This window comes from Meriones unguiculatus, chromosome 18, assembly GCF_030254825.1.
Source record: "Meriones unguiculatus strain TT.TT164.6M chromosome 18, Bangor_MerUng_6.1, whole genome shotgun sequence".
Classification (NCBI taxonomy): Eukaryota; Metazoa; Chordata; class Mammalia; order Rodentia; family Muridae; genus Meriones; species Meriones unguiculatus.
The window spans coordinates 15369469-15429933 of record NC_083365.1 but is presented as its reverse complement, the minus strand read 5'-3'; the positions used below and the strand labels follow the sequence as shown (position 1 = coordinate 15429933).

At 41.7% G+C, this 60465-nt stretch overlaps 1 protein-coding gene and 1 non-coding gene across 7 annotated transcripts; one reads left to right on the top strand and one right to left on the bottom strand.

The window, feature by feature from the left end:
- Nucleotides 1-9546: 9546 nt before the first annotated feature.
- Gabpb1 (GA binding protein transcription factor subunit beta 1) lies at nucleotides 9547-60200 on the bottom strand. 6 transcript variants are annotated; one of them, XM_021642835.2, is made up of 9 exons: nucleotides 60026-60200; nucleotides 36261-36368; nucleotides 32550-32717; nucleotides 31287-31481; nucleotides 29792-29903; nucleotides 29337-29450; nucleotides 24158-24343; nucleotides 19432-19547; nucleotides 9547-10998 (listed from the first exon to the last, which is right to left on the bottom strand). In XM_021642835.2, the coding sequence occupies exons 2-9, from the start codon at nucleotides 36366-36368 to the stop codon at nucleotides 10846-10848; spliced, it is 1152 nt and encodes a 383-aa protein (XP_021498510.1). In that variant the 5' UTR covers nucleotides 60026-60200; the 3' UTR covers nucleotides 9547-10845. The 6 variants fall into 6 exon arrangements, with proteins under 6 accessions (XP_021498510.1, XP_060227639.1, XP_021498511.1 ...); XM_060371656.1 differs by lacking the exon at nucleotides 60026-60200 and adding an exon at nucleotides 59296-59532 and having other exon boundaries at nucleotides 24158-24340; XM_021642836.2 differs by lacking the exon at nucleotides 60026-60200 and adding an exon at nucleotides 59357-59529 and having other exon boundaries at nucleotides 24158-24340.
- On the top strand, nucleotides 12453-12556 carry LOC132649129 (U6 spliceosomal RNA). The gene has a single exon (XR_009587559.1). It is a non-coding gene; the product is annotated as a U6 spliceosomal RNA (small nuclear RNA).
- Nucleotides 60201-60465: the final 265 nt, after the last annotated feature.

Here is a 60465-nt window from a genome sequence, read left to right as displayed (position 1 = left end):
GCAGTTGTCCTAACAGAGGTTTCTTCCTGAATGTCTCTTACGAAAGGACAGCTTTAGAGAGCTACTCCTATGCCCACGGCTTGTCGGGATAACACGAAGGAAGCATATTAAGGGCGTGGGAAATTCTCTTTGAAGAGTTTAAGTTAGCCTGGGTGACTCCATTTTGAAATGAGAAGCCGTCTTGACTGGGAGCTGAATTCAGGTACCAGGAAATATCACAGAATGTGCACTTAGCAGAAAACAAAATTAACCCTCCTAGAAACAGCCTCCAGGAAATATCACAGAATAAATACTTCATAGAAAATAGAGACAATCTCCCTGGCAACAATCAATGAGAATCGGTTGGGAAAATTCTCCCCAACGTTCCAGATATAGTTTAGAATAATGGCAATTGTGATTATGTAGAAGGTCACCTCGCCCCTATGGCTTTTAACCAATGCTGTAATGTCAAGGCATGAACCTCCCTGCTTGCTGTTGTGGAAACTCCTGCTTGCGGTTTTTCCCTTTAAAAATCCTGCTCACCCAGGGCTCGGGGTCCCACTCCTCTACTGCTTTGTCAGTGAGACTTGGGTCCTGAGTTCGATCGCTCTTATAATAAAGCTCTCTTGCATCGAGTTGTCTCCTGGTGGTCTCTGAGGGTCTCGTGACCCTGGCATAACATCTTCTCCTGAAATCATATTCTGAACTCCAACACCGCCACAAAACATCAAGGAGTTTTTGTTGTTGTTGTTGTTGTTGTTGTTTTTATTGAGGCTCCTTTATTCCTCAGAGGTTCTGGTCCAAGGATGCTTGAGCCCAAGAGTTTAAGCCCAGTCTGAGTCTCTGCCTAAAACATCACCTGTGTTTATGACAATGGAATTCGTAGGGATGGTCAGAGGGCAGAAGGGTAGGAAGAGCTAGGGCGAGACTCAATGGCAGATCACTTACTTAGTGTGCACAGGACTTTGAGTTTGATCCCCAGTTCCTCCCTTTCCCCTCCTCCCCCCCTTTTAAAGTACTTCTGGAACAAAAGATTTGAAGAATTTGGAGTTACTGAACATCCAGGGAAACTGAAGGATAAGCACCCAGAGAAGGCAGCTTTGCGCTTCTCCTGTGTCACTCTCTATGATTGAGTGTACTCTCCATCATATCCTTCTTGATCAACAGGAATCATGTTTGTTATAATTCTGGAAGCCATCCCCCCAAATCAATTAAACTCGAGAATAATGTGGGGTCTGTAGCATGTAATCAAAACCACAAGGAACACACTCCTCACTGGGAAACACACGGTGTCCAAAGCTGGAGCAGACTAGCCAGGCTGAGTCCTCACACCCTGGGTTCCGACCCCATTCAGCGTCATAATCAGGTTGAATTAGAGGTCAGTTGGTGACTGGTAGGGATGGCTTGGTATACAGGGGAAAATGCCACACGGGAGAAAGGGAAAGGGAACCAGGGGGTGGTAGCACTTTAATCCTGGTGCTCGGGAGGCAGAAGCAGGTGGATCTCTGAATTTGAGGCCTGCCTCAAATTGGTCTACAAAGCGAGTTCCAGGACAGCGTGGGCTACACAGAAAAACCCGGGCTACTTAAAAAAGAAAGAAATGGGGGGGGGGGGGAGAAGGGAAGAAAGGGGAAGGGAGGGGAGGAAGGGAGCAGTTGCTTTGCCAACAAGTAGTTAAAAAGGGGGGTTGGAGAAACAGCTCAGCAGGGAAGCTGTTTTCCATGGGACCGGCTGCTCTTCCATGGGACCTAGGTTTGATCTCCATCACAACCATGAGTAACTCCATTTCCAGCAGATCTGACTACCTCTTCTGGCACCAGGTATGAACACAGACATACATGCAGGCTCCCTTTTGTGCCCAGGGACCCTGATTGGCTGCACTCATAAAAACTAGGCATCAAGCTGAGGCATTCATTCTTGACTGGCTGGTTTGAATATCTGTGGGAAGTTTTGGTTGGATCACAGATATGAGAGCACAGTCTCAGGGAAACCCCACCTACCAGAAAAAGGCCTTCCCAGGCAAAGAGTTCCAGGTAGGCAGGAGAACCAGGAAGTGAAAAGGAAAAGGGCCAGTGATTGGCTGTCCTGAGGAATCCAAACTCCTGAAATTCACAGCTTCTAAGTCCAGTTGCTTTGCTCACTATCTGTGTAGAGTTTGCCAGAACACAGATATATCACTCTGTAGTGCCTTGTCACTCTGAGTAGCTGTCTATAAAAAACAAAACAAAACAAAAAAAACTACTTAGTTCCTAACTTCTACCAATGCCAGTTGCAATGTGGGTGGAATAAAAATCCTCACCACTTTTACTCTTCATAGATACAGAAAGCAGCTCGGTAAAGTCAAGTAAAACCTAACTACCCTAGACTAACAAGTCAATTGCTGTTACAGTGTAAAAAGCCAACACATGAACTTAAGAACCTAACATGAAACCAGGCTCATGCTGGGACCGGAGTCTAGCAGAATCGTCATCAAAGAGAGACCAGAGACTTCATCCAATAACTGATGAGATGCAGAGTCCCACAGCCAGACAGTAGGCAGAGCCCGGGGAGTCCTTTGGAGGAGGCAGATGAACAGTTTGAGGATCGGAGGTGTCAGGGACATACCATGAGAACAGAGCCCACAGAATCAGCAGAGTGGGGCTCATGGGAACTTGAGAGATCAGGAAACCGGTAGGGGTCTGACCTAGGGCTCCTACATATATGTTATATAAGGCTTAGTAGCTTGGTGTTCTTGTGGGGTTCCTAACAGTGGGAGCAGGTGATGGCCCCCGACTCTTTGCCTACTTGTGGGACCTTTGTCCTCCTACTGGGATGCTTTGTCCATCCTTGATGTGATGGTATGTGCCTGGTCTTATTGTAGCTTGTTACACTGTGCTTGGTTGAGGTCCCTGGGAGGCCTGTTCTTTTTTGAGGGGAGGTGAGCAAGGGTAGACGGCACTGTGGTCAGGAACATACGACAGAATTAAAAAAAATCTAACATGGTGATGTTCACTACAATATAATAGCAAAACAAACTGGAAGTGACATTTCTAGGCATAGGAAAATGGCATTCATACACAGGTAAAAATAAAAATACTTTTGTGAGGAAATCATCACACTGATAAGAAACATTCACTCTGTTTATTGCAGTATTAATCACAATAGCCAAAATATGGGGCTGTTGTCACAGAAGCACAACTCCCACTTCAAGGGGGACAGGAGAGTTTATCCCAGAACCACATGAGTGATCATGGCCCCGGGACATAGGGCTAGGTTCCCCCAAATAATGAGGTAGCAGTTTCATGAAGTTTTCATAGAAGCAGAACAAGGAAAGCCACTGAGGTTCTAAGCAATCAGCTAGCCAGCCTTTTAGAAAACAGTGTCCTTCCATTCTTGTTTGTCAGCCAAGCCAGAAGCCCTTCAACAGATGAATGGCTAAATTAATTAATTAATTGGTTTTTTTTTTAAGCGATGTATTCACACAACAGAATATCACAGAGCCATAAAGAATGCAATCTGGTCATTTGCAGCATTGTTTACCTAATGCAGGAAATGTTGATGTCACCAGCCCAGACACAGAAAAACAAATACCACATGTTCTATGTTCTCTCACTCGTGTAAAAACCAGTAAGTCTGATTTTTACAAGTATGGGCTGGAATAGTAGACAACAGAGACGAAGGGGACAAAAACAGAGGGTACAAGAAGAAACTAAGGAAAACTTTTAGGGGCAAGGAAAGGTGCTGAGCAGAAGTGAGACAGGACAGGAATCCTGATAGCTGGACATGATCATCGTACAAGGCCCACATTATAGAAACAGAACCCACCACACACCCCATTGATTTGCCTCATTTGTGTCTGTTAGAGAAGAGGTAAATAAGAGCTGGTGATGGGGCTCGCTTGGCAGAGAACTTTCCTAGCACACACAAAGCCATGGGTTCAAACTTCAACATCCCCGAAGCCAAGCTGGTGGTGGACACTTGTGATCAGAGCACTTGGAAAGAGGAAGCATGAGGACCAGAGGGCCCAGGACAGCTTGTTACACAGCAGAGTCCCAGGCTAGCCTGGAAAACATGAGAAAAACAAACAAGATAACACACATTTTTAAATCAAATATGAGCCAGAGAGATGGTTCTGTGGGTTAAGGCACTTGTGCCAAACCTGGTGACCTGTGTTTGATTCCCTCTGGACTTGCACGGTAGAGGGAAGAGACTGACTTCTGAAATCTACACATGTGCTGTGGCACTCACGCATACACGCTACATGTACTACACGCGTGTGCACGCACATACATAGAGTAAGTAAATGTTAAAAAACATTTAACCAAAATTATCAATACACCAAACAATAGCGTTAACAAAGTTAACAACCATACAAAACTCTGTTTATTTCCGAAGAGCAAATATATAACAAAACCGTAATGCACAGCTGTAAAGAGGACAGGGGTTATAGCTCTTGGCAGGTTATTTGCCTGGCAACACACCACATCATGGTAAAATCAGAGCATAGAGAGACTGAAGCACCTCAGCCTTAGGGTGGTGGCTGACAGTGGTTGTCTCTTAGGAGGCCGTGAGGACTTGGGACCAGGGAGAGGACAAAAGACATGGCAACCACATCAGTAGCACCTGCTTCTTAAAGGAATGGAAACAGACAAGGCAAACCCAAGATTCGTTAGGTCTGCGTAAGAGCTTTGTGTTACTTTCTCCTGTGAGCTTTGAAGTTCGCATCAAAGCCAAACAAGAAATTGATGTTCAGTGTAGTCCTGGAAAGATAATAAACAAAACGAATAACGTTTCAGTGTGTGATGCTTGGAAGGTTTCTGTGTCCTCGTGGCCACCTGACCCAGCTAAGCTTGTGTAACCGTTCTAGGGTGTTGGCAGCTGTGCAGCCATCTTAGGGGCCTGCTTTGTAACCTGATGGGGGGGAGCTTTAGAGAAAAGAGTGAGGAAGCCCAAAGTACCAAAGCAAGCATACCTGGCCTCTGGCCACCATGAGTAAGAGACAGAAGAAAAAGTAAAAGCTGCAGTTTTCTGAGGTGGATTCCTGGTATGGGCTTGTTTCTACCTAGAGGCAGAGTCCACTCTGCCTAGGAGCCAACAGCTTCCCCTCACTCTTTTTTTTTTTTTTTTCTAAAATTACTTTTATTACAGTTGATCTTTTAAAGATCTCCTTTGCTATGGTACAAAGGATAATTACAAACAAAATATTACATATGACCTGTTTTCGTTCGTAAGGTTCTGAAAACTTGGTAACAGCTTTAAATGTACAATCTACACAATGAATACAGGTTATATACGAACTGTAAGGTATGCTGAACGAGAAGAATACTGACAATATACCGTACAATAAGCCATGCCAGTTAGCGCTGTGGGCCGTTTCTACCCAAAGGGAAATGCACATCTGCACAGCCGCCTTCCCCGGCTGGTGCCGACAGTGAGGGAGGCTTCTTCCTCCTGGCAACCCTTGGTAAGCCTCCGCTGTGGGCATCTGTTTACACTGAAACACTTGGTAGAAATGTTTGGAAATAAAGGCAGTTCCAAGGAAGACTAAGGATTTCTTTTTAAGAGATTATAGTTTCACTCAGGTGTGGCTTTCTTGAAACACGGCATTTTCCTATAGAGATTTGTGGTTTCCATCTAATTCTTCAGAGTTATAAATGAAGTGGAAAGGCTAGAACAATCATGAAAAATAGCTAAATATGCTAAAATACATGAGAAAATCATTCAAGGTATTTAAAGAATCCATGAAATTCAAAAATGATAATCTTCCTAATCAGTGGTGAGAATAGAGTTACATTATGTAGTAGGACATATTTAAGATGAATAAACTATGTATCAACTATGCATACAAGATCAAAACTATTCATATAAAAAAATCAACCAAGCAAATAATAAAGTACGATGGACAGAACCCTAAAACCAGGTTATTGTGTAGCTCTACCCTCCTGATGCATACATTCCCCGCTGGACTCAAGAAACCCAGGAGACTCAGGCCTAGGAAGCTCAGAAAGTTACAAGAATCTCAAACCACCCCCCCACCCCAGAGTTATAAAACAGTAGTGGACAATCACAGGGCCTTAGGCAGAGCGACCCTCAGCTGCAGCTGCCTTTGAGTGGGCCTGCAGCTCCAGGGGTGCAGCTTTGCGAGCCAGCACCAGGCTGGGATGGGCTTTTGGGAAATGCAGTAGCCTTTGAGTCACCTATACCCCTGTTAGTAACGCCAGCACATCACTGGTTCACTCCACAAGACCTCGTGGGCTCATCTCTTCTTCAGGAAAACAAAAAGGTTTTTTTTTTTAAGGTGATATATTTATGTAAAAAGTGAAAGGCCCTAGGAATTATATCCAGATTGCAATCCATATTTCGTTACCATTTATTTTCATTTAAGTAAAACGTCATCAAAGAAATTTAAGGTATCAAATGATCAGAAGGCACAAGACCATTTCTACTATGTATGCATATAAGAAATTTTAGAAGTTACAAAAATATTGATATTAATATTTTAATTTGGGCCTAGCACATTTCTAGTGATAATACCACAGTGCTCACAGTAGTTTAGAGAGCAATCTGAGAATGAACCAGGAGTGCCTGCGTCAAAATAAATCTAGGCACGTCAGGTGCTCTGGTTTGACATGGAAAAAAACACATAGCAAGCCTGGCTGAAAACTACAGCAGATTAGTTATCTATAATGAGATCCAAGAACTGCAAATATTATTTAGCAAAATAACAGGTCTGTTAGTGAATCTATCTCTAAATTGATTTGACAAGATGAAAGGGTTATTTATTCAGTAGGAAGCAGGTAAACAGAAAAAAAATTTTTTTCCTGTTTGCTATATAAGCCCAAGTTCTAATGTTTTGGGATCCTCTCCATATGACACAGAGGCTCCTAGCACTGCTTTGTGCTTTTATCTGAAAATGTTTTCCTTCTTGTTGTATTTTTACTTTGAGTCAAGTTTCAAGGTCTTCTGGGTATGACAAAGCGCAAGGTAATACACAGTGTCATATGGAAAGAAAAGGCTCGTCAGAAGAAAGCACCCATAATTATTTATTTCTGCACTGCATCAGTGTGTGTTATGTATGGTCAAGTATTCCTCGCAAACTGTCAACAAGTGTCACCATAAATGATAGTATTGAAACATCTCCTGCCGTAGACTTTCCACTAAGTGTATGCTTTTTTTTTTTTTTTTTTGACAAATACTTGTATACAGATCTTTCTATTACAGACTGGAATTTGTTCACCGAGTTCCTCTTGATTCTCTTCTCTCTGGAATTCTGTACTACTGACCGACGGTAAAGAATGCGCTCCCATCTCCCCCGGTCCCACCACCATCAAGAAACAGAGCAACCTGAGGCAGGGAAGAAGGCTCAGTGATGTACTTAACTTCCACACACAAGGACCTGAAATTGCTGCAGAAACCACATTTTAAAAGCCAAGTGTGGTGGCTGGAGAGATGGTTCACTGGTTAAGAGCATTTGCTAATTTTCCAGAGGACCTGGGTGCGGTTCCCCAGCACCCACACGGCAGCTCACAACAGGTGATCCAGGGCCCCCTTCTGGCCTCTGTGGGCACTGCACACACATGTGGAAGTGCAAAATATCCATACACATAAAATAAAAATGAACTTAAAAATCTTTGAAAGAGAAAAAGCCTGAGTGTGGGTCTGTAAGACGGCTCAGAGAGTAAGGGTACTTGCCACCAAGCCTGATGAGCTGAGTTAGGCTCCGTATGGTGGAAGCAAACCGACCCCAGCAAGTTGTCCTCTGACTTCTACACACATACAGTGGTGTGGGACGGGAAGGGAGGGAGGAGGGTTAAAAAAAAGGGAAGGCAGACAGCTGTGTCGCTGGGGCCCACTGGCCAGGCAGTCTAGCCTACCCTTCCAGCTCCATATCAGTGACCGTCTAAGGAGGTACACTCTGCCTGGAGTTGCCCTCTGGTCTCCACACACATGCAAACATGTCTGTATCGTGTGACGCACACACGTGCACACGTACACACACACACAAATCAGTGAAGGTTAAGGGCTTGCCTAATCTGCCATTTACACCATGAAAATTGGTGTAAGTAAGAAAGCCCTGAGAGCCAAAGACAACCAACACCATAGGTCCTTACAAAATGTAAGATATTAATAAAGAGCAATGGCTGAAAAGCAGTTGAGAAGTGATTGCTCCATTCAGGAAGTGGAGGCAGGAAGATGAGTTCAACAGCATTTATTCTCCCTGCCAAGGCTTTCAATGTACCCCAGCGTCCTGCTTAACACAGATCCCTACACAAACCCAAAGCACATCTCCTCCAGTGGCTTGTGACTGAAGGGCAAGCAGCTTCATAATGCTGAAAACGTGGCTCACAGTTTCCAAACTTAGCAGTGGGTGTCTTGCTTTTGCCATGCTGGAAGCCGAGCCCAGGGCCTCATGTATATTAGGTAAGTGTTCATCCACGGAGCTATAGCCCTAGCCCTAATAGCTACTGCTAGATCATTTAACACTTACGTAAAGGCAGTGGAGGGGTACACTTCTGTTGTCTTAGGTACCCGGATGAGGATCAGTTGAATTCAAAAGCTCTTTGATCACCTCCCCCTGAGGGGGGAGCAGCCTTACCAGGCCACAGAGGAAGACAATGCAGCCACTCCTGAGGAGACCTGATAGACTAGGATCAGAAGGAAGGGAAGGAAGACTTCCCTTATCAGTGGACTGGGGGAGGAGCTTGGATGGAGAAGAGGAAGGAAGGGTGGGCTTGGGAGGGGAGGAGAGAGGGAGCTACAGGTGGGATACGAAGTGAATAAATTGTAATTAATATATAAAGAAAAAAATTTAAAAAAATCATTCATAGTATGTACCAAATTGGTATACTTTAGAGATTTTCTGAAAATAAGTAAACTAAAAAAAAAAAAAAGTTCATGACTAGCTGGGTCAACATAGTGAGATTTCTTTCCATGTTTGTCAAAGCAGAGTTTACTGGCATGTGGTCAAGGCCCCAGAACTACGGAAGCCGAGATGGGAAGGTCACCAGAGTTCATGAGGTAGAGGCCAGATCAGTAAGTAATGGTGGGGCTGCATTTCAAAATCAGCTTCACTAAGTTAATTATTAAGGAGTTCTCTTTCTTATGATTTTTGTTTACCTATGCTGTAAAGCAGAGGTTCTCAATCTCTGGGTTGTGACCCCTTGGGGTCAAATGACTCCTTCACAGGGGACCCATATCAGGGTGTCCTCCATATCAGACACTTACAACTCACAGTAGTAGCAAAATTACAACTATGAAGTAGCAATGAATATAATTTAACACAGTTCCTCACCACAACCTGAGGAACTGTATTAAAGGGTCGCAGCATTAGGAAGGTTGAGAATCACTGTTATAGAGACTTCCTGTAGCCTCCAAAAAGCAGCTACAACCAGGCTGAGGCTCCACAGACCATTTTACTATAAGACTCTTGTACGGATGATCCAGGTGAGAGAACCATCACATTCTCAAGGAATCATGCCACGGGGTGGGGGTGTTAAGGAACGAATAGTCTGCTCCACCCCTGAGCTCTATCGCCCATGTTTTACTGTGTGAAGAATGTGCAGTCAAAACACGACTCTGCGCCGAGCATATGTGGAAAGTTATTTAATTGTAAAATAGAAAAGGAGGCCAGAGTACAGTCTTGAGGGTAATTGGCTCTTTATACAGATAATCTAGAGAGGTTTGGGAGTTAAACATTTTCATAAAGCAATAAAACAAAACAAAACAAAACAAAACAATAAAGAGCTTGAAGTTACATTTTACAAAAAAGAATGGAATAGTCTGTCAAGTGTCCATATATTTCAGACAATATTGGGATGAGAGTGAGTCGCACAGGTCCGGACCTTTCACAGGAAACAGCGAAAGTTACATTAGACGTATCTATAGCATCACTGAGTACAAAAAGTTCCTGTTCTGCATACAAAAGCAATTTTCCATAAGAATAATTTCTTAGGGGGAGGGGAGTAAGTCCATGAAATATTTCAGAAACCCAAATGCCAAAAACATTATCTTAAAATCCAGCGCCTCAAAGTGCTCGTGTGGAAATCATGATGGAAGGCACAGAATACAGTCTCACGTCCCCACAATGGAATTCTCAAAAAAGCACAGATTTTGCAGATTCGAGTTCTCTTGCCAGCTGCTCCTCCCAAGAACATTGTCACGGTGGCCAGCAGAACCAGTTGCTAGCTTACTTACTTTCAATGACCAGCAGAGCGACAGTGTTGCCTTTGTTTTTTCTTGTTAATCTTCATCGTCTTTGTGGGAAACATACCTAAGCAAGTGATGCATTTTAAAATCATAACACATGCAGAATATGTACAAACAAAATTTTAAAAATATTTGCTTCATATACATGTAAATCTACTTGCATGTAGCTGAAATTGAACAAATATAAAATTTCTGCTTCCTAAAAAATGTTTTCAGAGAACCTGAGACAACTTAAAAGCTGTACAAAAGTTCCTGGGAGAAATCTCTTCACAGAGTTATTTCCAGCATCAGTCCACCATAATTATTACACATTTGGTCTAACCGACAACAACCACCCTTAAACTTCTTGTTTCTGAGAAATTAAGTCTGTACCCAAATCAAAAAGAATTCCCTGTAACAGTGGCTTACTGTGGGTTTTGGATCTCCTCAACAATCATAACTCATTTGTAACTGTAAAAAAAGAAACAACCAAAAAACTATTTACACAATTCAGTTTTAAATACATTTCACAAGTTCTAAAGTTTTATATTACAAGAATTCGGAGCTCATGGCTTAAGTCCCATTATCAATCTGTAGTACTTTCTATTATCCGGTATCCCCATGGCTGTGTCCTTACTGTGTACAGTTCAAGACTGAATTCTTTCTAGACAAAAGGTAAAAGCAAACACATGTCCACAGCGGCTAAACGGCTTCTTTGTTGGTCTGGAGACGCGTCATAGCCTCCAGCTTCTGCCTGTAGGCCTCTGCCTCCTGCTCCTTCTTCAGCAGCTGCTGTCGGTATTTCTGGGCCTCTCGGTTGGCTTCATCCAGCTGTTTCTGAAGTGCTTCTCTCTCCTAATTTAAAAAAGAAAGTCGTGTTTTCAATCTTTCAAATAATATTAACATAATCATGTATTCTTCAAAAAAAAAAAAAAAAGGAATCATTGTGGTGGCCACAGAAGCTGCCTACCGGTACCTCCTAGACTTCTTACCTTTCCAAACAATTCACAAACCCCCAGTTTTGTTCTCTGTATGAGGGGGAGATTATCCTTTAATTTCAAGAAAATTATTGATAATTTAGAAATAAGAATAGGGTAAACACAAAATGTGCAACTGTTCTTCTCTATGTCCTGAAGGACGTTCTAGAAGACTTAAAAGGAAACGACAAACACACGCCTACAGATAACACCTGCACAGCAGGGCACCTACCACATGAGCAAAGGCAATTCCACAGCCTGCTTCTCACGCACCAGGCTATGAACGAGAAAAGTGATGCTCAGAGGTGATGTTCCTTCCCAAGAACACCGTGGGGATTGGTTTATGGGATTCAAATGTCACTAATTCTAAAACAGGCCACACTCCTCTACACTACCAAACATACTACCTGAACTGCATCACAAAGGACACTGGTCCAGACACGCAAAGCCATAAGGTGGGCCATCCAGAAAAGGCTACTCTCACAACCTTCCACTGCTAAACAGGCATAAAATGTTTAACTTAAATCCTCAGTTATTGAGAGCCAATGTATACAAACCCAGTCCAATGAAAGTAGCTTATTTCTTTTCTTCATTCCGCCTCTGTTCAGTTATCAAGGAAAAGGAACCAACACTTCAAAGAACCCTTCTGTATGAACCTCTAGTACGCACATGGAGAAAAGCTAATCCACACAGGCCCAGGCTCTGGAACGTGTCCTGTCTTAGGAATGAAGTAACATCACAAAACCTATGATCTGCTAGTGAGGTAGGGGCCAGAATAGAACTACGGATTATAGATAAGGCCACTGAGCAGCACACATGACCAGAGGAAGCAGGTGAGACAGGTCCTAGAGGACAGTCGGAGGGTCTCTTCCTACATACCCACTGCCTCCTGATATGGCCTCTGCTTTCCTGCTCAGGGGCTCCTACCAAGAGGAGTGACCGTCCCCTCCCTATGATCCCACTCATATACTGAGAATGAATTAGCTATTTTTCTGATTGCTATGGGTCCTCCAGGGAGTGTCTGAGAAGTCCAATGTCCTGTATTTCCAGTTTAAGCAATACCGAGGTCCTTCTCTTAAAACCATATTACCCTGCTGGGTAGTACGGTCTCTTAGACCCTTCCCTAGTGCTAGAAAAGATGGCAACCAGAAAGTTGGAAGGCCCGAAGAGTCAGGCCTCAGAGAAGCAATCAACAAGAGAACTTTGACCTTGCCAATGATCAGGGGTAGAGGAGAAGGGGAGGGGCTTAGCTGTGTTTCCCTAGAAGAACGAGCGACTTCTGGGAAGAGCAGGCATAGCTATGTACAAGTGGCTCTAAAGTTTACCTATGTCATACTCACTTTGGCAGCACATACACTAAAATTGGAATGATGCAGAGATTAGCATGGGCCCTGCACAAGCACAATATGCCAACTCATGGAGCATCCCGTAACTGTACTCCAGCTCCAGGGGGATCTGATACCTCTGACTTCGTCAGGCACCGGCACTATGGATACACACATACACATAACTAAAAACCAATAAAAATAAATCTCTTTGAAGTTTACATGTGCTAAGAAATAAGATCGTTTGGTAGTGTTTTGAATATACATAGAAATTTCCCCAGTTGCATAGGAAATATTTTAACAAACTGACTGTAAGGGATCATCTTATTTTAGCTATATATTAACACCTGGCATTTGCAAGGGCTTTGCTATTATTAAAGAAGACCAAAGCAAATGGAGTGAGACAAACAGTGTCAAAGTGAAATGGCTTACTCCTATTTACATCATCTCACTTCAAACACATACGAGCGAGTGCACGCACATACACACCCAGCTGGGGAATCAATCACAGGGCCTCAGACATGCTAGGCAAGTATTCAACCACTGAGCAGTAAGGAAAATAGAGTTCCCTTTCACCTACTAGGCCAAACGAAGCCTCATTTCAGCAGCATTTTTTTTTTTGTCTAAACCTGTAAACTACGAAGATCTTCAGTATGTGCCAAATATGTTGAATATCTGACTAACACATCAAGACTTTTCATGTTGTACTTCTGACTTCTCAGAAATACAGAAATATAGAAAGAGAACCTTTTTGCCACCTCACTGTTCAAAGCAAAGAAAACTCTGAAAAATGAAGAATGTTACTAATTTTACTCAGAGACCTGTTTCTGATGTTTTAGTTACTGGATACACTTCATGGAAGAAAAGTTTCTTTAAACATGAGCATTTAACACATTAACAGAGTGACAGGCTGACAGCTGACATTTTTAATTACAATTGTTAATCCTATGGATTTAATATTTTGTAATAGAGCCACACCAATTAAAAAAAAACATTTATCATTGGAGTGTGTGTGTGCTAATGTGATAAGGCACATATGTGGTCAGGACAACTTTCTGGGGTCAGTTTTTTCTTTCCATTCCTACATGGGCTCAGGGGGTCAAAAAACCCAAGATGTCAGGCTGCCTCTACCTGCTGAGCCATCTTGTTGATATATTATGATTATTGTATGTATATGGGTGTTTTATCTGCATGTATGTCTGTGCAGAGTTAGTGTACAGTATGCAAGAAGGCCAGAAAAGGGCGCCAGATCCCCTCAAACTGTAGTTATAGACTGTTGTGAGCTTCCTTGTGGGTGCTGCAAATTGAACTCAATCAAGTCCTCTGGAAAAGGAACCAGTGCTCTCGACTGCTGAACCATCTCCGCAGCCTCCAATTCTGATCGTTACACAGCGAGAATCAGTTATTACGCGGTGCTAGGGTACTGCTCTGTGGATGGGTTGGAGCTGCTCAGTATGAAGGAAGCTTGGGGTTCCAGTCCCAGCACTGGAGGGAAACAAAAAGAATTTAACACTAAAGACTTCTAAGAAAACTAAATCCTAGTAATAATCAAGACTGACGGCAACAAGATACACCGATTATTATACTGAATATAGCTGAATTATCAGATAACAGAGCCACAGGACAAGGGGTGATTTCAGTTCCCTTTATTTTCAAAGGTGACTCTCTAGTCCTATCTTGAAAGCAATGGTGTGGGACAATCGGACAATTTTAATATATGACTTTCTAAACTCAAATTTATATCACTGTTCTAGCTATTACAAATACAATTACAATAGTTTACCTTCTGCCTCGACATATATTCTTTCTAATACCGTTTACTGAAGCTTTACTGTATGTTCACCATTGTACTACTCATCGCATTTGTTCCCATTTCATCTTTCTTTTCTTTGAGCCACAGTCTCAGTATGTAGCCCCGGCTGGCTGTGAATTCACTGTGTAGACCAGGCTAACCTCAGACTCAACAGGGTGGACCACCACGCCAGGCTCTTCGTTCACTCAGTCTTCACAGCACTCAACGGCTGATGCTTTTTCTTTTCTGTTGTAATGACGGAGAAGCTACTTCTCGAACATCAAACAAGCGAGCCACAGTCACACACTCAAACACCAGACAACTCCAACCTACAGCTGGGCTCGGACCCGTAAGCCTAATGTTAGGTGTATTTTTAAATTTTCACTTATTACTCTTACTGCTTCATTACTACTACTATTATTATTATTATTATTATTGTGTGTGTGTAAAACGTGTGTATGGGCATGTGTGCCACATATGGAGGTCAGCACTACTTTGTGGAGTTGATTCTTTGCTTTTACCTTTATATGTGTTCCAAGGATCAAACTTAGATCATCCGGCTTATATAGCAATCATTACTTGCTGAGCCACCTTACCAGCCCAACATATAACACACACACACACACACACACACACACACACATACATACACACACACTTTAATGTTTTATCTTTAATTATATGGTGCATATGTATCTGTGTAGGGATGTGTGCATGTGAGTGCAGGTACCTGGAGAAGCCAGACCTTGTCAAATTCCCTGAAGCTGGAGTGACAGGCAATTGCCAGCTGCTTCACATGAGTGCTGTGAATGGAATCTGGCTCCCAGCATATAGTACATGCTCTTAATCACTAAGCCATCTCTCCCAGCCCCTGCCTGTATTCTTTTTTTCTTAAATACAGGGAAGAGTGTAAATACAGTCCCCCACTACCACAAATGATGCCAACTTTCCCACATTTAGAGAAACCACAGTGTAATGGATGAGCCTGGCCCTGGGAAAACTGGCTTCATGATCATGGTATCTCCCTGGCCGATATTAAAGGTTTGTTTCTGTATACGTGGCTATGGGTGTGAGTGTGTGCACTTGAGCGCAGGTGCCTGTGAAGACTACAAGAGTGCCAGATCCCCTTGAACTGGAGTGACAGACAGTTGTAAGCTGCTTGTAGGTGCTGGAAAGTGGGCTCAGAGCCTCTAGAGGAGCAGCCAGTGCTCGTAACTGCTGAGCTGTCTCTTCAGCCTCAAGTATCAAGATAAAAAATTTTTAAAGAGAAAAAGGAGGCCAAGTACCTGAGCTATTTGCTTGTGCCTAAAAATGAATTGCCCAAAGGTGACAAATGATCTGATTTTTATAAAAGCATCTCGACACACTGCCACACCCACTTGCTTCAAATTGTCTGCGGCTGCTGTCTCCATCTCAGGCCTAGAGTTCATAAAGCCAAAATGACCCCCACCCTGACTCTTCCATAAAGATCCTGCTTTGTCTTAGCCCTAGAGAAAGAACTTCCTGAGAAGAGACAGAGGACATGAGGCTACAGAACAAACAAGACAACCCAAGCATGTCTGGGAACCGTGATGTCAGCACTCTGGGGGCTGGGGTGGGAAGGACTGCTGCTAATTCAAGGCCAGTCCGGGCTACCAGGTTACTCCTAGACCAGCCAGGCCTACACAGCGGAGCCCTACCCAAAACAAAACCAAACCAAGAAAACAGATTAAGTCAAATAAACAAAAATGATTTCTGAATAAAAGTTTCAAGATACCGCTTAAAATTTACAGATCACCTTTTACCAGAACACTAACACTAAGGACCCTTAACTCCCACTTAGCTAAAGTACACACATATTTCACTTACAAAATAAACAAACCTGCTAGGCATGCTGGCATATAACTTTGATCCCAACACTTTGGAGGCAGAGGCAAGCCTGTTTAGGACAGCCTGATCTACCAAGTGTGGGCTGGGCCAACCAGAGCTACGTAGTGAGGCCCTGTTTCAAAAAAACCTTAAAAAAATAAATAAAAAATAAAAAAAAAGGAAGGAAGGAAGGAAGGAAGGAAGGAAGGAAGGAAGGAAGGAAAGGAAAGGAAGAAAGGGGAGGAGGAAGAGGATGAAGAAAAACAAGGCAAAGGGGTGGACAGAAGTAGCTCAATGGTAGATCTAGCACTTGCTCAGCAAGCATGAAGCTTGATCCTGAGCACTACTGACACACACACACACACACACACACACACACACACACACACGCATCTACTCGAAAAAGTGAGTCTCAAAACAAACAAAAAACAGAACTGACTAACATGTAATTCATATAACTGGATCATAATAAGTTATAATTCCTAAGAAGCAGGGAAGCGGCCCCTGACATGCTCAGCACATCTCCCTCCCACAAACACGTACTCATTTCACTTTGGAACAGCTCAGTGTTGCTGATTTTGGGGAGTATCTGTAAAGACGCTTCCCCTTCACAGCATCTTCATGGGGAGCCACCGAGAAGTGGGAGCAAAGATGTGGGTACTGACTCACCGTGGCGGCTCCCCTACAAGAAGAAAGCTCTCTCACTGTGCTCACCATCACAATGCACAGGGAGAATCCACACCTACACTCAACTTTTGACAGCTGAGACGAATGTTTCCAGGGATTACTGGGAAATCATTACAGACAGCTACTCTGGCAACTGTGGGCCAGAGAAAGCCCTGTGGAAACTGCATGAGTTAACTTTTATATCTCTTTATGGTTTTTTCTTAATTTAACCTTTATTAATATGTTTGAATGACACAAATTCTTAATGTTGTCCTAGGTATCACCAGATGTCAACCCAGCCTCGACAGTTTTGACAACCAAAAATGTGTCTAGACCTTGTGAAATGTCCCTCAGGCTGCAAGTCTCTCCATTTGAGAATCAGTTCTTACAAAAACTTTGCAGTTAAAATTTGGCCAAGTTAGGTCTGCTGGTCATTAATAAATCCAGGAACAGACTAAAATCACTATTGTTTAAAAATTAAATTGTTAAATAGGCTTACATTTAATGAAATTAAAATAATTTTAAATGTTTTATTATATAATGAAAACAAAGTAATTTTTAACTTTCTATGCCCAAAGAGACCATCTGATAATCAGAAAAGGACAATAAAGAGAACCTTAGGAAGCTGGGCATGGTGACACATGCCTATAATCCCAGCACTCGGGGGCAGAGGTGGGTGAATCTCTGTGAGTTCAAGGCCAGCCTGGCCTACAAAGCGAGTCTAGGATAACCAAGGTTACACAGAGAAATCCTGTCTCTAAGAGAGAAACAGATAGACAGACACACAGACACACAGACACACACACACACACACACACACAGACAGAAGGAAGTAGGGAGGAAAGGAGGGAAGAAAAGATGGAAGAAGGAAAGAGGAACAAAGGGAAGGAGGGAAGGAACACCTGAGGGCTGGGGAGACTGGCTCAGTCAGTACAGTACTTGCTGTGACACCATGAGAACTTGAGTTGTGATCTCCAGTACCCATGTACAAAGCTGGGCATGGCACACACCTGTGATCCTAAGTGCTGAGGAGGCGGAGACAGAGGACCCGTGAGACTCACTCCTCTCCCCTCTAGCTGAACTCGTAAGCTCAGGTTAAAGGAAGGGCCCTGTCTCAAAAAAACAAGGTGGAAAGCTGGGGTGATGGCTTGGCAGTTAAGTGCATTTGCTGCTCTTACAGAAGATGTGGGTTCATCTCCCAGGATTCACATTGCACCTCACAACCATGTTTAACTCCAGTTTCAGGGTGTCCAATGACCCTAGCTTCTGCAGGCACCAGGAACACAATATGGCACACATGCACACATGCAAGCAGAACACTCATGTACATAAAATAAAATCCATTTTAAAAAGAAAGAGTGAAAACAAGGTAGAGTGTGACTAAGACATCCGATATCAACCTCTGGCCTCCACATGCATGCATGCATGCATACACACACACACACACACACACACACACACACACACACACACGGGTACTGAGAATATAAAGAAGATACTGTTTAGTGAGGTAAAGACTGTTAGTTTATATATCAGAACTTTGATGTCCTATAGGTGTCACTTTAAATTTTGAGAAATAAAACATCATACTCAATAGTTAAAACAAGTTTACTAGACATCCTGGTTAAATCATTAGCCATAGATTCTTTTGTGTTTGTTTTCTGTGCATTCTTAAGACAGGCTTTATTTATAAGGCCTGGTTAACTAGATTGTTTAGTTTAATGCTTGTGATTAAGCCCACAAGTCATACCTGTCTGTTGTTCACATAAGTATGAGAATATACTCTCCCTGTCTTTAATAAGAATTGTTGTCATTCATTTAACAAGAACAAACCCCCTTTCTATGACCCAGAGCCTTTGACAGGAAGAGCTAGATTATCACCGCATTTATACACGCAGATCCAGTGAAGTAAGGATGAGGACACTCACCCCAAAATGAAGTAACACTCACCAAACTCCAATTTGGGGGGAACAAAACCTAGACTCTAAGATAGTCAAGAGCTTGAACAGTCGAGAGAGTTCAAAGCTGTTTCTATTGCATTTGCTCTTCAGAGTTATTTAAGAATTATGTTTTATGTTAGACAAATTCAGTAATCAAATTTTATTTAGTCATGTAAGAAAAATCTAAGAGATTGTGATTTGTTATACCAACAAATGAGTTTGGGAGAGGAAAAAGGTTAGATGTTATCAATAGTCTAAATGAATTCAGTTTCCTCAAAGGACATAATAGTAAAATAAGCAGTTATCTTTCGCATTTACAAACATAATCTGTTTAGCAACATCAACTTTCTGTAAGAGGATTTCCAGGCCAATGAGGGAACAGCACTTTAGAAAAAGAGAATTTTCAGTGACTTGTGAGAATGGCATGTAGAAGTTTAACAAAAAATAAGAGATGGCGTCAAAAATCAAAGGTAGTCCAAGTGTTACTAGATAACAAACTTGTTTACAAACAAATTCTTTGCTCATTCATTCATTCATTCAATATTTATTTATTGAAGGCTTGCCATATGTTTGGGGCCAAAAAACAAAATGATGACACTATTCACTTTCATTCTTTATCAAAACATGGCCAGTAATAAATATAAATGACAAATAATAATGATAGTAGTAATAATAATAAAAAAAGAAACAGTTTATTTTGGATGGCTGCGGCAAAGCACACCGGGTAAAAGGCTCCTTACTTCAATTTCTGCAGACTCCACCCGGCTCTCAATTATTTCCATACACTGTCTCTTAGCTGGCGGCTCTTCACTGATGACAGTTTCTTCAGCAATGTCTGTTGCTGGTACTGTCAATACTAAAATGAAAAAGACGCATACATTACACCACTCTCGGACAACAAAACTGTTGCTGCCACTTGCCTGCAGCAGCATCAGTCATTTCCAAATACTGCTCTTGTATGAAAATGTCCCTATCGGTCACCTTCATTTTCTCACGGAAGCCCACTTACTGCAGTGGCTACTGATGGCAATCTTATATATAATGTACTCACCCATACAACTGTAAGGTCACAATGACTTTAAAGATACATATTTAAGGGAGTCTCAGGCACCTGCTAACATAACTGCTTTTCTTAGTTTCTTGTGTATTATTTCTACAATAATTTGTGTAAAAACAACACATGTATGGGAAGGACACAGAGCACATCATTCAAACACATGTCACTATGCATCTGCTCTGCCAACTCCATCTGGAGCATCTTTCCCGCACAGAGCTTTGTCGTGCATGCTAATCCTCTTCCTGAAGGCACACAATTGTGAACACTGTTCAGAACTGCTTCCCATTGGATGAAAGAGCACTGTTTACATTTTCTATGTCTTCATATAAATATGAACATACTGAGGTTATATACTCTTGCTTTGCACAGCAGTGTAAAACGTATTTGACAGGCATGAAGAAAAAAATTCAATTACTGTTTTGAAGTCTCAGGGGAAATTACAGTTGTTTTCTAAGACTACCAAAACATTCTGCCAAAGCGGGGTTATGTGGCACTCAGGAGGCAGAGGCAGGCAGATCTCTGTTGAGTTCGAAGCCAGCTTGGTCTACATAGTGAGACCCTGTCTCAAACATAAACAAACAAACAAACAAACAAACAAATAAATAAATGGGCAGGCATTTATTATCAAAATGTGGCCAGCAAGATGGCCCCACAGATAAGGGCACTTGTTACCAGGCCTGCCCACATGAATTCAACAACTAGATCTACATGGTGGCGGGAAATGAGCTCCCTCAAGCCATGCTGGTTCTCACCTATGTGCTTTGGCGCACACATTCTCCTCCCAACAAAAAAAGGGAAATACTTTTGAATTTTTGTCAAAACATTAAAATTTCTGTTAGTAACAGGGTTAACAAATTTGAAAACTGTGGAACTAATATTAATTTAGCACAGTGTAGGGTAATTTAGAAATGAGAGCTGGCTCAGTGGTTGACAGCACTGGCTGCTCTTGCTGGGCTCACGTCTCTGTACCACACAGCAGCTCACAACTGTCTGTAACACCAGCGTGAAGGGATCTGACACCCTCTTCTGGCCTCCACGGGCACTGCACGCATGTGGCACACATAAATATATGCAGGGATATACTCACGCACATGAAGTAAATATTTAAAATACTAGATATACTAAGAAAATGTTACTTATTTTATTCATATCACATTTTATAACAAGAACGGAAAAGTTGTTTCATTGGACATAATACAGTGCATGTTCTACATTTTAAATTAGAGACGCTTTAACAGTTTAATATTTTTCTTTTTTAGAATTTTCTTCCTTTTTCTATCAACATGAACTTTAGAATCCATTTGGCTAGTTAAAGAAAAAGAAATGCCGATCATGAACTAAATTGTGTCCCTCCTATCCTCTAACTTGCATGTAATGTATTTTAAAGTCCTAACCTCCAGCAATTCAGGATGATTATATTTGGAAGCAGGCCCTTATATGTAATCAAGGTAAAATGAAGTCACAAGTGATACTCTTTCTCTGTGTCCTCTTAGGAGGAGAGGACAGAGCTGGAAGGCATCCATCCACAAGCCATTCTTGGTGTTGGACTTCCAGCTCCCAGAACCCTGAGAAGCGATGTCTTATGTCACAGCTTCTGTTACATCAGCTCTAGCACATTAACACTTTTTTAATGACACATCACCTCTTCTCACGAAGAACTGAATGCTCCTTGACCCTGAGCCTCCCGTGCACAACATGAGCTTCCTTACATTTGCTCATAAAAAAAATTAGTCTGTATAATGTCTGTTTTGAGAAACAATTTTGTTTAAAACAGTTTGTATGTGTATAGGTGCATAATCATGGTATTACATGTGTGGTGCATGTAAATATTTGTGTGGGTATACGCAGGTAACTATGCCTGAGCATTGTAGACAGGACACTGACACCCTTTGTCTTCTTCATTCTTCATCTTAAAACTTAAAAAAAAAAAAAAAAGTTAGGTGGCACACCAAGGAGGCAGAGGCAGGTAGATCTCTGTGAGTTTGAGACCAGCCTGTGCTACATAGTAAGTTCAAGGACAGCCAGGGCTACATAGAGAGAGCCTGCTTCAAAAACAAACAAAAAAATAATGTGTGGGGGTGGGGCAGTGGGGAGGGTGAAGGTCAGAGGACAACTTTGTGGCGCTTAGTGCTACAGCTAGGCTGGCTGGCCAATGAGCTTCAGGGATCTGTCTGTCTCTGTTCCCCTCAGCGATAGGGTCTCAGATGTATGTTACCATGCTGACTCCCCTTCCCCCCATTTTTGGCACAGGGTCTCACTGTGTAGTACTGGCTGGCTTGGAACTTGCTTTGTAGACCAGGCTAGTCTTGAACTCACAGAGATCTGCCTGCTTCTGGGCCTGTGCCACCACACCCGGCTTGACAGCACTTTAAATGTGGAACTTTTAGGTTTCCAGCCTTTTGGTTTCACTAAGAAATGCAGCTGTTGTTTGATCTAACTTGTAAATCTCTGAGGTTTCCAAAAGGTGTTGGAGGGTGGGGGATAGGGGAAGGAAAATATCACAGTGAGGCTCCTAATATTGCTAATAATCCCTAAGTCAACTTTGGGAGTTTAGTTTTTAAACAAGAACGTTAATTTCAGAAATCAAGCTTACTGTAAATTTATAAACCACTGAAGCATAGTCCCTGGAAACTTAAGACAGCCACAAAGGCCATTTTGTTTCACTTAAAGTAATGTTAGCAGAATTTGCTTTGTGGTTCTTGTACAACTGAATAAAAGCCTACAGAATAAAACTGTTCATATCTTCTCTCTAATCTAGTGAAAAATAATTCCTATCCCCTACCTTAAGACAGTTTATAGTTATGAATTAAACATTACCATTCTGCCTCCTAGTTGCCCAGACTGGCTTCTAGTGGACTTTATAGAACACAGACACTGGCTGAGGGAAGCGAGGAACTTATAGCCCAGCACAATGCCGTGTGCAATGAAGAGCACCTTCCAATCTGACAGTAGTGAGCTCACTACGGAAAACAGATCAGTGGAAGACACACTTTCAAAATAATGAATTTTAAAAACGTTTAAAACAAGCCTAGGCCAGCCGAAGCCACTGACCCTACGTGTACACCAAACAACTTTCTAAAGGCACGGCACTTCACTGCAGGCACAGCCCAGAATTTGATGCCCTGGGTTAGCAGCCCAGCCCATGAGGGCTGCTGCATGTTCCAGCATGGGAGCCAGGCCCTGTGCTCCAGCACCTCTTTCCTGACACACACAAGTGTGTCTTCACCTTGTCACCCACGACCACAGGTGCTTCCTTCTGTCTTTCCATGGAAACCCTGGGTCACAGCCATTGGAGGCAACCATGTCTTGTGAAGCAAATTTCTGTCTTAGTTTCTAGAGAAAGTTTTACAGGTACTGCTGTGCCTCTTCCTCTCCGTAAATAGGTAGGCTTTGTAGCAAGGATCCAACAGTGTGGCAAAGCCTTGCCTTGGTTCACGAAAAGTGGTGAACAGACAGCTAGTCACGGCTTCCTTTAGCAACTTCAGCAAAATATTGATATCTACCACTGCTCTCCAAAGAGAATCTCAACTTTCCAAGTGAGAGATCATGGAAACAATCTAGCTTGACATAGACACACAGGTACTCACCTCCCAGTTTGTAAAACAGACTACATGGCCGCCTGCTGGTCACCAGTTCCTTCCACTAACATCTAACTGCTTCATTTCTGATTTAGAGGTTCAGGCCTGATGACATGAGCTGGAGCAGTTGCTTCTTCTGCTGCAGTTCTACTGGTCTCACTTGTACTTTGAATCCCTAGTGGATCTGCTGGCATAGCTTCCACACACTCTTCAGGAAGTTCTGCACTACCTGGCTTGTGATAGTCTTGTTCAGTCAGGTGCTTCCTGGAACTGCTCACGTGAGCACACTGAGCATGGTTCTCCCCAGTTCTACTCAACACTCTGCACATGTTCAGTGCAGGCTTCCGGTCTTACAGACTAGACTCCAGCCATCTTGACAGCAGGAGCATCCTCTTTCATTTCTCTCTCCAAACTTCCAGAGTTCTGCCTACCAGCTCCCCATACTTCTCAAACTCTATACCCACCAATGACATGAGTTGTGCCTTTAAATTGTACTTGTAGCTTTTTTTCCACAGTATTTCTGAAGTTCTCATGATATCTTAATTGCATAAAATGGCTTAAAATTGTTCAATGCTGATTATAAATTATTTGCATATTGCTTGTGGCAATATTTAAAGTTCATTTTCCAAACAGAATATTTTGAGGTTAATTCTACCTACTAAGTGCTCGAAGCAAGCTAATTTTGATACTAGCCTAAGTAAATAAAATCAGGGAGTTATATCCATTGTAAAGGGCTATACAAGTAAATTCAGTGCATAAGTAAGTGCTTTTTAAATACAGTGTCCTGAGTCCCGAATGCGAACAGGCTTCATGCAGACATCTAGTACTCACCTTGCTGTCCATCAGGCATGGTCACAATGATGGGCTGGCCCATCCCACTGGTTGGAATAGAGTGCAAGTTTCCCAGCTGGATCCCATCTGTAACTATGGTGATGACTTGCTGACCCCCTGAGCTAACTACTTGCTGGATTGCACCGTCCACAGACTCTGCGGTAACCACTTCCTCTGTGGCCACTACTAGAGGGGGAGAAAAAGGAAGAATCGTTTTTGCTTTGTCTGTGCCATTCAGATAGGACAAGTTTTACATGGTTTTCAAATGTCATCATCAATAGTGATGTAGATATCTCTGTAAGTAGCTGATTGCAAGTCACACAATTTATAACTGAGTTCCAGCCATCGCTTTATGACTGTATATAATCATTCTCCTTCACTTCTTTGTATCTTCTTTATATGAAGTACAATTTAAGATCACAGAAGGTAGTAACAAGATAGTAATAAATTAAGTTATATCTACTTAATAAAATTTCATAATTCAAATGAGAACTTTATAATTATAATATAGACACATTTACATATCAAGGAGTATGGAGAACAAACAGGAATCTCTTTTGGACTGGGTGAGCAAGGTCACTTTAATAAGCAGCAAATAGAGTTGGCACTACATGACAAAGTATAATTCAACTTTTGCATAAACCAAGCCCCAAACTATGCTCTCAAATAATTTCTAAGAGATGCATAGAGAGTTCTGACAGGTAAAAACTTTGTCTTTGGCCCTGCCTAAGTAAAAAAAGAAAAAAAGAAAAAAAAATCCTAAGTTAATATTGCCAAAAATCCTTTCTCACAGGCAATCCAACACCAATCCCCCAAAATAATGTGTGCATAAAGACATGCTCATTAACATTCCTAACAGCTTTACTGTGGCTACTAAACAGGAAAACTAGAAATAACCTAATACCCAGAAGTAGTAAATAAACTGTGGTCATCATACAATGGAATACAACTAGGTCACTAAAATGACTGTGTGACGCACAGATGAGAGTAACAGGGACAGCTGTAAGCAACAGACACCACACGTACTGTATGCCTTCCACTTAGGAACTCAACAATGATTATACTGCAGTGAACTTTTCAAAACTCTGTAAGAACACATCTAAAAGGAATAAAAGTTGGGGAAAGTTTTTGGCAGAAGAGTGACAACAAATTAACACAGAAGGTGGATTCAGAAATCGTTACTGTGATAGCTGACTCAAGCAAGCATAACTAGTAGGTGCCAAGCACTCTGGTGAAATGTTTTCGTAATCAGGATATTGAAATGTTCCCAAAGTATCACACCAAAGATTACTAACAATGAAGTTAGAGATGTATCTGTCAACAGCTAGTTTTAAAGGCATATCTGACAAAAGGCCTGGCTTCAAACTTGCAACAGTGTTATTTGGTCAAAGCCTCACAAAACAAACCCAGAATACCCAAAATGCAAACAAACCTTTGAGTGTTCTCATTATTTTGTTTGCTCTAAGCAGTAAGTATCTGAGCACATGAGACAATTTCAGGAAAATAGTAACAAAACAAAATAGAGAGCACAAAATAGCAATATATTCAATAGAGTAACTATTAAAGCTTTCAATGCACTATTACTTTGATTTTTTTTTAATCTCCATATGAAAAAGAAATGTTCACTGGTTGAATACCAACTACAAGTATTACTATTTAAAAGCTTCAGCCTATGTAGGAAACTTATGAGATCACACACAGTCAAGGCTCAACTCAAGAACTTTCATCTTTGAACTATTAGCAGTGACTGCCATTAAAATAATAGTTCCTTCCTTTCATCTAAAAAGCTCTTTTAAGTTGTACAATGGTAAAGTATTTATGAAAAAATTAAAAGAAAAACAATTATAGAAGACAAAAGTATGTATCCCAAGCCTAAAGAACAATGGAATAACCAAATGTTGAAATATGTAAGAAAAAAAGCAACCTTAAAACTTAAGACTGTAAATATAAAAGTGTGTGCATGTGTATACGAATTGGCTTAATAAAAAGAAACTGTGATGTCATAAATATGCATTGATCTAATATAAAAGTCAGGCTGTAAAAAGGGAAGCCAGACAATGGCAGTGCCTTTGAGGTTGAATTTCCATGCCATACACTTATTAAGGTCGGTAAGAAAATGTTTCTTGAGAAGTACTAAGACTTTTATGTGGAAATAGTTACAAGAAATAGAAACTACATTACAGAAAAACATAACATGTTGAAGGTAGAATCCTATCATCTAACCTGAATGTAAGAACAAAAAGAAGCAAAACCAACAGAACTCACATCACCTAGTAACTCACCCCGTCAGATTAAAGTCTCGTTACCATATTCTGGAACAGATTAAAACAAAACGTTTCCTGGTGCAAGCCTCACTTTAGGAAAGAGGATTTTCAATCACCACTAGACAAATCCTATCTTTCAAATACATCTAGCAATTACAAAAAGAAGGGAAATCATAGATTCCTATTTAATCCAGGTATTATACAATTGGAGAATACACAGAGAATACAACGAAGCAAAGACAGCTGTAGGACTACAGGCTAGAGCTACAAAATGAAAGCTCTAGGAAAAACTACTGGGGTGACGTGTGCAGGCACGCCCATGCCTGCAGACCACGTTAGAGACCAGGGCAGGTTGGCAGGTGTCTTCCTCTACAGCTGTCCACCTTCTTGGCTTAAAACAGGGTCTCTCACTGAACCGAAGTTCACCTTTTTGGCTAGGGTGTCTGGCAAGCTAGCTCTTGGCATCTACCTTTCTCTGCCCTCCCAATGCTGGGATGACAGGGATATGCAGCCATACCTGGCTTTTCATCTGGGTGCACAAGTTTCAAACTCAAGAAGTCTTCATGTTTGCAGAGCAAGAGCTCCTACTCAAGGAGGGAGCCCATGAAAAGCTGTTTTTACATCAAACCCTCCACCTCAAAAAACTGAGCATATGCCAACTGAGTCGTGAGAATGTATTTCCTTAACTGGTATGCATCTCAGTGACATACACCTAAATTTTGGTTCCATTCACATTCTTATTATCTCCCCACAGACAACTTTTGCAAAACTTCATTATGATATAGCATTGAAATTAAGTATACAAATTTAAACCACCAGAGAAATAAAGTTTTCTGCCCCCCCCCTTTTTTTTTCATTGGTGATGGAAATCAAACCCAGTGCCTGAAGCATAGTGAACATTCTCCCATTAAAAAAATGCTGAATAGCCCCGAAACCAGCTTTGTTTGGTGGCTTCTGCAAATCTAAGCACAAGCTATAAACGCAGCATGTCGACACGATGATGCCTGTAGCTGTCAGTGGCCAGAAGTAATTCAGAAAAATCTTAAGACCTGCCAAGAGGCAGAACACATATATGCTTATCACCACTAATTAGTCAAAGAAAAGGGGAAAGAGTAAGAGTAAGATTATTGTCTCTTTAAGTGAAAAGAAATCCACTTATGTCCACCTTAGAGCTTTTCGGAGGAGACTTGGCAACACCGTAAGTAAAACCTGTATCACAGCACCTCACCGACAGAATGTCAGTTAGTGAACTATTATTATTAAAGTTTGAAGAAAACGAATTAAAGGTATTCTTTAATCTTGTAAGCACTGATCCAAATATGACCACTTAAACTACAGTTAGAATAACATTTCTTAAGGTTTGGCGGGGTGGGTGGGTCCATGTCTTTTTTTTTTTTTAAGGCACAGAATCACTATGGAACTTAGGCTGGCTTTGACTAGCATCCTGTTTCAGCTCTTGAGTAGCTGAGATTATAGGCAGGTGCTGTGGTACCTGACCACTTCAAGACTCCCTAAAATTTCCAAATTAAAGAAAATCCTTTTTTCTTTTCTTTCTCTCTTTTTTTTTCCTGACTTTTTTGAAACAGCCTTGGCTGTCCTGAACTCGCTTCGTAGACCAGGCTGGCCTCAAACTCACAGAGATTCACTTGCCTTTGCCTCCCAGGGTGTTGGAATTACAGGCATGAGCCACTGCACCTGGCTTAAAAATTCATATATTTGCACAGTAACTATAGTAAAAGACAATTTATATAAGAAAACCATATTGGAACCAACTATCTGTCAATACTGCTTATCATCATCTAAACACGGCTAACCCCACCTTAGAGACAGGGTCTCACTATGTAGCGCTGGATAGAACTCAAAGAGATCCTCCTGCCTCTGCCTCCTGAGTGCTCAAATTAAAGCTATATACCACCACCTAGAGCACAGAGGGCACAGCTATCCCTTTTAATAGTGGTTTTTGTAAACTGTTTCTGTCTTTAAGAGTCTTCTAACTAATGTAAGACTGACAAAATTAAATTTATGAAAATGCAAATTCATATACATTTAAATATTCTATTTTTTTAAAAGTCACAAAAAACCCAAGAGCCAAATTGGGCAAGCGCATGTTTTATGTGAACCACACAAGTTCCCTGTTTGTTTTAATTGTTACTAAAATTTAGTGGTTTTTATACATTTACTCTCTTGGTTTTTGTCTTCTTTTGTTTCTTTGAGATAGAATCTTACTGTGTAGCCGAGGCTAAAACAGAAGTTGTGATCCCTCTGCCAAATGCTGGGATTGTATAAGTACAGACCATGCCTGGTTTAATATTCATTTATATTATATTATATTATATTATATTATATTATATTATATTATATTATATTATATTATATGTGTGTGTATCTACGTGTATAGATAATTTTTTTTGCCCAGTTTCCCAGGTAAACATGGGATCTGGCAAGACAGGACATATGACTATACTCAGGGAGAGCCAAGCAGTAGATGCTTCTAGCTTTCTTCACACTTGTTAGCTGAGCACAGTTTTAGTCCACCTTAGTCATCTTTGTTACCTTCCTGACCTCTGTAAGCACCTGGACCTGCACCTTTCCTTATGTGTTTAATAAAAATGAGATCAGGACATTCCATCATACTGGTGGCTGATACAAAAATAAAAATCAGAAATAGTGACTTTAATTAATAAGAAATAAGCAAGAAACAAGAAATGTAGCCAACCAATTCTGAATGAACTACAAAGGTAAACAAAATTATAAGGAAGGACTCTTGAAGAAAAGATTCTAACAAACTCTGTAGAGATCCCTTGAACAGGATTCAAAAGGTACTAACCACAGAGGAAAACCTTGACAAAGTGAACTATGGAAAGGTCAGGCTGACCTTGAAATGCTCAGAGTACAGATCTGACTTGTTTTCTGACCTGGAGTTTCTGAAGAATTGGACAATGGGGCAGATGCTTCGGCTAAGGCAGCTAACGTAGCTAATACTGACGTAGAGGAGTTTCCAAACTGAACAGCAGATACTCCTGTTTCATCTAGGAGAAAAGAAAAACAGAATTCAGATTGTAGGGAGCTTAATTCAGTGTATCCTTCTCATCTTCTATTTCTCACTTGAATCTTAACTGACACTACATAGTATCAGTTTGGGAAAGGTAATACTGTCATGACTGTGAAAGACTGCCTTTCTTAGATTGGTCTCAGAAAAATGGTTTTGTTAGTAACTAATTGCCCAAGAGAGTAGGCGTTATTCTTCCCCTCTTCTCCAACAGTCCTGTCTTAAACTGATGTGTAACTACCAATGCTCAACACCCTACCAGCTGTCCTACCGGCATCGCAATACCTGTTGCCTTGGATGGATTTTCTGAAGATACTAGACCTGTTAGGTTCACCACCCCTCCAGGTCCAATGATGAACTGGGGTGTGGCAGCGTGGATTGTCACCGTGTCAGGACTCTCCGGGTTGGTGTTGATTTGGTTCTGCATAGCAATCTGGGGAACAAATTATCATAGTATTTTCAGAATTACAGGCAGTACATCTGGGACAGGTTCTCAATTAGTATATAAATACACATATAAAGAAAGAATGCAATGAAGATAGTTTATTTTTCTGTAGAATTATTTAAATTATTTCTACCACATTAGGTAATATATAAGATGACAGATGAAAGTATGGTCTTCCCATTTAATTGTTCTTAATCTTTAACTCTCAACCCTTAAATTGTATTCCTAGACATAAAAAAATGAGAGAATCAAGGTAAAACTCATTGCTTCCCGGCACATAACACATCTTACAAGAATGTTCAATGAAATCAGGGAATCTTAGAGAGATCTTCTGAGAATGGGACAAGAAGACAGGTGAGAAGTAATTCTGGTTACCAGAAAAGCCAAACATAACATATGTCTACAGATAGGTGTTCGTTTAGTTTTTACAGATGGTGAAAAAAGAAAGAAGCCAGAATAATAGACACTATCACTTCTATCACAGAACCTTGGCAAAATTTTGCCACTTTTAGTCAGACTTGTCTGTCTTGGTATCTACTGTTTTGACATTGAAAGTGTCAGCCATATTCAAGGTGCTGAGGGAAGAGACAGACAGGATCAGGAGGAGGGGGTTACCTGGGGAAATTCCCAAAAGCTGCACCACTGGAAAGGAATCATCTCAGGAGGAATTGAAACCAAACTATCGATCACCTCGGTCCTTAAACCTGACTAAAGCAAATCTTTTCATTCTCATTCCTGGGCATCTAACCCAAACAAATGAAAATCCTGCCTAATTAAAACACACCATTTTGCCAGATCCCAATTTACATTTTTACATTATCAATGCTAGACAAAGTAGACTTAAAATGAAGAGGGGCTCAGGGTGATTCCGCAGCTAAAGGCACAAGCCACAGAAGCTTGAAGACCTTAGTTCAGTCCCCAGAACCCACATAAAGATGAAGAGAGCAGAGACTCAACAAAGTTACCCTCTGGCCATGCACTGCACAGCCAGCCTCACACATCATGCACACAACAAGGCACATAATAAATTTTAATTGTTTCAAACAAACAACAAAAATTTAAAAAACAAACTACAGCACTCATTCAAGGGATATTAGTTACTAAATCTTTATGAAGTAGTTTACAATTGGTTTGATAAAACATGATATTCAAATATGCAACAAAATAACTTAAATGTTTAGAAAGGGGACTCAGAAACTGAAAGCCAGAAAGTTACTGCCTTCTCCAACCTTCCAGAGGATGGACAGTATGAGCAGAGGAAGCCGAGAACAAGGCCATTCAGAGGAACTGAGCCCAACAGGAAAAGCCACAAGACAGAGCATCTGGCTGCAAGGTACCTTTCAAGTTTTCTTAAACTCAAAGCCAAGTTACCTGTAATATCTCTGCTAAATCTTCATTTCCATTGTCTATTGAAATATCAAATGCAGTTTTACAAAATTTACTCTGCGTGTGTACATCAGCACCATATTTGATTAAAAGTTCCACCACCTCTTGATGGTTGTGTTCTGTTGCCCAATGCAGAGCTGTCATCTTTAACATATCCTTTGCATTGACGTCAGCACCATGCTAAAAAATATTTCAAAATCAGTAATATTCAAGATATGAAATATAAAGAATTGCTGATATGAAAATAACAGCCACAATGCTTTTAAGCAAGAAAAAGCACCATTAATTTTTTTGTGGGGTGGGAATGTTTTAAATATATGTTCAGTAGTCATTAGTTATCTGTCACTTAATCATTTTTCTACCATGCTGACTTTCCTAGCCACCTTCCTTCTAATTTCTTGAAATAAGACATTTGGGTTTTAGTAGCTGGTTAGGGGCACAAAGGGCCGAAGTGGCATAACAGGTGAAGGGCAGCACTGAGTTTTTCTCCAGAACTTTTTAGTGGTTTATGGTGGGTGACCTGTTATAATTAAATATACTCTTTGCTTCCAAAACAAGAACAACCCCAGGAAACAGAAGGAAGCTGTCTGATATGAGCGGCAAGGTGCGGCACAGTGCAGCTAGCTGAGAGACACATGTGCTTCGCCCTGAATTAAAAAGAATATGAAACAACTCAGCAATGATCTCTACTCTGCTCTCATATTGAAATGTTTTAAATGCACTGTGCTAATTAAAATTAACCTGAGTTTTCACTTTTTAACGTGGCTTCAAAAATACCTAGGATTACATGTGATTTCCATCTACATTTCCTTGTGTTTCTTTCACCTACAGGCTGAAATGAAATGGGTCAAGAACAAGAGCTGTCATTCTGCTTCAGAATGTTATCTTTTGACATTTACATGACTGAAAACAAACATTTTATTACCTGTTAATCTGTTTGCTAGCCTTCCAAGACTAATCTCTCCTGCATAAGGATTCTGATTGTGCTAAGGCAAAGCTGTAGTTCTTCACCCAAAGGACTAACTCTCAGTGGTCAACTCTTAACTGAGGATACACCTATAGAAAGGTTTTTCCCTCCAAAGAACTTTAAGGCAATATTGGTTTGACAGACTTACAGATATCTATAACAAATGTTCTATCAAAGGTAAAACAAAAATGTGCACTTCATGAAATTCATCTCCTTTCTCATCTTATGAAATTTTTGTAGGGATTAGATTCAAGACCTAAATCCAAAAAGAAAAGACATACCTTAAGCAAAACCTCTACTATGCTGGCATGGCCCTCAGAAGCTGCCATGTGCAGTGGTGTCCGGTCCACTTTGGTCCTGGCATCCCTACTTACACCGGCTCGGAGAAGTACCTCTGTGGTAGAGTAATGCCCATACTGTGCAGCCAGATGAAGAGGAGAAGTTCCCAGCTGTAACAGAGAAACAGACATACACATGCACAAACAAACAAACTCCAGCTTTTTAGTTGCTTTTAAAATTCCACTATAAACTATTCTACATTTTTAAACAGTGAAGCATATTAAATTGTGTATATACTAATTCAAACATCAAAAGGAATTACTCAACTCAAGCTTATCTTCCTAAGTCCCATACATGTATTCGTGTGGAAAAGTCAGTGATTCCTTTAATTCAAATTCTCTTCTTGCTTTTCTTTCTTCCTCTACTTAGGTCTCAGGCTCAAACCTGAGATCCTGCCTCAGCCTCCTAAGTGCTGCGATTATACCATGCTTATTAGCTTTATTACTAACAGAAAAAGAACTGGAGTTTTACTAAAAATTAGAGATAATGGTGCTGGAGAGATGGCACAGCACTTAAAGCATCTGCTGCTCTTCCAGAGGACCCGAGTTCAATTCCCAGTACTCACACAGCAGCTCACAACTGTCTGTAACCCTAGTTCCAGAGGACCTGACACCTTCATACATGCAGGTAAAACACCACTGTACATAAAATAATAAACAGAATCATTTTTTAAATTAGAGATAGTTTTGACCTGTCAATGAAGAAGAATTTGTATCAGAAGCATATATTTAAATAGCTAAAGTGTGGGTTACATTCAACTACATGCATTAAAAAGCCCCCAAAGCCCATAATTCTGATTATCAATGATGTTAAAAAGAGGTATTTCACCAGATCATGAAATTTGCTAGGCTGTCACTGTTAGAAAGCACTTCTGTGGGGTTTTTTGTTGTTGTTGTTGTTTTAGTTTGTTTCAATTTATTAATGTTGTTTTATGTGCAAGAATATTTCAGCTGAATGCAATGTGACACAACCCCTAGAACTAGGGTTACTAGGTGGTTGTGAGCTACCAAGTGGATGCAAGAAACTGAACCCAGGTCCTCTGCAAGAGCAAAAAGTGTTCTTAACCTCTAAGCAATCTCTTCAGCCCATACCTTCAGTTTTTAAATCACTTTCTGTAAGTCACATTGTTTTGAGACCTTCATGTTCTGGTCTCAATGTTCTCACTGCATGGGTGCTATAAAGGACCCTGAAGTACAGAGAGAGGCCACCAACTTGCCTCAAGTCATACAAGTGGCATAATACAAAGAAAACCTTACAAGTAATTACTTTACTTCAAGAAAAACGTAATTTATTTTACTGATATTCTAACAGACGCTCACAGGTCAAAGGAAACTGGTAAATAATCCTTTTTTCATGCCTTGTTGTATTTACATACAATGGCCTCTTTTCTACTCTCAAATTCTGTATTTAATGAAATATTTAAACCGTTCATTGAACAACCACTGAGATCCACTTAGAGAGGTACTGAGGTCTACTCTGTATTTCTGTTGTTAGGTCTCATTTGAGACTTTTCCTTTTTGGCTCACAACGACAGGAAAAAAATACGTACAACATGCACACTTACATATGTAACATGCATACGTACATATGGTTTCAAGAATAGTTAAATGTCTGTAATGTCAACACCACAGTCTGGAAGAAAAACCTTTCCAATAATTTTAAATCCTCCCACACGTTGCTCCCTGATAAAAAGCTCTTTCTTTAGTCTCTCAGGTAAATGCTACTCAAAAAAAAAAAAAAAAAGAATCGGTTTTGGTGTGCATGGTGTGAGTTCTGGGGCGCAAACCCAGGCCATGCTCACATGGCCTGCACTCTACCCACTAAGCCCTCCCCCCAGTCCCTAGTCAGAATGTTTTGACAAAGTATTGCTTTGTTTTAACTTCTATCGATTATAAATCCTTAAATGGTATAGTTAGGTTCTTCCTGTGTTGAGCTTTACTGGAACCCTACCAGATGTTCTTCTGACTTGTTTATTGCTTAATGTTATGTTTACAATATTATGTATTCATGTTAATGGGCAAAAATGTAGCATGCTACATTTCTCTACAGTAATCCAATCCAGAGAAGCCACAACTAATTCGACTAATCAACTGACGAGCACTGTTTTGTTCCCAGCTTTATTATAAACAATTGCGATACATAGGGTCTTCTAGTAACTCAAGCACATAAACAAGATTTTCTTGTACATTCTAGCTCAACTGCTACAAATGGCATACACATGTTAAAATTTAATAAGCACTGTCAAAATGTTCTCCAAAATGGCTACCTCAATTCACCTTTGCATCATCTCCTTACCAAGGTTGGCACTCCAAACATCACTTTACTAACCTAGTAGATATGCCAAATAGCTTCTGGCTTTACTTTTTGTTTCCTGATGGAGTTGAACACTGTTTCATATTTCCCGGCCATTCAAACTTTATCTTAGTGAAATATCCTGAGTCACCTGTCTTTTGTTACTGACCCACAGGAACTCCTTATACTTAGTGTACATAGGATCCACAGCATATTTATGGTCCTTCTGATGTACAATAGCATCAATGATGATATAGCTACTACTGTATTTTCTTTAAAAAGAAATTGTTCTTATTTTATGAGTGTTTTTCTGCATGCATGTCTATGCACCATTATGTGTGCAGAGCCTGTGAAGACCAGAAGAATCCTCTGGAACTGGAGGTTCACGTGGTTATAGGCTGCCATGTGTGAGCTGAGCACCGAACCCAGATCCTCTACAAGAGCAACAAGTGTTCTCAACCACTGAGACAGCTCTCCAGCCTCACAGGCGTGGTTTTCAACAAGCTGATTGTTAGGTGATTGCTCCTTCAAATGACTTCACCCTGACCTCGCCTCGATCGATCTACGGGTCTCCTAACACTGAGGAGCGCTGGGTGTCTCCACTTTGTCACTCTGAGTACTGTTGACGGTGTTTCCCACAACTCCTCAGATCACTTGGATTTTCTACTGTGTCTGCGCTACACCCTGGCTTTCCCACCATCACTTCTCTAAGTAGTCTGCAGTTGTCTCTAACTTGTTACTGACCTGCCATCTAAGTCTTCAGCAGGTCTGCTTCTGTGTTAGGCTGTTTCAGCAAGACATCCAAGCTTCTCTGTGTTTGGGTATTAACTACTCCTGACTGCTCACTTTCCTTAAAATTTTATTAGTAGATATGAAGCTGGGATTTTAAAAACTAAGTTTCTCTATGGGACATGTATTTGCTTCACCAGGGACATGGGTGAAAGAACCCTAATTAAAAACAAAACAAAACAAAACAAAAAAACAAAAACAAAAAAAAACCTTTATATTCACTCCTCAGCCTAGTTTCTCAGCTACCTGGGTGTTCACGAATTCAGGCTTCAAATATACAAGACATGCCTATGATTCCAAATTCTCTCCCATAAACGTTTCTCCCTCTCTCTGAGTTTTGGTTCACACTGAGTCATTTCTTTATAGTGCCTCACATAAGAACAGGGAAAAGAGAAATCTTTTTTAAAGATGTAATTGTAAAATCTGAACAAATCCCCTCCCCCAAAAAATCTGTACATTTTACCATTTATAAGCATAAATACTAGATAAATTTTTATCTGGGAAGAAGGGAGGAACAGCAGAAGAGAAGGAAGCAATAAAAGCAAATGTACACCATTAAAATCACTCTTTACCCAGTCTGTAGTAAAAGGAGCTCCATTTGCCATCAAAATGCGAACTTCATCATCTTGACCTGCTCGTGCCGCTTCTAGAAGCTTCTTCCCCAAATCTACCAGGGACATCTAAATGAAACACACGAACTGACATCAGAATCTCCATTACATACCGTCACATGACTCTCCCCTTGTTTACAAGTCCATCCTCCGTTATCCCTTCAAATGTGACTTGGTTAACCCAAAACTATTGATCACCCAAGGCAATTTATATTTGGATTCCTGAAATATATTTCTCTTCTCACTAAGTTTTTGTCTGAGTGAAATTGGTTTAAATTCTTTACAAATGGACAGCTAAAGACAGAAGAGGCTAGGTAGCAGGTACAGTGAGTCTAAAAATTAAAACTGGCACCTGTTTTTATTAGCGCCTAACAACATGTTTATAGAAGTAAAAATAAAGGACAAGATATTATCCTGCTGCTGCTCTCAGCTCATCCGCCATGACCTCTTCAGAAACAGCACGTGTGCTCTACGTCTGAAGCACATCTCCTGCTCAGGTGCATGAAGTGCACACTCACATCTATCTTCCAGAAAAGAGCACAATTCACACTCCATGCAAGTACCAAACAAGGGGCTGAATGGTCTTAGGAGCAGGACATGTGTCACACTAAGAATCTACAAACAGATTTTATCTTGAATTCAAGAATTCTCTAAAGACTAATAATGTTCCAGGGAGAAGAAAGAAGGTGGCAGGGAAGACATACAGATGTGTCAAAAAAGACCATGACAGGAATCCATAGGTGAGCAAAGACTTGAACTGATCAGAGGTGCTCAGATTCCTGAGATGGTCATTCTGAGCAATAAGAAAATTTCCAAATGCAGAAAGCCATTCAGCTAGAAGCTTACTCTGTGATACTGTGTAACATGCTATGGAAAGAACAGGGAAAACTATAAGCCTGTGGAGAAGTGAAGACAGGGAATCTTTAAGATTTAATAAAAAAAAAAGAAAAAGATGCAGCTGGGATTCAAATTTGTCTAAAAAGGAATACTCACAAGGTATAAAAGTCATAACAGAGAAGTGACAGGTGGATTAGTGTAGCCAAATTTATGTGAACAGCTGTCACTCAAGAAGAGCATATGAGAAACTGACAGAGCTTAGAAAGGTTATTTCTTCCAGGAAGGCATAAAATATACTACCTACTTAGAAGAAATGTTAAGGAGGTACAAAAGAGATAACTACAAGAAAATATAACTTCTGGAAGAAACTATGCCAAATTATTATGTTTTAGTAGATTCTGTAACGTGAGTCCATCCACACCATACATGGGAAAAACCACAGAAAGCCATCAACACTAGGTGGTGTGCATAGATGAGATTTCTAAAGAGTTATTCCATGTGCAACGATAAAGAATTTATAATATACCCTGTGGCAAAGATCGAGAAAAGTAATGTGCAGTTATAGAGTTTATACGGCCTTTTGTTTGTTTGCATGTGACACTTGTGACATTTCTTGACCTTCTGGGATTTTTTTCCCCCTTTTTCCCCCCACCTCCTATTTTCTCTGTAACCCAAGGTTGTTAATCTCTGCAAACAGATTAAACTTCTAATCTCTAATAAAGGTCTTTCCTGGAGACCATGCAGGAGCTTAACAGTAACCATCATCATCACTCCAAGACAGAGAAACCTTAAGCAGTAACTTCCTATTAAAGTCTACATAATCTTTAAAAGAAAAGTTGATCTCTCTCCTAGAAGTACAGCAAAATCCAAACTACTAAACACAGATGAGCCAAATTTCCACTTAAATGTCTCTAGAATGAAACTTATCCTTTAAATAACCATTTTAAGTGTTGTGTACAATGTAAACATTTACAGCGTTTATGCAGCCAGGCAAGTCCACTTGGCACACACAGTGCCAGACAGAGCAACATCTAGAGAATCCCTACAGTATGCCAAACTAGAGTTTCACATTTCAAATCAAACTGTTTTCTCCGTCTCGATTTGTACACATTCTGGACAGTAGGTCCTTCGCCAAATATGAAATTATCAATAACTCCTTTTCAAATCCCGCATTCTTCACTCTCTATCCCACTTTCTTTAAAGTCCCATATTAACTTCTATGCATAGGCAGTTCTTTAAAGTGATTTATAAAGCATTTAGCATAACTGAAATTTGTACTCTTAACAGACTCCTACAAATATATCCCAGTTTATAGTTTTGAAAATTATACACAGACAGAAAAGGGTGGATTAATAAAAGAAATTGTATTTATAAATTATCTGTATTAGAATATAAGAACTCTCCAGTTACAGACAATCACTAGTCGCGGTGTACAACAGATACCTTCTATTTCAGTTGCTAATAAAGGGTTAGACTGCTGAGAGAGACATCTAACTCAAAATAAAGGTGGGGAAAGAAACATAAACAAGAATCTAACACAGCAGTACAAAAACGAAGACATGACGGCCATGTAGTCTTCAAAAAGAAATAACCGCTGGCTGTCACTGATGAATGTAAAACAATTTTAAAGTAATTACTACTGTAGTCAAGGGTTATTAAAACTTATACTTTAGCTGGGCACAGTGGCACACAGCTGTAATCCCAGCACTCTGGGAGTGCAGAGGCAAGCAGATCTCTGTGAGTTTGAGAGCAGCCTGGTCTATAAAGCGAGTCCAACAGAGCCAAGGCTACACAGAAAAACCCTATCTCAAAAAAAAAAAAAAGAAAAAACAAAACAAAAAAGACAACGAAAAAATTTACACTTTTACACTGCTCTATTATGCATGCCAACATCAGCAAAAGTAAACAGCTTTAAATTAATTTAGCAAATTAAAAATTTTAAGAATGTCAAAAACCCACTGGTGAAATTATTACCCTTCTATGAACCCATTTTAAAGGGAAAATATAGATAAGTTATAATGGAAACAACCTAAAGGAAGAAAAGTAGTTCAATTGGAGAACCTAACAGCACAGGAGGCAACCATTTAATTAGCTTGAAGCTATATAACATAAAAGTTTATGTTGATACTAAGCCAATAAGCACAGTTTGAATATCTGCATAAAAACCAAAATATAATCAGGTGTGGTGACACACAAAATTTCAGCAAGCTGATGTAGATAAAAAGATCCTAAGTTCAAGACCAGCGGACTTCACAGCCTGCCTTGGGATATATATGTATCATACTACTGGGTCACTTGTCAGTATTTTCAATACTATATACATATATGCATTATATAGTATGTATGTGTAAATGTGAATATTTAACTGCACAGTAGATATGTATATAGCTATCTACACACACACACACACACATTACTAAAAGCATTAACAAGTAATCCAATAGTATAATTACGGGAAATTTCCCATTTTATAGTTTCTGTAATGTTGCTATTTTGCTACCTAACTTAAAAAATTAAGGAACAAATTACAATGTACAGCTGTTAAATAAGGAAATGAAACATTGAGGAAAGTCTTACTAAACAGCCTTACTAAACAGGAGGAGTGGAGGAAAACGAAGGATACGGAAGAGCAAAGCTGATGACCTTACTTAGAGGCATTACCTTACAGCATTTGAGTAAATATACTCCCATAACCGGGCCCCCCATGTTTCAATTATTCAAAACCTATTATATTTAAGACTCTGGTACTGAAGCTATTGTAATTTTTTTTTAACCATAAACAACGTTAACAGATTCATGTCACTAGCCTAAGAAATCAGTGGGTCTCAAAAGTAGCAACAGTGTCCCCTAGAGGCCCTTCTTGTATGTAGGGAAGCACTGGAAAGATTGAAGATGGGAAAGGCTCTAGCTAGCATTTAATTAATGGTCCTGCCAGGAATACTAGAAGTCTCACAATGGGGACACTCAAATGGCAAAGAACTGTCACATGTTCTGGTCCTCTGCTAGAACAGTTTATACATACTTTTAACCGCTGAGCGATCTCTCAAACTATGATTTTCATTTCAACTTAACAGAAAGAATTAAATACTTTTAAAGGATCTAATGGGAAGAAAATACATGAGACAACATCAAAATCAAAGATGCTCATTTTCTTGTCCAGATAAAAAAAGAAAAATTTAAATAAGGAAACTATCAAAACATAGCACTTTTTATGCTCACCTAAAAACAGAGTGGAATAACTCTGACTCAGGGAAACTCAGTTGCAGCCAGACAATGAAAATGACCAAGACTAGGTGGCTCAGAGGCTAATAGACTGCTGTGAAGCATGAGGGCCACATGAACACCAGGTGGAGATAAGGCTGGCCGAATTCAGAGTGCTCTGAGTTCAGTGAAAGACCCTGCCTTCAATAAATAAAGTGGAGAGCAACTGAAGACTCAGTTTCAACCTCTGGTCTTCACATTCACACATGCACGGGCACTTGTGTGCGCACGCGCACACATACATACATACATACATACACACACACACACACACACACACGCCCATGTCCATGCAAATGCACGTACACACATGTATACCACACACACACACAAATGCTGGGTCAAGTCTTCAGTTCATTCAGACTAATTACGTTAAATCCTAAAAAAAAAATAAAAAAAAATTAAATTAAAATACATGGTTGCTAATATACCCAGAACCTACTGTGCCTGGGATGACACTCTCCACTTAGTTTAACACTCCCTTTCCCTTCGAGAATACCCATTACAATGAATACAAGGTCCACTGACTCTACTGATGGAAGTACCAAAGCAGAGGCTGAGACCCATAGCCAAACTCTGGGCAGAGTGCAGGGAATCTTATGAAAGAAGGGGCAGATAGAAAGACCTGCAGGGGACAGGAGCTCCAAAAGGAGAGCAACAGAACCATCAAAACTGAGCCCTGGAGCCCCTAAAGAGAATGTACCCCAACCAAAGACAATGCATGGAGAGGACCTAAAACCTCAGCTCAGATGTATCCCATAGACTTAGTCTGTAACTGGGTTCCCTAGTAAGGGAAGCAGGGACTTTCTCTGGCATGGACTCAGCGGCAGGCTCTCTGATCACCTTCCCTGGGGAGGGTGCAGCCTTGCCAGTCCACAGAGGAAGACATGCAGACAATTCTGATGAGAACTGAGAGGCTAGAGTTAAACAGAAGGAGAGGAGGACCTCCCCTATCAGTGGACTAGGGGAGGGGCATGGGAGAGATAAGGGAGGGAGAGTGGGGTTGGGAGGAGACAAGGGAAGGGGTCACAGCTGGGACACAAATTGAATAAATTGTAATAAATAATATAATAAATATTCACAAACAGTATGTACTGGCTTAAGAATCAAAATCCTAAACTGTATATACAATATAAACTGAACTATGTAAAAAATGCACAGAAAAAAAACTAGAAACAATAAAGCATGATAATAAAAATTCCAAATTTCCCCTTTATTTTGTAAGTTTTGTGCAATAAATTCATTACTCATGCAATTAAAAACAAACATTTATTAAAAATCTTTACATCAAAATTAGGTTACACATAAGCTTAAAAACTTTTACTATATAGTTTTAGATGTTGAAAGCATTTGTTTTAAATAGGAAAATGATGTAATTATCCGGTATATAGCTGTACCTATGAAATATTCTTGGTGATCATGATTTGTCAGCATTCTCAGGAGAAAGGAATGTCAGAGGCTGAAGAGCTGGCTCAACAGTTAAGAGCACTTGTTACTCTCTTAGAGGGCTTGGCTTCAGTATCGAGCACCTACACAGAACCTCACAAGCACCTGTAAGTTCCAGGAGGCCTAGCACCTTCCTCTGGCCGCCATTGGCACTGCACACACTTGGTGCAGACATACATGCCACAAACACTCTTACATATAAAATAAAAACAAATAGAAAGGCATTTCACTAATACAGCCTTCAGAATCTTGTCACCTGTTATCTCCATCATAAAAAGAGAGCAAGAGTAAAAGGACTTATCAAGTACGCCCAATTTGAACTGAATTTTCCTATCTTAAATTTTTGTCTTCTAAGAGAACACAAGAAGCTTCTGAGGTAGAAGGCAGTGAATCGTCTGAGGATGTGGGTCTGTCTCTCCTCCCAGTGTAATTCTTTAGAAGGGAAGAATGGTCACCACACCCACTTTTCTTTCTCTGAAAAAGCCTTCTATGAGGATAGCCTCATCTTCATGACCCTCCTACCTTAGCCTTCTTAATGGCAGACGTGCCATCACATCTAATATTCAACCACATTATCTTAAAGACAGTAATAAGAGCTGGAGATGGGACTGAAATAAGAGGCCCTGCACTCAATCCCACCATTACGTTCGCTTCTCTCACTCACTCACATTCACACGTGTGCACGTGCACACGCACACACGTGCTCACTCACACTCACACGTGTGCATGCACGTGCACACGCACACACATGCTCACTCACACACTCACACGTGTGCATGCACGTGCACACGCACACACGTGCTCACTCACACACTCACACGTGTGCATGCACGTGCACACGCACACACATGCTCACTCACACATTCACACGTGTGCATGCACGTGCACACGCACACACGTGCTCACTCACATTCACACGTGTGCATGCACGTGCACACGCACACACATGCTCACTCACACACTCACACGTGTGCATGCACGTGCACACGCACACACATGCTCACTCACACACATTCACACGTGTGCATGCACGTGCACACGCACACACATGCTCACTCACACATTCACACGTGTGCATGCACGTGCACACGCACACACGTGCTCACTCACATTCACACGTGTGCATGCACGTGCACACGCACACACATGCTCACTCACACACTCACACGTGTGCATGCACGTGCACACGCACACACATGCTCACTCACACACATTCACACGTGTGCATGCACGTGCACACGCACACACATGCTCACTCACACATTCACACGTGTGCATGCACGTGCACACGCACACACATGCTCACTCACACACTCACACGTGTGCATGCACGTGCACACGCACACACATGCTCACTCACACATTCACACGTGTGCATGCACGTGCACACGCACACACGTGCTCACTCACACACTCACACGTGTGCATGCACGTGCACACGCACACACATGCTCACTCACATTCACACGTGTGCATGCACGTGCACACGCACACACATGCTCACTCACATTCACACGTGTGCATGCACGTGCACACGCACACACGTGCTCACTCACACATTCACACGTGTGCATGCACGTGCACACGCACACACATGCTCACTCACATTCACACGTGTGCATGCACGTGCACACGCACACACATGCTCACTCACACACTCACACGTGTGCATGCACGTGCACACGCACACACATGCTCACTCACATTCACACGTGTGCATGCACGTGCACACGCACACACATGCTCACTCACACACTCACACGTGTGCATGCACGTGCACACGCACACACATGCTCATTCAAGTTCTCTCTCCCGTTAGCCATTTTGAGGCAGACATAGTAGTGAGCTGAGGCAGAAAAAAAAAATCAACAGGACTTCAAAGCTTGTCTGGGCTACATGGTGAACTTTAAGTCATTCTGGGCTACACAGCAAGACCTTGTCTCAAAAATCCAAAGAAAAGAAAAAGAGGAGAAGAAAAGAAGAGCTGAAGAAAGAAGAAGAAGGCGAAGAAGGCGGCCAATAGCTTCCCTTTGGGGAGGGGAGGACCCCAAATTAATATACAATGGAAAAGGATTCAAAAGGCTGATGACCTCAAGGTAACAACTGTGCCAGACATGGAAAGCCTATCATACTGGAGCAACATGACAGAAGGTCCAGGAAAGAGGCCTCCAATAAAAGCCACGACGCCTCTTGAGAAGGGACTGAAGCTTCCAATGGAGAGTCTGGGAAGCATGACGATGCATAAGTAGCTAAGTAAAATAGTAAAAGGAGGCTTTTTCTCAGAGAAAAGCAAAATATAGTATATGTTGCAGTCCTATTAATATATAAGCACATATTACAAAATGTGGGCTGAATAATAGTCCCAAAGATGTCTACACCCAGGACCCATGAATGTTGACTTACATGAAAAAAAAGTTTTGTAAATATAGATTGCTCAGGTGAGACCAATGCAAAGAGCAGGAGGGACTGAAAAGTACGTGATAAAAATATAATACTGACCGTAGCTCCGTGTGTGTGTGTGTGTGTGTGTGTGTGTGTGTGTGTTTGTGTGTGTGTTGACAGATCAGGCGAGATGGAACATGAGAAGGGTAGAGAGGGAGAGACTGAAGTGAGATTAGTTTGAAGGCACTGGAAGGGTCACCACAGTGACAAACCTCTGTAATCCCATAAATGGAGAGGATAAGGCAAGACCGAATTCAAGCCTACAGGGCCATCTCAAAGTAAACAAAATAGCTTTAAGTGTATTATACCACACTACCAAAGTACAATTTATCTATGAGGTCCTCACTTCCTACAACCATAATCTTGATCTCAGAACTCAAGGCCAAACATCCTGTGATAATCTCAGAAAGTGGAGACTTTTCTCAGGGTAACCCTCTTTCAGGAACTGGGAGCTGACACTAGATTTCAGTGGAAGTGCCCTTCTTAGCACCTTTAAAGCTTGTCTCTGAGAATCTGGGGGAAATGCTCCTCTTTTGTCCCTTTTTTTTTACCCCCATGGAATTATTTTACCCACTCCAGCAATGCAAGCCTGCTCAAAGCCATTCATGTCCTAGAGTGTATGTTGCTGCTCAGGGACCCTCCCTTCTCTAGTATCTGCTACCCTGCCTAAAGCACGCATTTTTATCTGATCCACCAACTAAACAGCATTAAATGATAGTACAGTATAATATTAATACATAATACCATTATACACATCTAAACAGTCTAAGGATTTTTTCCCCTTGAAACAAGGTCTCATTGTACGACCTGACTAGCCTGAAACTAACTCTGTAGACCAGGCTAGCCTTGAACTTCCAGAGATCTGCCTATCACTACTACCTAGGTGCTGAGATTAACAGTCTAAGAATTTTTACACAACTTAAAGCATACACTCAGTGACACACCTCCTCCAACAAAGGCACACCTCCTAATCCTTCCCAACAGCAGAACAAACATAAAATATAAGAGTCTATGGGGGCCATTCTCATTCAAACCCCCACTTTCCACTCACTGGCCTCCCTCGGTCATATTATAATGCAAAATGCATTCAGTCCAACTTCAAAAGTCTGCAGTCTTTCACAGACTCAACATTGTCTGAAAGTCCAAGGTGTGCATGGTGGTAGATGCCTTTAATCCCAAGCACTCAGGAGGCAGAGAGAGGAAGTTTGATCTCTGCGAGTTCCAGGCCAGCCTAGAAGTCCAGGACAGCCAGAGCTCTCTGACAGAGAAACCCTGTCTTGATGCAACACACTTGTCTCTCTTGGGTTGGCTCAACTCCCTGTATACAGCTCTCTTTAGCAGATATTTCATAGCTCTAGCATCTTGGGGACCCCAAAACAAATCACACAGCCTCTCAGGCCCTCCATGCAGGAATTCAGGTAGAACCCACAACTCCTTTACTCAGGTATCCTTCAGGACTCTAAATTCAGAACCATGTGGATGAAGCTGCTACTAAGAGTAATGAACTATTGGCTTTAATGGAGATTTCCTTTTTGCTTGCTTGTATTGTTTTGTTTCAAAGCAGGGTTTTCTCTCACATGCCCAACCTTGGTGATTTCAAGACAGCCTATTAATGTTGACTATGTGCATGATCAGAAGTAATCACTTAGTCAAGTCTACTAGGAACAAGTAGAACAAAAAGAAACAAACAAAGAGCACTGGGAAATTCAAAGGTACAGCCCAGGCTTGTACTGATAAAAATAGATTAAGAGCCCAGATCTGAGCAAAAGAAGTAGTGCCCTGAGGGCCAGACCCCATTCAGCTAAACTTAAAGAATTCTCTGCTCAGAGGTGGGCATGTTGGCAAACACCTTGATCCTGGAACTTGGGAAGCAAAGGCAGGTGGATATCTGTCAGTTCAAGACCAGTCTGATCTACATAGGGAATTTACACAACCAGGGCTCTGTAGAGAGATCCTGCCTCAAAAGGCCGATCTAAAAAAACCCAAATAATAATAACAACAACAAAAAAGTCTGCTCCTAAAAAGCAACAAATGAAAACTTCGGGAAATGTGATTAAAGGGAGCCAGAATTCTACTCCAAATAAACTCTTCCATAAGGTGCCTTGGTCTTGGTCTCTTTCTTTCTCTCTCTCTCTCTCACACATACACACAATTTTTGAGGAATGTGGAGACTTTGGAGCTTTGAACTAAGAAAAGCAGTTGAATGTTGTAATCAAAGGGGCACTCTCACAAATGGAAGATAGTAGCTCTGAGAGCAACAAAATCTACATAGGGCCAGTTCAAGAGGTTTCCGAGGAGAACAATACTAACAATGGGTGCTAGAGGCCATTTCAGAAGTATTTTTGGCAAAAACCTGGATGGTTTTTGCTCATGTCCTAAGAACTTGCCTGAGGCTAAAGTGAAAAAGTAAGGAACTAATTTCTTGGGCAGAGAAAATTTCAAGACTGCACAATGTTGGGTCTATGCCACCATTATTGACAGCAGTTATGCAGGTTTTGAAAGACCAAGGGATTAAAAATCAGTGGCTATTATCTTAAAGTTTAAAGCACAAGCCTGAACTAAGGCCAGCTAGGTGGAGATATGTCCAGCCACCTGGGGGAAGAACTAGCCTCAATGCCCCAAGGGGAAAAACAAGCCTTACTGCATTCTTTCCCCGCCCACTAGTTATACAGTTGCTAGGAAACCAGCTCACATAGCCAGGCCAGAACTGTTTGTGATCTTGACACTTTAAATGGACCAATCATTTCAAAAGTCAATTTCCCTTACCCAATCATGTAATGCTGAATGAAGCATGTAAGTCCCTGCTTGCATTTTTTTTCCTTTAAAAACCCTGTTCCCCTAGACCCTTTGGGGGAATGAGGGGGCCCAAATTCCTCTCCTGTTTCTGCAAGAAGTTTGCATCCTGCGCTGAGCACGGATACAATAAAAAAAAAAAAAAAAAAAAAAAAACCTCATGTACCTACAGCGGAGTCTATTCCTGGTCTTTGGGGTTTCATGAACTGTACATAACAGTTTACATTGAAAAAGAACAAGTGGAGCAGAAATACAGACTGTATGGTTTGTAAAGAAAAGGGACACTGACAAACTTAATGTTATATAGCCACAGTATGTGCCAGAAGAGAGGACCCTGTTGAGGAGGGATCTGCTTTGCACTATGGCCACACACACACACACACACACACACACAAATCAACAAAAGCAGTATGTGTGCCTCAAAAATCAGACCGGGGGTTAGGGAGTTAGCTCAAGAGTAGAATATTCATGAGTGTGTGAGAAAAGTAGGAGACCATGGGTTCAATCCACAGAATAAAAGAAAAAAATATAAACTTAAATAAGCCAGGCATGGTGGTGCACGCCTTTAGTCCCAGCACAAAGAGGTAAGGGCAGGCAGATCTGTGTGAGTTTGAGGCCAGCTTGGTCTACAAAGTGAGTCCAGGACAGCCAAGGCTACACAGAGAAAGGAAACCCTGTCTTGAATAACAAACCAAAAAACCATAAATATAACTCTTTTTAAAGAAACTGTAAAGCTCAAATGTTATAGCCAAAAAATTTATTTTAGGCAGCCTTCCATCATGCAACTCACTCTCAATTAAGTTAAACTTGTTTCATGTAGAGTTACTCCCAAATTCTTCTACATAAAACTTTTATGCTTATTTGTAAACATCCATAAACTCCAGGTAAATACTAAAGATCATCTGCTTAGTGGCTGGATGGCTCAGAGGTTAAGAGTACTTGTTCTTACATCAGTTCCTTTAAGTGCCAAGCACCAACCGGACAGCTCACAGCTGTCTGTAACTCCCATGGCAGAGGCTCTGACACCTTTTTCTGTAAGCCTCCAGCACCAGGTAGACATATGGTGGAGATACATACTTGTACAAAAACACTCGTACACATAAAATAAAAATGTTTTTAAACGGTTCACATACCAAAAGATATCACTCTACTCCACCCTACAAAAACATTCTAACTTTACTACATATATAATACAAGGTAAAGCAATCCTACATGTTGCACTTGTTTTTAAACTCTAATTTTTGGTGGTATTTAAGACTCTACCTTCCTTCCACCAACACTTTAACCCTGGGTAGGAGATTGGTGGGGAGAAGGGGTCCAGACCCCTTTGCTTCTCCTGGCTGTTTAGAGTCAATGGGGTCCTTGGGGGCTATAACAGTCTCCATCAACAGCAAGTGTGCAAGCAGTCTCCTCCAAGCTGCCATACTGCCTGTCTCTAGTCTCTCCAAACTACCACTCCTCTTTCTGGGCTCTCATATTTACATCCTCAGGAGTCCGAGATCACGCCCCTCTCTGTGCTGCACAAGGCTCGCCATTACCAGCTGGCAAAGACCACGCCCCACAGGAGGCAATTATCAGCGGTGGACAAACAAAAGCCCAAACTAAAATCCCACACTTGGGATTAAAACAAAAACATATTTATGTAATATAACTGGGTTTTTTAAGGAACCAAACTCCCATTACCACTACAGAATTAAAAAAAAAAAAAACTGAAGTCACAATCTTAGCCAAAAATACTTTACATGGAAGACTGTATTCACTACCTAGTAGAAAAACTGGCAGATGATGTCAACAGACATTTCTAATAAACAGAAATATCGGGCTGGAGATAACTCTGCAGTTAAGAGCATTGACTGCTCTTCCAGTGGAAACAAATTTGGTTCCCAACACCCATGTTGCAAAAGTCACAAACTGCCTTTAACTCTAACTCTAGTCTGGGGGTTTGGGGGTAGAAGGGGGAAGACAACAACAACAACAAAAAAAATCAATTTTCTTTTAATTTATGTTGTTTTGTTTTGTTGTTGCTGCTGTTTTTTGTTTTTGGGTTTTTCAAGACAGGGCTTCTCTGTGAAATAGCCCTGGCCATTCTGGATGTGCTTTTTGTAGACCAGGCTGGCTTGAACTCACAGAGATTTGCCTGCCTCTGCCTCCCAGGGTGCTGGGATTACGGGCATGCACCCCCATGCCCAGCTTTAACTTTTTTTTTTTTTTTAAACAACAAAAAAAAAGGAAATACAACAGGGTCTGGAGACAGTTCAGCACTTACCAGTATCTGCTGGTTTTACAGAGGACCTAGGTTCAGTTCCCAGCATTCACACTAGGTAGCTCACAACCACCTGTTAGCTCCAGTTCTAGGAGAATATGATGTCTTCTCTGGACTCTACAGACACCTGCAGACATACATACACTCAGGCACACACACACACAATTTTTTTTTTTTTAAGAAAAAATGCAACGATTACTGTGGCAGTAGTGGCTCATGACTTTAATCCCAACACTTGGGAGGCAGAGGTTGGCAGATCTCTGTGAATTCAAGGCTAGCCTGGTCTACAGGGTGAGTTCCAGGACAGCCAGGGTTACACAGAGAAACACTGTCAGACAGAAAGACAGACAGAAAGACAGGAAGAGAGACAGAGAGAGAGAGACAGAGAAAGAAAAGAGAAGAGAAGAAAAAGGCAATGACCAAAAATTAGAAAAAATACTTAGCATCAGTAACCTTTTAAGAAATGCTAATCAACTGGGCATGGTGGCACACGGAGGCAGAGGCAGGCAGATCTCTGTAAGTTCAAAGCAAGCTTGGTCTACAAAATGAATCCAGGATAGCCAAGACTACAGAGAAGGTGTCTCAAAAAACAAAACAACAAAGGGAGGAAGGGAAGGAGGGAGGGAGGGAGGGAAGGAGAGACAGAGAAAGAGAGAACGAGAAAGAGAGAAAAACAGAAAAAGAGAGAAAGAAGAGAAAGAAAGAGAGAAAGAGAGAAAGAAAAGAGAGAAAGAAAGAAAGAAAGAAAGAAAGAAAGAAAGAAAGAAAGAAAGAAAGAAGAAAGGCTAATCAACCACAATGAAGATAGGACATGGTGGCACACACCTTTAATTTCAGTACTCACAAAGCAAAGGCTGGTGGATCTGAGTTCCAGGAGAGCCTAGTCTTAAGAGGTAAGTTCCAGGCCAGCCAGAGATACACAGTGGGACCCTGTCTCAAACTAAAACAAAAACCAAAGACAAAACCACAATGAAAGAATATTTTACCCTAATTAGAATAGCTATTTTTAAAAAGACAATAATTTCTGGTAAGACTACAGAGAAAAGGAAATACCCCCTGGTGGCGGCGGTATGAATAGCAATAATGGGAGATTCCTTAAAAGCAGAGTGGTCATGTGATCAAACAATCCAACTACTAGACATACATCCTAAGGAAATCAAAGCATCATGCAAAAGAGATAGCTGCACAGTTTGTTGCATTATTTATTCAGGACAGCCAGAACTTGGATTCAACTTAGATGCTCATCATGGATGAACAGAGAAATATGACCTACAAATGAGATATTTCACTGTGAAAAATAATGAAATTATCATGTGCACAACATGTATGCTTATCGTAAGTAAAAACTCTCAGAGCACAGACACTGTTATTTACATGTAGAAATAGCTCTAAAAATAGGATAGTGGTAACGAAGGCCTGGGAAGGCCACAGGAGGGAATAAAGAACATGGTTAAGAGGTAAGGGGATCCAATGGGTAGGAGGAATGAATTCTAATGCTCCATAGCACAGAATAACTGACTTACAACAATTAAATACTTTAAAATAGCTAATAGGGTTGATCTTGGATATTCAAGACAAAGAAATTATATATTCCAATATATCACTGGAATATATAATGATCTAGGCCAGTACAGTAATCTGATCCATTCCTGTACTCCGTAAGTATGTGCAGTGTGTGATCTTAAAAATATGTTAATAGCAGCTGGGTGCTGTGCTGCATGCCTGTATCTCAGCACTTGGGGAGGCACAGGCAGGCGATCTATGTGAGTTCGAAGCCAGCCTAGTAGTCTACAAAGCAAGCCCATGACAATCAAGACTACAGAGAAACCCTGCCTTGGAGAAACAAAATGTTAACAGTAAAAAGAACGTGAGGAGTAGGCCATTAATCCCAGGCAGGTCTCTGGTCTCTGAGATTGAGGTCAGCCTGGTCTACAGTTACAGGACAGCTGGCATACAAGAGAAACCCCTCCTCAAAACAACAACAAAGGGGAAAAACAGAAAAGAATGTATGGATTATAACAAGTCAGCCTGTAGTTCAGACTTACAAAGAAAACTTTGAGTAGTGCGGTGGTTTGAATACAAATGTCCCCCACAGGCTCAGAGTGGTGCTATTTGAAAGGATTAGGGTTTATGGCCTTGTTGGTGTTGGTATGGCCTCGCTGGGGTGGGTTTGGTGGTTTCAGAAGCTCAAGCCAGACCCAGTGGCTCACTCTCTTCCTGCTCCCTGCTGATCTAGATGTAGAATTCCAGCCCCTCCAGCACCACATCCACCTGAATGCCACCATGTTCCCCATCATGAGGACAATGGACAAAATCTCCAAACTATGAACCAGCCCAAATTAAATGCTTTCCTTTATGAGAGTTGCTCTAGTCACGGTGTTTCTTCTCAGCAACAAAGCCCCCGAGACGAGCAGTTCCGTCTCAGATTGCAATGCTATTGTTCAAGACTGTGCGTCGTGATCTGTGACACACAGTTTTGATGAGTTTCAACTACTGCTCTTTTAAAATCTGAATATACAACACAATTACATGTACACGTATGCACAAAAACACAGTAACGAGTATATTTGACCATATATACTATACTTCCTACTATGGGCTACTGTATTTGGGGACTGAAAATGTACTTGATTTGGTATGTGAGGCCCAGCAGAGTTTTATAAAGTTGAAAACTATTTTGATTGTTGCTATATAGGTTCAAAGACAGGTCTCAGTGAATCTACTAACAAGCTAAGCTTGCACCCCACCACTTAAGATACTGAGTTTCCTCACTCCAGAGCATACTCCCTGGCTGACACCCAGGACATTTCCCTGACCACTCCAGCGGCAGCTACACCACACCACCTCCCCTTACCTCGCTTTCCTCCTTTCTACTTTACTCACCCAACACCAGAAACTGCTGACTACCCCTTCACTCAAATGCCCGTTCCTGCAAAGACTGTCTTGATTTTGGTTTGGTTTTGCTAAACAGGGTTTCTCGGGATAGCTCCAGCTGTTCTAGACAGAACTCGCTCCGTAGACCAGGCTGGCCTCAAACTCAGAGCTCCACCTGCCTCTGCTTCCCGCATTCCTTACCCCGCAATGTCGAGATTAAAGGCATGTGCTACCAACTCCCTGTTGATTTTGTCTTATTTTATTACTATGAGATCCAAACACAGCCTGGCATGGGACAAGTGTTTCTGAATAAGTTTTAAATGAAAGGAAAAGGAAGGACATTATCAACAAGGAAACAGAAGTTTCATTATGCTACAGAGTAAGGAATAAAGTCAAAGAAGCAGAATGTAATATGAAAAAGTAGACTTTACCCTGAGACTACTGGAGGTTATTCAAAAGTGTTAACTTTCAAATGTTTATTGAGCACAGGTTCAATTCATGTTGCTTGGCACAGTGGTGAATGCAAAGGTCAACAGCACAGAAGAGAGTGCAAAGGCCAAAGGCAAACTCTCTCTTGTTGGGCTTTCAGGACCATGGGATTTGGAGGTTTGGGGAGAAATTATTCTGGCAGTCATATTCAGGGTGGGTTCAAGGAGGGAGAATCTAAGAAAAACTCCTGGTTGGTGGACATAAGGAAGAGAAAACACGTATCATAAACAACTTCAAGGTACAAGGAGGATAAAAACTGGGAACTGACAAGTGGCTAGAAAGTAATAAACCTGAAGGTGATGGAAATTCCTTAGCTTTCCACTAAATCATAAACCTTTACACTCAGACATCAGCAGCAAAAACAAACAAACAGCTATCTGGGGAAAGAAAAACAAGTCAAGATTATTGCTGACATGATAGATGACACTGGTTAATAGAATCACCAAACAGTAGACAGTATTCAAAGGAGGTAGGATATTAAATAAAGACAACCTTATGAGCCTTTATGAAATAAAGCAACAGAGCACTGCAGTAACAGCTCAGCAGTCAAGACAGAGGACAGGGGTTCAGTTTCTACAATCATCATGATGGTGCACAGCCATCCTTAATTCCAGTTCCAGGGAATCTAATGCCCTCTTCTGATCTCTGCAGGAACTAGGCATGCACATGGCACACATACATACATGCAAACAAGACATACATACATATTCAAGCAATTATCCATATTGGCTCCATATTATCAAGATAAAGCCTGTTACTACTCACAAAGAAAAAAGTTATCTTAAACAGTAGGAATACAGTATCTAATAGTACTAAGTCAGGAAAGTTGTAAAAGAACCTGGAGCCAGGCAGTGGTGGTACACACCTTTAATCCCAGCGCTGAGAGGCAGAGCCAGGTGGATCTCTCTGAGTTCAAGGCCAGCCTAATCTACAGATTGAATTCTTGAATTCCAGGACAGGCAAGGCTACAGAGAAACCATGTTTCAGAGAGAGAGATACGCGAGAGAGGGAAAACCTTGAGCAAAAACTGTACCTGGACTCTTTTAACAGTAATGAAACAAAGGAATGAGGCAGATAACTGTAACAGACTCGGAAGTTTACTTTCTTCTCCCATTTTATGGCTGCTCATTTGAAAGCAGGGGGAATAAACCTTTACAGATAATGAAGTAATCAGAGAAAAAATTAAAATGTGGCAGCTAGATTCCTGAAAATATAAAATTCTTCTTTGAGTCTACAAAATGGCAGAAGTGAAATTCACCATGATGACAGTAAACAATGTGCATGCTTATACTCTTCTTTTCCAGTAAACAGAAATCAACGGTAACAACTGAGGAAGAACAGAAGAAAGCAGAAAAAAACAACATGAGATTCCACAAAATTAATGATGCCAAGTAGCATAGGACGACTTGAAACTGTTCACCATCAATTTAAAGTAGCCAAGAAATCCTTATAATTCAACTTCTTCACATATACTATGACTTGTGAAGTAAAACTGAAGAAACTGGTAGTGGAAGTTCTACTAAAGAGAACACAGAAATATCAGTAATGGCAAAATACACTAGACAAAATTGTTTCAGTCTGAGCCACACAAAATGATCTCAATTGAGTGACTTGCAAACAAGAGAACTGTATCTCTCATAGCACTCTTTCTGCTGTGCGTTTACACAGAAGGGACAACTGCTGTATGCAGTCTCTTTTTAAGGACACTCATTTCATGCCAAAGGGTTTTATATTTCCCCAGAGTTGATGGTGCACGCCTTTAATCCCAACACTCAGGATGCAGAGACAGGCTAGTGTTAAACAAAACAACAACAACAACAAAAAGGACTTTAACATTTATCATCTAATTTCCCAAAACCTTTGTCTGAAAGATTTACAGTTCAACATGAATTGCAGGCCACATTCAGATGACAGTATTGAGAAGGGGGAGGGGGAAACCCCCTATGAATGGAAAGGATAGACTAGAGAGAAAGCCATCAGTCACATGAATAAAGATCAAAGATTTCACATTATTTTGAATATAAAGGAAAACTTCTCTATCATTTATATCTTACACACTAAATGCTTCCTAACTGAATGTAAGTGCCATAGACACAAGGTCACAAACATAACCTGCGTTTAAGCAGCTACACATCCAACAGTTTCTTTAGGGGGGTTGTTTGTTTTTTTTTTTTTTTCTGGAGGGAGGTGAGACAAGGTTTCTTTGAGTAACCCTGGCTGTCCTAGAACTCACTCTGTAGTCCAGGCTGGCCTTGAACTCTGTCTCTTCAGTGTTGGAATTAAAGGTGTGTCACCACACACACCAGTTTTCATCCTGAAAGAAACTGACCTAAGTCTAGTGTCCAATATTGTAATTTTATGGCCTTAACCAATTTTCTACATCTACCAAATGGGAGGTTTTATTAAAAAGAGGTATTATGGTACCCCATTCGCTTCACTTCTTTTAAGGAACCACTAGTATATTCCCAGATAATCAGTAGCCTACCTCTCTAGTGTAATCAGACTAAACATCTAACTTTAATAAATATACTCAAAATTCTTCTAGAAAAACAACTGCATTATAGAATTACAGGATCAGTGGACTTAGCATAATTTAAAAAATAGTCACAGTGGCTGCAGAGTTGGCTTGGTAGGTAGTTTTTAACATGTGTGATGCACAGGAAGATCCGATGTCCATGTGTGCAGCAGAGTGGGGTCAGATCCCGGAGAACAGGAATTGTAAGAATTGTGAGCTGTCTGACAAGGATGCTGAGAACTCCACTTGATGTACTGAATCAACAGTGTGCTCTCAACCAGGCATCTCTCCAGCCCCAGGGCAAAGAGCTTTGCCACCAAGCCCATCCTGAGTTTGATCCTTGGACTCATATCTAAAAGGAGGGAACCAGTTCCCAAATTGTCCTGTAACCTCTCCAACAAGATCCTCTTGCACCCATACGTAAGTAAATAAATATGAATACAAAAACAACCTTACCACAACCAGCAGCAGGCCATTTAGTATACACCACTTAGCCTGAAAACTTAACTTCCAGCTGAAATGCACATGTTTAAAGGGGACACTGCATTGGACTCCTTCCAAAGATAATATAACATTATTACTTTGCACATATATTTACATATATGTATATATACATATAAACTAATTCCAAGATTAATGATTGCAAGCATTCTGAATAGTATGGCTGAGAGCCTGTGATAACTATACACACTAGGTTGGGCATGGTGGCTCATGCCTGTAATCCAAGTATTTCAGTGGCTGAAGCAAGGGAATTAATCCAAGTTCAAGATCAGCTTGGACTACACGGGTTTCTGGGGGCAACTTGGGGCTAAACTGAGATCCTGTCTAGAAACAAAATAAAACAACCTAAAACTTACTATTAACTATTAACTATTAACTAAGGCGGCAGTTCTCAACCTACAGGTCACAACCCTTTGGGGACTCAAACAACCCTTTCACAGTGGTTCCCTAAGACCAGCAGAAAACACATGTATGTATGATTCATAACATTAGCAGAATTAAGAAACAGCAACAAAATACTTTTATGGTTGAGGGGGTCACATGAGGAACTGTATTAGAGAGTAGCAAACTGAGAAGGAACCATTGCTCTAAGGCAGCACTCTAAACACTGTATGTACGAACTCATTTACTGATCCCCACACCTCCATGACAGATACTAGAACAATCTCTACGGTACAAATAAGACAACTCAGGCACATAAGAATCAGTAATGGCTCTTATTATCAACAATGCTTCAACTGGTATTCTTCACATATATCAAGGTAAGTCAAGATTTATCTTTGGAGAAATTACTTCCAGCCTACATCTCCAGAACAATGTCATAACATCCGAAGCCCCAAGATGCACTAACCTTTCTGGACAACACTACAGTGCTGATTTATGAGGGAACAAATAGGCTCTGATTCTAATTTCTTTTGACACTAGAATTATCTTTTACAAGGATAAAAAAAAAATCTTCAGAAAAGTAAAATGCCAACTATAATTAACCTAAAATTGGGACATAATTTTACAGACGTGTTAACTATTCATTGAAAAACCATGGGGTCACTGGAAAGCTACCTGCCTTCTAGGGAACAAAGTTTGCAATTATTTATTTTATAAACTAGTGTGAAGAAATTGAAAGGGTCCTAACACATACAAAAGTTGAGACAGAAATGCTAACTTTAATTTGATCACTACACATTACATGTCAAATTATCATGTTTGTCAATCTATAAACAATTTCCTACATGTCCAAGAACTTGACATGAGTCTCTAATGTCTCCAAATGATATAAGGGTTGGACCCCGTTAGTGCATTTAGTGGCATGAGACAACTTGCAAGAAACTTGAGTTCCCTCAAAAATGAATTTTTGACTTAAAATTTAACATGACAAATTTTGAGTTTGTAATGTTTGCCTTACCCATACCTGAAGAAGATAAAAAAAAACAAACAAACAATCAAAATCAAGTAAAAATATGATCCTGTCTGTTTCTGGGGGGAAGAGGTGGGTGTTGAGACAGTTTCCTGTGTAACAAGCTAGCTGTCCTGGCTTGCTTTGTAGATCAGACTAGCCTTGAACTCAGATAAGCCTACCTCTACCTCCCAAATTCTGGGATTAAAGGTAAATGCCACCCAGACCAGCTCTGTTTTGTTTTATGAACAGCAAACATTAAAAATGCACCTGGCACTTTCTGCCAATTACATGAAGAATGGCCAGATGCTTCCTGTTGATGGCACAGCAGAGAAAGGCCAACTGACAGAATCAGACTAGAGGTCACAAGAAACCACTGGAAACTCAGCTTCCTTCCAAAACCATTAAGCCCAAACTCATCTTGAAATTTTACACATTAATCACCCAAACTTAGGAAACAGAGACTGACTCAAAAAGGAGAGAGGCTAAGAGCTTATATATGCAAATTATATATGCATACTTCTCATGCTGGTTCAGCAAAGCTCTCATTTCCACTGGAGTCTGAAGCGCCTTCGGGGCAAGTGTGCTCTTGAAAAAGACATTTACACGGAGGTCTTTTCAAGCACATCTACTGTGCTTGTAAATCCACTTTATTGTCTGTGTACATCATTAAACATACAAACCGGAACTTTAAAAAGTCTAGTCACTTTGACTATTTCCAAGTATTCCTGAGACTTCAAGACTATCAGTGAATTATGACCTTTGTAATGCTGAGGTCCCTAAATCCCCATCTTTTAAAAAGTTAAAACCCTCTCCCTAAAAATTCATATTTTGTTTGTCTTGCATAATATCCTGATTGTACTTACATGCTGAAAACAGGATGGGATGTCATGTTTTTTAAAAAGAAAAAAGTATGATGTACAGTGTTTTCCAGTGATTATGTAGTATGATATCACAAGACCGCCTGCAAAGATAGATTCAGGAATCTGTCTTGTGTTAAACTAGTAGGCATTAAAAAGCTTTGCAAAGACGCAAAACAATGTGACTCTTGCCTAAGTCACGAGCTAACACATAAAACTTGATTGTTAACAAAACAGAAATGAGTAAAGGGTTAATAGCTATCAGGTTCCTTAAAATCCAAAGTCAGAGTCTGAAGGCCTAAGAGTCAAAATCTCAAAGTTAAAAATTCGGTGCGTTTTAAAATCTGGGATGGCAACTAACTCACGAGGAGAGGCACACCACCACCTTTTTTTCCCTGATAAAGATTACACCTCAGAAAGTTAACTTGCCTGAACAGACAGCAAACCAGTGTCTGGAGAAAAGACTTAAAACTATTCCCACGCTACGAAGCTCCCTTTCGGAAGGACTGCGGTTTCGTCCCCTGCTTTAAAGAAACGTATAGTCCAAACGGGCTTCAAGCAAAAGCTTCAAGGGAAAACCCGAGCCAGTAGGCCCGTGGCAGTCCTTCGCTTTCATTTTGGAGATGCACGATGGCAGCTAAGCACGCGGCTTCGACACAGTGGGGAGAGGTTCACGACCGCACACTCAACACCGATCCGTGCCCGGGCGGGGGGGACGACCCGACGAAACTCGCGGCTCCTTTCCCGCAACCGTGCTCGCGTGGGTTCCGGCGGCGAAGTCCCTGGAGCCAAAAGCTTGGGCTCCTGGGAATGGCAGGCTCCGTCCGTTCAGGACCCTCGCGTCCACCCCGCCCCGGCCCGGCCGCTCCGGCCGAGACCCGAGCGCCACGGCTCCCGTGGGCCCCACCGCGGCCCGGCCCGGCCTTCCCGCTGGTCGTCGGCCGGGCCCCGGGCCTCAGGCCGCCGAGACAAAGGAGCGGGCGGGGGCCGCGCCGCCGGGGCCGCCCCGCCGGCCGCGACCCCCGCCGGCGGCCACGGCGACCCCACCGCGGCCCCGGGCCGTGGGGCCCGCGGGAGGTGGCGGCGCCGGGCCGAGGAGGGGGCGGCGGCCGCCACCATGTCTGCCGCCCCTCCCAGGAGCCAAGCGCCGGGCGGACAAAGCGCGGCGGCGGCGGCGGCGGCAGCGCGGACACCCAGGCCGACCCCGCCGACCCCCGCCAAACGAGCGAGGCCAGGAGCCCCGGAAACCCGGCGCCTTAATGCAATAAACAGGAAATCGCGGGGATGATCTGGGTTCCGGGGGAAGTGGAATTATTTTTTACCAGCGAAGAGATCAACTTCCACATCCGGTGGTAACAGGGCCCTACACAGACCCGCACTGACCTGGAAAAGCTTCGGGAGCGCCGGCGGGGGAGCGGCGGGAGGAGGTGCGGGGACCGCGGCGCCTCGGAGCCGGCAGGGCTGACGCGGCCCCGCCACACACGGAGCGCTTCGCTGCACGGGGCGCTATTTTCCGAAAATGCCGCGTCTGGTCGGCGCCCAAAATCCCCACCGAAAAGTCCCCGTCGGCGCGGAGGGACACGGCGGGCGCACTCCCAGCATGCCCGCGGCGGCCCGGCCAGCCCGCGCCGGGTCCCGCCCCCGGGAGCCAGCCTTCCGCCGCTCTCCCCCGGCCGGGTTCCGGCGACCGAGGGGGACCAGGGGGTCTGGGTTTGACTTTGGACGGAGGGAGGGGAAATAAGCCATTTCTAGCGTTCGGCCACACAAAGGCTGCGGCGGAATGATCCGCGGGGCCGGCCGCAAGTCCCGGCTCGCCCGGCGCCTGCGCGGCAGCGGGGTGAGCGCGGCGGAGGCCATGTGCGCGGCCGAGGGAGCGCCCCGCGCCCCGGGGCGGGATGTGTGGGGCCTGGGCTGCGTGTGCCGAGCGGCCCGTCTCCTCGCCGTGGCGCGTAAATCGCAGGGATCGCGGCCCGCCCCGGGCTTAACGTTGCTCGCGGGGTGTCCTGGCAGGTTCCCGGCGTGCGGAAGAGCAGCCGGGAACCTAGGATGTACCTTAAAGTCCCGGAAGGTCGGCCTGAGTCGCTGGTTTCGAGGTGCCAGTGCAGGAACAGAGGATGTGTCCTCTTCGCCTGCTGTGAACTGGTCCTGTGTGAGGAGGATGCTTTGCGGGCTTTTTGGTTTTGTTTTAATGTTGCAACAGAGACTCTTCCTAGGTGTCTGTAGTGTCGGGCTTTTGGTTTATTTGTTTTCGAGACAGGGCTTCTCTGTAACAGCCCTGCCTATCCTGGAACTCACCTTATAGACCAGGGTGGCCCAGAACTCACGGAGATCCGCCTGCCTCTGCCTCTTTTTTTTTTTTTTCCTGGGATTGAAGGCGTGTGCCGCTGTGCCAAGAGTTCGTTGGGAGCTGGTTTATTTGTGAGAAAAGGGTCTTGTAAATTTAGCTAACACCCAAAAATTCCACTGTGGTATATTTAACAGAGAAGCCACTC

Bases quoted from the DNA above. Each gene is read 5' to 3' on its own strand.
- Gabpb1 (XM_060371655.1), bottom strand. From the start codon at position 59,319: ATGTGGAAGTTGATCTCTTCGCTG. The intron at 32,718-36,260 runs GTAAAGAGTGAT...TCTCTGTTACAG, and splicing joins CTCCTTTTACTACAGACTGG to CTGGGAACTTCTCCTCTTCA. The intron at 19,548-24,157 runs GTGAGTACTAGA...TTTTCATTTTAG, and splicing joins CATGCCTGATGGACAGCAAG to TATTGACAGTACCAGCAACA.